Raw genomic sequence first — 56,032 nt, 5'->3', positions numbered from 1 at the left:
TTGCTGGCAGGTGGTGCAGCAGAGCTGGGGAGAAGAGAGGAAGGCTGGAGGATTGCGTTCCTGTTCCCCACACGCACCACAGGCCGGGGCACAGTCTCCAGGCACTTCCGATGCTAATTCAACTGCAGTTTAGATATCTGAACTGCCTTCGTCTGCCTTTGGAGCCAGCCCTTTCTGGAATGGCTGCTTAGTTAAGTACTGAAGTTACGTGTCTCTAGGCAGTGGTCTCCTGTGAAAGTGTAGCTTGTTCTTCAAAGATTTCTAAATGCACTCAGAAAAGAAAGCTTCATTTTCTGCTTAGAGAACAAGCTCATAGTGGGTTGGGTATAGGTTTGTGTTTGTTTACACAGCTTTTCTATATAATGGGGAGATGGAGGGAGGAGGAAAGAGACTCCACGGAAGGCGTACCCAGAGAGGGGAGTGTTTCCCCCTGCCCCCAACAGGAGAATGCTGATTCAAGCTGGCCAGACTTCACTAGATGCGGTCTTCTGCTGACTGCTCATCTAAGCAAGAAAAGGTTATTTTCCTTCAGCCTCAGAAGGAAGGTATGCTCAGAGGTAATTATTTATTTTGTTTTTTAAAAAAACAAATGGAAGTAGATTGAGCTACCACTAAGAGATTGGGTTTCTGTACGTCCCCTCCTGATTGCAAGTTCTTTTATGAAGTTACCTGTGGAAAAAATATGACAAGTCACTTCTAGAAACAGCAAAATCATGTTTGGGACACAATTTACAAATTACTCTATTTAAAACTTTAATTTGTGATATTAATGACTGCAAAACACTTAGAATGACATTTGTTAAAGGCACATTTCATTTTAATGCATAGTGTACCATTCTAAAATATCCTAATTTCCTTACAAAGTGCTTGAGCAGCCACATACAGATAAAGTATAGCAAAATATATTTACAATCTAGGGCTTAAAATCTTAATCTGCCTAAAAATATTTTAAAAACTACTGAGATAAAATTAGTGCTTTCTTTCAGCTTAACTGCGTGAACATACCCTGCCCTCTAATTTTTTTCATTTTTTTTTCAGTGATTTACTTAGATTAAAAAAAGATTTCTGTACAAGATGTAGTTACAAAAAGGTATTTTTTGAGGATACTTTCATAAGTGTTAAGCACCTTGTTAAGATGCTCATATATATATTTGGGAACCAAAAACGGTGAGCTGACTGTACCTCAAAAGTATTGGTTTCAGCTAGATACAGGAACACACTTTGTTTCTTATTAATTAGAATCTGGAAAGAAGTAATGCTGAAAAGTTGACTCACTGCCAAACAGGATTTGTAGGGCTGGTAAAGACCCACCCTTTTTCCTGGGGTAGGAGGGGAGATGCCTGATTTAGCCCTATTAAGCTTTTTTATTTTATTTTTTTCCCTCCTCCCTAAGCTGCTCCCCTGCCTGTCCCTGCAGGTCTGTCCAGCATCATGATTTTTAACAACCACCTTAGTGTTGCACACCCAGGTGGTTTGCATTTCTTAAAATGAATAGAATTGCACGGTTTGAATTTCCTGGAGTGCTGATTCTCACTGTCTTAACCCCTGAACAGCAAAGTCCTGGCCAGGATGAACCCATGAGGTTACACACGCCATCAACTCCAAGTGCTCCTAAGGCTAAGGACCATGCGGAAAATTTATTTTCCGAGAATTAATGTTTGCTCACAGAACACCAGATGCCAAAAAGAGGTCTTGGTTTACAAGTATGCACAGTGTCTGGTCTAAGTTATTTTTCAACTTTTGAGGTACAGCTTTTAGTGTTAAGGGGTTTATAAAATATACACTGTTTTGTATCAAAAATATTTATACATTCTGTTACAACATATTGCTTTTACCCTCAGTAACTTCCAATCCAAATTGTGGAGCTCAGTGGCCTGCATGTATACAAGTATTTTTTTCACTTGGATTCTATGTTGTTCACTTGGCCACTGTGCAAAACTAATGAAGTGGTATAATTAAATTACTTGCCTGGATATAAGAATACATTACAACTTCCAAATATACATGTTCACAGCATGTATACATTGAAAATCCTTATGTTTTCTGAAAGTGATATGATATTGTACAGCAGATACAGGATGACCTAGGTGGTTAGATACAGGCTGGTTAACTTAATCTGTCCACTCGAGGAGTGGGGAAAGGCATGAGTTTGAGTACAGAAGTGGCTTGGGGAATGCACCTGCTTTGCTCTTTGTTGTTAGACTGAGCAATGTCCTTGTTACATTCTTCGGATCAACCAGGACTTTAAGCCGCGCTTAAAAAGCCTGAAGGCAAAACTGATTTGGCAAGTGGCTTTGGTAAACTTTCCGGATTTTTCTTTGTAATGGAAGCACTTACGCTGTTGTTATCACAAAGGCAAGGCGTTTAACATTTTTCCTAATAAATACCGTAGAAAATTTACAAAACAAGGCATACCTGTGCTCAATACCATTATTTTAAGAACACAAGATGAAGGTGTACATAGAAACGTGTAGTTTTACAGAGTGACAGGATAGTTTGTAACTGAAATGAGTTGCCTTCTCCAGCTAGAACCATGTTCTGGGTGAGTGTCATCAGTATCCCAAACTTCTATTTCAGTGTGGCTGAGGAGAGAGAACTGATTACCTAGCTCCAAGTCTGCTTTTCTCACTTAAGGCAGATACTTTATAAAGCCGTGGTATCTGCTGTAGAAGAGTGAGAGAAACAGTACAAATCCACGTGTGCCCATGTGTGGGAAGCTTAATACAGCCTGAGTTCACCAGCTCAGCGCATAGACCTGCTTTCCAGTGCTCAGATAAAAAACAATATACAAAGAGGCCACTCTTCACAAGAGCGATAAAACAGTACTTAAAAGGATCTTCATGTGATTTAAAAAACCAGAAGCTACGGGTGGCACAGAGAGCAATTGAGGGGTCGGTATTCTGAGAGAGGCGTTCTTGTGAGCCAGTCAGCTGGGGGTTCACAGTGTCTGGAAGTTAACACCAATCAGCAATGTAATCAAAATCTCTGAACATTTCCTGCTCTTCTTCTGAAAGTAGCCTTGGTTCCCGAGGTGGAGTGAGGATAGGTGCTTCAGAGGTAAATTCGTCATCAAAATTGCTAACATCTTCTCGTCCTCTAATGGTGGGTACAAAAGGAGGCTTCACTTTCTTGGCCAGTAAAGCGTTCCAATCTATTAGCTGTAAAACAAACCGACTGAGGTTTAGCTTCCTGTCTACTGCTCCTTCTTGTCCTAAGATATAATGTGAGTAGTTTGTACTCACCCTGAAGAAGTGATGCTTTTTCACATCCTCGGCGTCTTTCTCTCCAGCTCCAAGACGCCGCTCTGGATTTCTTCGCAACAGCTGACAACACACGCAAGATTTCAGTGCAAAAATTCAGGAGTAGGGGGAGGAACTAGGGAGGATGTGTGCTACTGTGCAAGAGCCAGCGGCCAGTGAAATGCATACTGCCTGACCTACAGAAAATTCTTGGTCCTCATAAAGGGAAAGACAAAACTTCAGATGTACAGAGCTAGCAACAGCCATGCTCTCCTAGAGCTGCCTGAACCTGTTAGCACAGTTGCACCAGCAGCTGTCTCTGAACAGAGAGAGTAGACTAATCTGCCTCGCCGCAGATCTGTGGTACCAAGTCTTGGTGCCTGAGGTGAGTTGTGGGGCTGCCATTCAGCACAGCAGCACAGGGAAGCGTGGTTTTTTCCTGGAGAGGATACGGAATTTATGCAAGTTAGTACTTCTTGCTTGCCTCAGAAGAGAGACTACTTTCCTGCCTCCTGTGCCCGGACCTTGATTTACCAAGAGAAGGCTGAATGCTGCTGCACATAGCCAGGCAAGTTAAAGGGTTTTTCTGGTTGCTGGATGCTCGTGCTTGTGAGCTGTGGTGCTGTGAGCAGAGCCCTGCTCCAGGCAGAGTGCCCAGCAGTGGAGGGGAGGGATGTCGATGTATTCATGATGCAGCTATAAAAAAAATGTTTACTATATTATGTAAGAACTTTGTAGTTGGAAACAGGGCACACAGGGCTACTACTAAGTGGCAAGCGCACAGTACACACAATCTGCATGCAGTGTAGCAGTCCACTGTGGGTATTGGCATGCTAATTTTCACAGTAAAAATAGCCTCTCTGGGCAGTGCCTTCTCTAGACACACACTGTCTCCCTTCTCTAGACACACACTGTCTCCCTTCTCTAGACACACACTGTCTCCCTTCTCTAGACACACACTGTCTCCCTGGGCGTAAGCAATCACCTTAAGCTACAGAGCATTTAGGCTATTCTTTCAGTACTTATGTCACAGTAGTTAGGGTGACACGCTGTAACTTAGGTGCTGCAGCACATTGCTAACCTAGGTGCTAGGCTGTCAGTGTCACACATTTAAACAGAGAGGCTGCTTCCAAAGGCTTTGTGTCACCTTCGGTGGATGCCTTTATCACCTGTGCTAAGCTTCTAACTTGGCTTCAAGCATCTTCTTCAGGTAAGTAGAGGCATTACACTAAGGAACAGCACTAATAACAGTCATGAACAGAACTGGCTGTTCTTTACCAAGAATGGGACTGTGGATGCCATGTGTATGGTGTTCCCTGCCCCAGTTGGAATGAAACCAAAAATATTTAGAAGCCTTTGAATTAAAATATTCATGTGACAATGTTAATCTGCCAAACAGGTCAACGCAGCAATGTTCTGCTAGGAAAAGAGCTGAACCTCTCTAATTAGATACAACTAGGAAACTTAGGGAGAAAATAATGCTGCTAGTGTTTTCCACTTAAACTTGCTCCTGAATAAAGTGGACTGGCACTGACAATTTTTGTTTAAGGTGATGGGTAGGCAGCATGGAACAGCGTAAGTGAAGCAAGTTTGAAACTTAATTGTAGAAAAATAAAATACCAGGCATATGTTCCTAAAGTATTTTGTTCCTCACAAAAATAATTAATTTCCTTAATGTTGGAGAGGAAACAGGAGAAGCAGGGAATATTGTAATATTATTATTAGTAGTAATTAATTTTATTATGTTCTTACCCGTCTCATTATAGAGATGGCTTCTGTAGACAGAAATCGTGGATATCTTACTTCATCATTTACAATACTGTCAAACACCTCTTCTTCATCATCTCCAGGAAAGGGAGACTACAATGAAAGTAATAAAAAAAAAAAAGTACTATTAAACAGGCTTAAAAATCACTTGCAGTTGAAAACAACGTATCTTCAGCTGACAGTTTGAAATTAGACATCCTGAAATGAACTCCTCCTTTTACCAGACACAGAGAGGGGAGTTTTCCATAAGGAAGAACGAAAAGTAAGGCAAGTGATATTATCCCTTCATTCTTACTGAAGGACTATGCTTTAAAATATGTTTTTACAAGTAGAAGCTCCTAAAACTGGGATTTTCTTTGAAGTCTGACACAAGATATACAGGTAAGGTGGAACGTCTGTATCAGCTCTTCTTTGGGGCAGCCGCCATTGACGAATAACATGGTCAAGACTAATTTGTTTTTGTAGTGTCTCTAGCATGTTACAGCTCAAGGGTTTGGCCTGACAGATGTAGGCAACGCCCTACAAGTTTTCTGTCCTTTTTCACCTGAAGGGAAAAAAAGTTGAATGATTGTATATTTTTGAAAAAAAACCCCAACCAAATGATGAGCAAATCTATTGTTCTTCTCTGTTTTTGAGCTTGTAGGCCACCACTGTGCTACTTGGGACATACTATAACAAAATGGCCCTGAAGGTAAAGCACTATATGCAGTGGTAAATGTTCAACAGGAATTTATTTACACCAGCTCAATTTACAGGAACTGGGGGCATTCTATTTTAGTGCATGCGTAATTCAAATGGTAAACAGCCTTGCATCTGGCATAACCTTTCACAGCTCCCCAGTCCTGTGCATTAAAGTTCACATCCATTCAAGCTTCTGGAGTTAAGGTGTTTCACTCTCTCCCCCAAAGCATTTGAAAGCAGAAGACTGCTACAACTGTACGCATCCCAATTTGACAATAGCAGATGTGTGCTGGAAATTGAGCTTCCCAAAACAAGATGTGCTATGTTCTTGCTTAGACACACCAACATTTAATGTGCCTTTACTGTAATCTGATTTAAGGCATAATCGTATAATTAAATAGAAAACAAAAATCTAGGTGTGAAGTCTTAGACCAGCTACAACTCATTCACTCCCACAGTTGGGGATAATTCAAGCTCATGACACGACTCTTCAAATTCTGCAGTATTACAGCAGCTAGTATGAGGCAAGTAGCTGTTCGGCATGTAATACTTCTTGATGAAACGCTTTGAGATGCTCACTGTAAAACCAGGTATGTGTATACATACTGCATATGCAAACACTGATACAACTGTGGCAAGGCTTATCACATGTTGACAGGCTGGTATCTTGAGTTTTGTAACCTCCATTGTATCTTACTAGAACTTACCTCACCCACTAGCATCTCGTAGATAAGTACACCAAGACCCCACCAGTCTACAGCTCGTGTATAGGAAGTTTCTGTCAGCACCTCTGGAGCAAGAAATTCCGGTGTGCCACAGAATGTGCTTGTTCTGTCTCCAAATCCCATTCCTGAAAAGTTACAGTCAATGAATAGCGAGGAGTATTTCTCCCACTCTATAACCTATCCCGCCAGCAAGTAAAACCTCTCTCTAGAGCGGCTTCGGCTGACACTGTAGTTCCGGGGCATGTCCTGAAGGCTCAGGCCAATGAGGCAAAACATATGCCCGTTCTTCCCTCCCACGACCTCGTTCCATGTAATCTTAGGTACAAGTTCTTACTGTCCCTTAACTACATGCAATGAGCCAAATTAAGCTTCCAGTTACACCTTTATCACTCACTTATCTCTGCTTGGAAAAATACAATCAACGTTATGCTACATTTCTACTAGCTAGTACAAGAAAGTGTGGCACATGAAGTTAGTCAAACAGGCCTGCTACAAATGCTTCTGTAGTGCCAAAACTACATATAGTAAAGTAACACATGGAGCATAGTGAAACAACTTGGAGCAAAATGAGCCCTGAATCTTTGCAGGAGGGGCGCAGTTTGGGACAGCAGCACCACAAGGACTGTGACGCTACAAGCTTAAGGAAAACCAGTGATTGTAGCAGTCAGTAAACCAAAGAGCTTTCTTTGTCCTCGTCTCCTTATGTTGTTTATGGAACTTGTTTGTAGCTAAATTCACAGGACTTGCCCAAGGATTTTACGGACAACAGTAACATTTGAGCACCTGCTGAATTTAATAAATTCCTCTTAGGGCGTGTAAAAAGAAAAGATACAGATTGGAGAAGGAAATGGACCTTTCCAGTTCTTGCCCCCAATGGAGTTTGAGAAAGACACTGCACTTTCTGGTGCTACCTCTCTTTTATGTCTTATTTGAAAGCTACTTGCCAGCAGTGGGATGCTTGAAAGTAACTTTCTAGCACCTAGGGTTCCCTTTTGGGATAAATTTATCTTTTAGCTATAGTATACTTTACATGGCATTTCCATATAGGTAAAGTTGTGACTATGTCAGAGTGAAAAACATAGATATAAATTTATAAAAAAAATAAGAATGAGGTATAGATTATAATGGTACTTGATTTCATTGTACAATGTTAACATGTTTAGAATGAGGAAGAATACCTAATGCTTTTTCTGCTAACTTGTAAAATGCAGCAGTATGACTTATTAATAAGCAGAGATATGATGAAGTAAAAACCAGACTAGATGACACTCACAGCTGGAAAAAAAATAAAATATAGGGCTGTGCTCAGATGTTCCTGTCATATCCTTCCTAAGGAACTTAGAAACTCCTATCTCCACAGTTGTACAATCAGAGATGTAATTTTTCCTTCAAGTGATACCAGGTAAGCACACACTGTACACATTTCACAGTCCAAAAGCCTCAAGGAACAGCCAAGAGTAAGACAGACTATGAAATTCCCCTGGAAAGAAAATTGAAGGGCCATTACCTTCTTTGCAAAGACCAAAGTCAGCTATTTTCACAAAGCCTTCCGTGTCCAGCAATAAGTTATCCAACTTCAAATCTCTAAATGAACATTTGAGAATAAAATTGAATCACTGATATTTCTTCAGTACTATTCAGAATAGCTGAAGTTCACTTGTTGGAAATGGGTCAGTGACCACTTACCTATAAACTATTTTGTGTTCATGCAAATACTGAAGTCCAAGAACCACACATGCAGCATAGAATCTGTTGAAAAAGTTAAAATTTCAATGGATTTTAGTCTTGCTTTTCAGAATGTGAAGTCTATTATTATTGATCTTTTTTATTAGCCATCCTCTGAAGATTACCAAGTTTTTTCTGAAGATTACCTTTTTTTTTTTCCGGTACAGATTAGTTTTTATACATGGTCAGAGTTTTAAAGCCAGATGGCAAAAATACTTAAGCTTCGAGCTTTCAAGCTGAAGTACGGTCGCCCAGCCTGAAGAATGAATTTTCTGCAGTGTCTCCTGCCACGGATTTCTCATTTGGCTTATTCTTTTCTTTTTCAGCCTTATCTGCTATTTTAACTTTTCACTTAACTTTTTCTGTAATTTTTTTAAAAAGTATTATAAGCATTAAGTGTTTGTATATAACTTTAAAATTCAGTGTAGATTCAGACACGGTAAACCTGCATATGTCTGCTTCTAAACAAAATCACTTAGAATCTCTGACCCTTTCAAAAATGAAAATGGTTATTTACTGAAGTGACAGGATGTGAAGGGTGCAGAGCGTGGTAAAGATCTTAGTGCTTATCCACTGCATGAAATGTCCTCTGCTTAATGCCACAGAAGGGATGGGTACTCACACTGCTCTTGGTTCAGAGAAGACATCAGTATGAATGTGCATCATCAGATCTCCACCAGCAGCGTATTCCATTACAAAGCAAACGTGATCTTTGGTTTGGAAACAAGCAAAAAGATTCACCAAGAAGGGGTGTCTCACACTATTCACAGTTTCAAATATTCGCTTTTCGCACATCAAGCTGCAAACAGAAAAATAAATTAAAAGTTAAAGCTGAATTCTGAGCCATGATTTTTCAACTCAGAAACTATTAGCAATTTATACCTTACAGTTTTTTGCTCTATTCCTCAGGATAAGAAATTTTTTTGTTTCAAGAGGGAGATTTTAGTACTTGCACACACATTAAGCTGATGTCAGGATTTCCATGAAGTTGCATTTAGATTCCACAAAGCAAAAGGGAAACCTAGTAGCATGCCATGGATACTGCACCCTGCCAATTTTCCTTCTAAATACTCAGAGCTGCATTAAGTCTGCATCGATACTACGCCATTAACTTCAAACCATTTTTATTTAATTGTATATGATATCTAAAGATGAAAAATAGCAACAATCTTACAGACAGCTATCTATAGCAATTCCAGATTGTTTCTCATTAAACCAATTGGTTAATTCATAGCTTATTCTTAATACAGTTATCTTTTTGCAAGTCAAATGAATGTAGTCACAAATAGTTGTAAAATTACCTTCTTGCACCAAAATTAAACAGTTTTGTAACTGCCACTTTACATCCAAGCAAAGAAAAACCTGAGTTTTGGAGCAAAAGGATTAAAAAAACCAGAAACAGTGAAGAATACACAGGACTTCAGGGAAAATACAATGAACAAAGTGTGATGGTATGTTAGAGACTGAGAAACACCATGTTTTTTGTCAGTAAAGAAAAGTCACTGTCCTCCTGAAATGTGATCGAAGCCTACAGAACAAGTAATCAGAATAAATAATTGCAAAAGAAATTAAAAATGGAATCTGCTTAAATCAGAGCTCTAATATAGGCATGGTAAGAGCAGCACTAAAATAAATTTGTGTTCCTGGGCTCCGCTGCTGTCTCCTTGCACGGCTGCAGCAGCCACAGAGCCGGGAGGTGACAGCCTGTCTTGATCTTTCACTGAATTTCACTACTGTTTGGTAGAGATTGCAGCTGTGTTGCGGACAGAGAGAAAAACAGAGTTTACGGAGTCATTATGTAACATTTTACAAACTGACCTGTCTACTTCATCACGAGCAACAATATCTCCTTTCTTTAAGGCTTTAATGGCAAACATCTCATTTGTATTTTTGTACTCTGCCAGCAGCACCTAAACCAGAAGATAAATGATTCATTTAAGAGTGATATCTAGTTTTTGATATAAACTTGACATTTGATATAACCTTTTGACATTTACCTTTCCAAAATGTCCTCTGCCCAGTACAGCGCAACATCTGAAATCCTTCAGACTGAATTGAAATCGTTGTTGCAATCTATGTAAATAAAAAAACAGTAACAAAATCTCATTTGTTAGCTTTAAGAATTATTATTCAAAACAACAGCAAACATGCTGCATTTTTACCTTCTATCTTCAGGCTCTCGGGTGTTCGTGTATTTTATGTCTGAACGGGGAACATCAGGCTCACAGATTATTTCAGGCTGGTTTGGGACAATACTATTTCTGCCATTTTCAAAATCAAAAGTTGTTACTTCATCCTGTGAAGAAAAGGAAGCCTGAAAATTCATAACCGATTGCAAAGGCAAACAAAAACAAATGTCACTAAATACATCTGAAATTCTAACACGAGAATTATCTAAGTAAGTTAAAATGGTATGCTTTAAGATGACAGAGATAAGCAAGCTTTTAACAGACTGATGAAATCTATTGCTTTTTGCTAATAAAACCATTTTTCCCAAAATGCTCTAATGAGTTTGAGCTTTTGTTTTTTCTGTGGTGGAACCAATGACACAAAGAGTTAAACACACCAACCATGGAAACGCTATGCCACAAAGAATAGTCAGAGAATTCTGTTGAGACAAGTCTGTATGTGGAAGTTAATGGAGCACATGCTGAAATACAAGGGAAGAAATCCACCACAAAGGTACCAATATTGCAACCTTGTTAAACTGTATAGCCCCAAATTCTTAAAGTTACTTGCCTGAGATGGCACATCAGAAGCCTTTATCTCAGAGGAAGATTCAGATATTTCCCCAAGGGAAGATGCACGAGGCGGAGCAGGTGGAGGCTCTGGCTCAAGCTCAAAGTCCAATTTGGCTACAGGAGACTCACTGGCAAGAAAATAAACACCTCTTTAGCGTATAGCAGGGACGGTTTTCATAGCACGAAAACAAATCTAAAACTGCACACTATGTAGATTTCTCCTAAAACAAATGTTGTGTTTGTGGATCTGTCTACACACTGGATGTCTGAAATTAAGACACTGAAGGTTCTGCAGTCTTGCAGAATAAACAGGTTTGACATACATTACATGCTTTAAGGTATAAGCATCTCACTGTTACTCCTGCTCTTAGAAGTACTTAAAAATTGCAGCTATCACCTACCTGGCTGGCAGCGTTAGTTCAGGAATGTGCGCATCAACCACTGGCCCGGTAGCCGGCACTGGTGCTTGAGGGCTGAAGGTGCCAGAGTGATTTACTGTAGGAATAGCTCTTCTTACCAGCCTTCCCCAAGTGGCAATATTAATATTCATCTGAGGAGCTCTGAGAAATGTTTTGCCTGTGGATATTACGAAGAAAGAAAATAGAGTGCAAGCAATTTCCTTACTTATTACCAAAAGGTATCATTAAAAAAAAAAATCATATTTATCACTTTATAAAGAACAAACTGAATTGGTCATATTTTCCTTTGCTACTCCTAATTATTCACTGTTAAACACTAATGTATAATAAGGAATTCTAAACTAAAATATTTTTAAATACAATGCCAATTTATTCATTATCAACAGCTTTACTCACAGACAAATACTGGGTCTCTATTAAAAAGAAACAACTTATCACAGATCTATACAACTTTTAAGCTTTACAAGTTTATGTTCAACAATCACCTTGCTGTTTTGAAAAAATTTTCTTCTGCCTCTGGAGTTTTGGTCTTCTTTCAATAACTGGATTAAAAAACGTAACCTGCAGTTCAAATAACGTGTGTTATAATTCAAGTTTCAGAAAAAAATGCATTCTTAAAAATATTTAAAAAAAATTCTTAAAACTATTCTGCAATGTAATACTTGCAAGTACGCTCAAGTGCTTCAAAGAGACATTCTTACCTCTGCAAACAGAGTGCCCTGGGGTTCAAGATAGAGACACATGCCATGCCGTTGGTTATCGAGGAAATCTTCCAACCTCAGAAACTTCACTGCACACAAAGATCTCCAGTCGCGCCAATAAACTGAGATTTCTAATTCACGTGACTATGACAGGAAACACATATACAGGAAGTTACTTATTAGTAATTGTTCTGCAAGAGTTACCCCTCTACTACAATACGATCTAGCAACTCAAGAATCAAGACACAGAGCTGTTACTTTAAGTGCCACGCTTAACCAGACGTACTGAGCAAGCTCTCACTAGGACAGGTCTTAGGGTTTCACTTCAGATGTGATCACCAGTGTCCCAATAAAAGTATAAATGTAAAGTTCCCCTAAGAGTTGAAGGAAAGAGTCACAAACAGTCACCAGACTTTTTGAGTCAGTCTAAAACCAGCACTGGTTCAAGATATTTTAACTCAAGCTCTGACAATACATTTTACCTGTGTTTAGAAACCTCAACTTTACTAGTTTTCCATGTTATTTGCAGGTTTTGGCTGCATTTCAGAGCTGCACAGTTACACAGTATCTCTAGGAATATAAACCGTTTTTGTAACATGATCACAAAGAAGGGACAAACCCCTTAAACTAGCAAGAACTACTGCTATTTCTTGCCAGTTGGGCTCATATGTTCTTAAGGTGTCTTACATGCTTATTACAAAACGTGAAGAATCCTGCAAGACAATCAAAGCAGCACTGTGTGTTACTGAGTTCAGTCAGCACAGTTCAATTCCATCATGATACATCCATGTGCTGTCTTTAAATGACAGCTATAGGTTTTAAAAGAAACAAACATTAAGAAGAAGCAACAGATTAAAAATGATGGGGTTTGACTGTGCATTTCAAGTACAGAAGCATGTGTGGTCATGCCCAGCAGAAGGCAGGTCATCTTCTGCCACTTAAGAGCATCTAATACTGAGTTCTCCCAGTGAACATGACACACTGGCTGGTAGTAGCAGCTACTTTGACTAGTTCTGGTCTTAATATGAGAATAATCAAGGATTCCGCAGCTGCTGGTTTTGTTCTGCACTAACTGGAAACTGAATTTCTCTACCTGCAGGTCTAAACCCTCATCCTTCCCAGATGGAAGGAAACCGGGTTGGGGCTCAGAGGGGTGGGGCTCGACAGAGAGAAAACAAAACAGGAAGGTGGCTTTTTTTTTTTCTTGTTGGTTTTAAATATACACTGAAGATGACATTTAAGATACTAAAACGCAGTTTAATTTTCAGTCTATTTTATTTAAATGCTGAGGGAAAAAACAACACTTGTACCTTAAAATATCATGACTATCAGGTATCTAAATACCAAATGCTTGATTAAACTTACATAAATTTTCTTCAAAAAGTGTAAAGAAAGAAATATCAAGCATAATTTTGACACTTGTGTCCTCCAAGTAACATTTAGAGTTCTAAGAAAGAACCATTGTTGATTTTATTTATTATTCCTGAAGAACTGATCAGCTTCCCATAAGAGCACTTTTACAGAAGCACTGTAGAAATTCTAGGACATAGCTTTACTAAAATACCCGAACTTTATCTGATATTAGAATTTACTGACAAATAATAACAAGTTGGTGATCCTAATAAAAATCTAAGCACCATCTATCACAGGATAAAAAGATGCTAATTGTTAGATCTTGGGGAAAAAAAGTATTATCAGAGTTTGTAGGCCAGAAAAAGTAAAATGTCTAGAATACCAGCCCAGCGTAACAGATTAACCCCAGGGAGCTCATTCTGTTAAGGATGGGAATACTTGCACATTATGAATTTTGAACATAATCACAACAGGGAAAAAAAGTAATAAAGCAAAATTAAAATAATCTAAAGAATCAACTATAGCTGTCATTTTTACCCTGTCTAGTTCCAGTGTAAATTTCTGATCCCATGACTGATTGGAAATTGGCTTCCAGCTAGTCTGACCAACGACAGTGTTATCCAGCTTCAGTACAGCACAGACTTCATCTGTAAGCAAAGTACACAAACTCAGCTTAAATCTTTAAGAGGATTTTCCACAAACAAAAAATCTTCAGTAAGTTTCCCTTAAAAAATGTAATCTCATATTTAATTGGTTTTTACAGGCATAATAGCATGGTTGTGGGTTTTTTGGGTTTTTGTTTGTTTTTAAAACAACTTATCAGATGAAAAAAACAGTAAGTTTAAAGCTTCGAATCAATTTAGTATTTTAAGTTACAGAACATGGCATACACATTAGAGTGTCAATAATAGATATATGTAAAAATAAGAGAAGCAAGTATACTGAACTGGACAAGTCATCGGTTTTCAGAAGGTTTCTGCTACTCCCACTTTTACTTTTAGTGGTTCTGCTAATGAAAGATGATCTGGCTTCATTGGGACTCCAACCAGGTAGCGTAATCGATGTGGCTTTTGATCGACCAGGGACGTTTTCCAAAATATCTTGACAGCCCATTAGCCTAACTTCCAGGGTACCTAGAACAAGACAGACAATGATTTATCAAAGATTTCTGTTCTTAAGTAAACAAAGTGAATGATTAATGATCAATCTATGGCAATAGCTCACATTCTGACCCCCACAGGGTACAAGTCAAGTATGTGGGACTTAACCTCATCAAAACAGTTCGCGAAAATAACATTTTGTTCTATGTCTCAGCAGTATTTTTGTTTTCTTCACTTACGAACCTAACTGACTTGGTTTCAAGTTGTAAGCCATCATATTAGGATGAGAAATCTTAAGTTTTGTATTAAAATGATGGATCTTGCAGACAGGACTGTAACAATCTTTTTTTCTGAGTTTTATACAACCAGTTAATACTGGATACATCACTTTGGTAATTAAAATGAACACACTGACTATTGAAACTACAAATTTCTTCAAGATACATTTGCTTGCTGCATGCTGAAGTAAAATTTGAGTTAGTATGTAATTTAAAAATCACTGAGTTGTTCCAACTTGATTGAATTTGGATTTATAAAAGCTAAGACAAGAAGCTACAAAACACTTCCTTAAACAAATGAGACTGAGAGGCTGCTGTTTAAGAGCTTCCTCCAGCAGCACAGAAACCTCCGAATACCACAGAAGGTTACCAGAGCAGTAGGCTTTACCTCATCCCGTACCAGATAGCATCTGCGAAACTGTGACACCACTAACACTAAAAAATTTACTTACTGGAAGTGGTGAAATTAGATGGTTTATAATCACCCTGTCAGCTAGAAATGCAGCTCCTAAATGCAGTGTTCTTTTGACAGCAAACGACTGAAACATAGAAGGACTCTTTTGTAACAGAAACTTAAGTCACACTTGACCTACAAATGGTCTGGCAACGTTATAGCAATGGAACAGACACCACAGAAACCAGTCTGAGAAGAAACCTATAGGGAACTAACAACTGCAAGCAACAGCCGAGCATTAGGCTATGAAGACAAAGAGGTGCTATTGGTTCCTGAAACAAGTAAAAGGCTAAAAAAGAATACTTCATTCTCAAACTCTGTTCACAAAATAAAAAATAAAAAAATTAAAGAGCAGAAAGGCTACAATCTTGTATAAGGACTGGAAGTGTATCAGAAAGTTCTGTTGATGCACTTTATAAAGTATGACAGTAGCACTGATCTATTTTCACAAAGTGTGAGAGGCAAACACAAAAGCCGCTCTTCATTTAAATCCAGTTCAATACAAAAGCTCTTTGTGCAGCCAATATGAAAGTGAAAGTATTAAGAACTTCACAAGCATGTTTTGATAATCCCTGTTAGAAACTGTTCATATGCACCAGTAAATCACATTTAAAGAGGAACTGTTTGTCACTATCTGACCCAAGATTATGTATTACAGGAGAAGAATAATAAGAAAAAAAAAAGCTGTTTTAAAACCAAGGCACAGTAATTCCTGCCCACGGTCACCCATCCTTTGAGTTTCCATATGATTATGAAAGACAGCTCCCCTCACCACTGCACAATTTTACAAGGGCCCTCGGCTGAGGTCCTCATGCTTTTTACCCCTTCCTACGTGTCTTTCTGAACTGAAAATGGAAGGCAAGTAGACTTGCTCCATTTTATTACTACTGCAGCTCAGATGAGGAAACTCTTTTTTTTAAAAAAAAAGATAAACCCCCACAATTTTTCAAAACTAAATGCTATTTTCAGTTTATTTCTGCAATACACTTATTCTGTTAAAAGCTGGTTTAATAGCTACCTGTAAAACATTGTAGGAAACAAATTGTAAAACCAAACCTATCTTTACTAGTTATATGAACACTTATTTAATAAATTTAGATAAACAACATACCCCCAAGTAGTCAAAAGTATTTGCTTTTCTTTAAGAACACTGGGAAGCAAATGTTTAATAGCTTTGTTAAGTATGGCTTGTCTCTTGAAACAGTTACTTCCAATGAACGACAAAAACTCCAGGTGAAGAAGCTGCTTCTAGGAGAAGTTCCTAAGTCTTTCATTTATATATTAATACACAGTTCTCTCACAGAAGGCTGTCTCTTAAAAAAACCCAAACTATACCAAAAAAAACCCAACCTCAAACCACAAACCAATCTCCATGTTTAAGGGCAAGGAAAACAATTCACACCAATAAAGAGAGGCTTCAATAGTTCCATGCAGGTTTTGTTAGGATCTCCCCCTCTGGTTTAGAAACATGACGTGTGTTCTGGTGGCATAAATCTCACCTTCTAGGAAACCAGTTTGGTCCAGTGGGTAAGTCAGGGACTGGGAGAAAAGCTGGGTGCCTACCTCCAGCTCTGCTACTGGCTTGTTTTATGACCAGGGCAAGTCACTTACCCCTTCTGCACCTCAGTTTCCCCATCTGTAAAAAGGGGATAATGGTACTTACCCACCTTCTAAAGTGCTTGATAATCTAAAAATGAAAGGTGTTAGGTAAACGCTAGCAATGTTGTTCCATAATGATCTATGTTAAAGCCAGAACTTCACTTTTTCAACAGGACTATAAAATGGTCAACAAATAAATCAAAAGAAACTTATCTGCATTTTTTTGGTGCATAGACACTTGGAAATTCTAAATGCCTTTGTCTAGGAAAAGAACAACAATGAAATATGTGCTGAAAGAAATAAAGTTGGCATTAAAGACATGTTTTAAACCACAAAATAAAATAAAATAAAATAATACCTGTTAAAGCTGCTGGTTTGGACAGTGTACTATACTGGTTTTGAGTAGATATTACACTTTGACGAGGACTTAATGTGGGTGAAGAGACCAATGAAAGCTCCTCTATAATAATACTGCTTTTGGGATGGTTTTTAGGAAGTTCACTCAATCTCTGTTCCAGTGAATACTTCAAGAGGTCCAGCTTCTGGCTTGACTCATTAAATCTTGCTTGCGCCTTTTTAAAATATAAAAAAAATAAAATGAAATCTTTCCATTTTTTTTTTTTGAAAGAGCATTTAAAATAAAGTATCAGAAATTGCAACGATGTAAATTACTTCTGAAAGTGCCTTTCTGTCGGTAACTTTCCCAGATCCAAGTAATTTCATCACATTTTTTGCACCTTCTGCTACGGCGTACTCTATCCTAAAATGATGCCGTAATTCTTCCATTCGGAGTTCAAGAGGGCTTATCACAGGTTTTGCTGCAAAGAGATACAAACAAACAATCTTCACTGACAACCCCACCCATGTTCAGTTTCTTTAACATTCAACCCTTCCCACATACCAACAGAGGGGGGAAAAAAAAGAAAAGGGGAAAAAAAAAAAAGACATGCATATTTGGTGGTCCAAATAAAAGCTTTAAGTACGTCATAAAAGCAACAGTGAAATTTTAAGTATCTGCATTTGAAGGAAGAAATAATTGATCAGGGCCTCAATCCAACAAACAGGTGCTACTCCTTGAAGAGCTACTGCTACAGGATGTGAGAAAAAAAAGTCTTCGGGGAGTTAAGGCACAAAAGCCAAATCTCCTAAATGTCATTCAGCTGGCAAGAAGCAGGTTTTGAGACTTTCACATTTCTGAACCATGCTCTGAGGATTTATCTTTGTAGCTAAGTAGATTCCTCATCGGTTCCTGATAATTCTCCTGGTTCACATGAAATTCCAGGGAATCTGGCTTCTGCCAGCACAGGGAATGCAAGAGGTCCCAAACGCTGCCCTCCCCAAATGGTTTGAGTTAACCATTCCAATGTTCACTTCTTACAGCGTTTAGATTTCCTAATCAGAAAGTTTCCTGGATATACTCCTTCTGTTTAAAGCTCTAAGAGTAGTAGAAACACAAAAAGGCATTTCAAAATTCCTTCTAGCTTGAATGCCTTTCTTTTTCTTTCGTGCAAATGATATACATAATCCATGGGCTAAGATGAGGTGCTAAAAAAAGCTGTAAACCGTGTCGTAAGTGTAAAAAACAAAGAACCCCCCCACAACAAAACAAAACACACACGTTTTTTTCATTATCTAGGGTATATCCAGGTCCTGATGATGAGCATCGTCATACAACTTCAGTACTCAGAAATGTATATAAATAAATTTCAAGACTTAGAGATGTACCAATATGCCCACAATTTTGCAGTGTGCTCATGTCATTATAGCTCAGGGGTACTTAGGTATGTATTTAAAGATTTCCAAAGAAATGCAAGTTTAAACTACCTCTGAGATGCAACATGACAATTTCAAGTCGTTTTAAAACCAATGATTTTTTTATTTTTTAAATAGTTGTTTATTATTCAGTCTAGCCTAAATACCTATAGACAGCTAAAATTTGCCTCCATCTGTACTCCCATTAGTAACAATAAGGTCAATCTATTTAAGTATGACAAGCAGGCTTTGTACCTGCGTCACATTTTTATTTTTTAGGACGGTGAAAAAATTATATGCTTTAAAGAAAATTACTAATTATTGTTAACAAAAAAAGAAAGCATTCATGAAGGATGATGAAGAGAGAGTCTATTTCTCTTCATTAAGCTTAAGGTATTTTGCTTAGAGTCAGATGTATTTGGCATCCTAAAAAACACAATGGTATGCCTCATCTCCAATTATTTTTGGTCCATGAAGCTTTGTCTAACGTTCCTGCTAGAAATTTATGGTAACTGTGTGCATATGGGTACATATCTACACAAAATCCTGACATTAATAATTCTTATTTCCTTTCTACTCCATCACCATTATCAAAAGCCAATTCATTGGTCTGGACTGCCTGAAGAATCTGCATCCTTATAACTTCTATTTTTGTCTTGCTGTCCTGGAGCATCTGCTGAGCTGTGGCAAGAAGTTTTCGATCCTGTTAAAAAAACCAAACAAATAAGTTAAAACTGTCAACCTTTCATGGAACAAAACACATTGAAAGCTTCAAACCCCACACACTTTAAGAACAAGAACTGAATCTATGTAGTTCAGCCCAATTCAGCTAACCATATTAAGATACTAGTGGAAAGTAAATTAGCCCAGAGGCATATTCTGATTGATTAAAGACTATAAGCCACTGCCATGGAAATGGTATCTGTTTAAAGCTGAATAAAGAAGGCATAATCTAGCAACATTGTACATGTACGCTAACGTAAGGTGATACTAAAGGAAGGACAAGATAGTAAGTATGAAATACCTTCACCCTATGCAGAATGACTCAAATTTACTGTATGATGAGAATTCTAATAGACAAATCTGCTAGACTAAATCCATGTACACCATTGTACTAATTCACTTGAGCTGATTTTCTATCTCCAAATTAGAAATATGAAGTTAGCTTACATAGCACATTATAAATAAGTCTGCTGTACATTTTCTGAGCAAATCAAAACAAGATTTTTTGCATTAATAAATACATAATATATAAGACTTCATTAACTACTACATCAGCAACTTAAAGTATGGTACTTTTCATCTAAATAAACTATGCTTAGCCAATTTTTTTTTTTTTTCAAAAGCAGTAACACAACGAGCAGTTTAGAAGAGAACATTTCTGAAGAAGAACTTTCAAACCCATTGTTGACACCATTTCACTGTGACAAGTGCCATCCACACATTTCGCAGGTACATCAGTTTTTGACCTCCACCTACTGGAGATCTGACTTACAACGGATTATCAAATTGTTCTTGGATGCAGAACCATACATGGGTACAGCTCTACAGCTGCTGCACTGCTTGCTCTGTATATTCTGGAAATTAGCAGATTAATTTAGAGGTGATCTGACTTGCAGTGTAAGAAAATTTAAGGCAGTCTTTTTGTCCTGTCTGTGCAGTACCAATCAATCACAGTAATTAAGAGTATCAGTGCAGATGAGTATCACACTTGTTATAGCCCAAAGGGTATTTTGGTTAACTCGTTTTGTAGCCTCTCTATAACCTCATTAATAAGTTACTTTTCCTTGGACATGGTTTATACTTACGTTTTTAATTTTATAATGAAATTATCAATTATTTAAGAAGTTAAAGGAATTCAATTCTTCCCCTTAGCATAGCCAAGACAAAGAACAGCCATGTAGCATACATACCCAGAGCTAAAAATATTGCCACCACGAAGTACACTGTGAGAAAACTCAGTATGCTTAGAAGAGAGAAATTCACCTGTACAGAGCTACTCTATGACCTTGTGCCTAATGTATTACTCAGATATTTTAATGCTGTCCCATGTTCTACAACATAAAAAGGCTTTGACTGCATGGGGAGAAATTATGCCCCCTCTGCACACCATAGTCCCAGAACCCTTGATTTTAAGTTTTAGTATTAAACAATATTTTCAAGAGACAGTACTATTTTTAATATTTTAATATTCCATGTCAGATATCCAATTATTTAACGAGTACACTGAATTTCCTAAGTAAATGCAAATACAAACGTCAACTTTTGAAATAACCACTGTCTACAGCAGAGTCTGGGATCTAAGTAACAGATTACAAGCAACTCTAGAATCCTGTATTAAACCTTATCCATGCATCATTCTGATGTATAAATACACTGCTAGCGTTTCTTTGTATCTTCACTTTTATCTTATTTTTGATCTTGCTGCTCTTGATTGTCCTTCATATCCCCTTACTGCAACAGATCTAGTTGCTCAGGGGCAATACCAGCCCTTCGATGTGTAGACTTGAGGTACTTCAGGATTATAGAGATATCCTTCTGTTTTCAAGAGACAGAAAATCCCATCTTCAGAATCAAAATGGATGTGTTATACTCGGCAGCTCTTTTAGTGCTGGAGGCTGAATACAAAGTATTTCAAGGCATCTCCTGAGTACAGAAGAACTGACAGTGCCTGTAAAACTGATCTGCAAAGCTGTCGTGGAATCTCAGAGAATCCACACAAGTCCAAGGAAAGATGATCAATATCTCAGAAACACTTAAATCTGAACAGGCTGAGCTGAATGTTACTGAAGCAATAGAGTAAGTACACAGGGAAAACCTTCCCATGAGATGATGGGTTTATTAACAGACTGCTTTTTCATTTTTAAGAAACAGACTACAACCTCCCTCCACTAAATTTAAGTCTGAAAATAATAAAACAGCTCTGAAATTAGATCATACAGTACACTTGAATAAAGGTCACAAAAGAGTTTAAAATGTTTTAAAAAGGGCCCTGCAACCATAAAGAAGTACTACATTACCAGGGTTAGATTCAAACCGGGAATTTTAAACTCCTTTTGTCCACTTTATCCAGTCACTTAAGAGATGTTTTAAGCTTTGCTTTTTAAAATGTAACAACCACGCTCAAACCTACAGTTTAAACCTGCCAAATTAAGTCACTACTGAGTATTAAGAAATGCAAGAATGAATACGCACCATTTCCATCCTGTTTGCTGAAGCAGCTGGCAATACTTCTGTGTTTTCCAGCTTGCTCTCCCCAGCCCACTTACTTTATACACCCAATCTGGTAGGCTGATTTAAGCATTTACCAATTGCAAATACAAGATTCAATAACAAATTTTAATTACACGCCTCGATCACAAAGTAAGCCAGAATTTATCCTTTCCACCTAGTCTGATCAAAGCCTGCCTCCAATGTCTAATATTACAGCCCGAGTGTTTAGTTACATTTTTTTCAGGCTGTTACAAGGTTATTTGCTGAGGGTTTATTAGGAACATAATTCATGTATGCCTTTTGATCCATTTGGGTCAGCTGATTATTATTTTTAAGTGTACCTGATGTTAAGTACACAGCCCCAGAGGAGGATGCAGACTCCAGAGTTGCCAGGAGCCGAGGGACTGTGGTGCATGGACAGCATTCCCAGGCCCTTAGTCATAAGGTGCACTCCAGATATTTCTTCCATCTGTCCCAGGCTGGGAGGTTACAGGTCACTTTCAGATAAAGCTATCAAAGTACAGAAGGGCTGCTGGGACACAATGAGCTTGATGGCACCAACAGTCCCTCCAGTCTAAACTCGTTTTTCTGGGACTCAGCAGCATTTGCTGTTGTTTTTTCACAGTGAAGTCATACAGCAGGCAGATATAAAGTGATCTGCCTCTCCAGCAGTGCCAAGCAAAAATGCACTGAGCCACATGAAGTTCCTTTCCAACACTTTCTGGGTAGCAACAAGTATAAGCAGATGTCTACTCTTCAAATCAAACACCTGTTATTAAAAAGTTGACTAACTTAGCTAGATGTTGGCTCAGTCAGTTAGAAACTTAAAACATTTCAATATTGTTTACTATTGTCTGGACACAGAACCATCTAAGGAAGCTACTAAATAGTATTTGTTAGATCTATACTCGTGTTTCCCCTTAGTTTGGAAATTCATCTCCTTAATGATTTAGTGAAAGTAAATGGAAACAACAGGTAATGAGTAACTAATGAAGGGTGAAGGGGCAGGTAAGTAGAGGATTCCCCCCTCCCTTTTTTCTCATTTGAGAACTAGGACTACCTTATAAAAATGTGGGCGGGGTGTGGTTTGTTTTGTTAACTTTTGGTTGTTGGTTTTTATTTTCTTCATTTAAAAGGTTTGGTTCATCCTTCACTTGAGTTAAGGGATTATAAGTGTATGATGAATTTTATTACATAGCTAGGACTATGTAATAAGTCAAAACCACTTCGGGGTTAGCAAACACTTCCCCCTGCCTCTTTGGAGAACTTCTGGTGCTATCAAGAGAGAGCAAGCATGAGTGAGCACGTGTTTAAAATTCAGATCTAGAAATAAGTGTGGCTTTATTTTTAATTTCAGTTTGATGCTATCAGATGCTACCTCTAGAACATTTTTGTAAATTTTTTGGTAAAAATATAAATAAATGGATTTTCATGTGTATTTTTTGTGTACGTGTACTAATGCAGATTATAACAGCTCTATCAGAATACTATACATATCTTATTAAAACAAATATTTAGTACAAATCTTTTTATGGTCACCTACAACTAGATGACCATTTCAGAAGCACAACTGGCAATGCTGCCTTTTGTGTAATTATCACGCATGTTACAACTTTAAACTAATAGATTTTATTTTTTGGGGGAGAGCCAGGAAAAGCACCAGATACCAGTCAGTGTCATATCAAACTTTGCTGCTAAGTGATTTCCACATAATCAAAGATTACTAGATGTACTAAATTTAGTAAGCCGGATTTGCTATTTAGGTTGAACTGCATGTGAACAAATGGAATTGCATGTGGGTATCAAACCACAACAAAAAACCAGTATAGTAATTTGTAGCAGATTTGACATAGCTATTTAACAAAGATACACTCCACACTAAAAATACTGAAGGTGCACACTGTTTATACACTGTACATTCACACCACAGCAATATGAAAATCCAGTTGTTTAATGTTCTTAAAGCATTTCAAATCCTTACCTTTGAAGAGCCATTAGAGTACATCTGTATCATATTTTCTGCTCCCTGTTTTACCTTCAGTTCTATATCCAATTGCTTCTTTAAGGCCATCAGTCTGTTGTTAGTAGAAAAACGAGGATCGCTATTTGGAGTATCAGGAGTCCTAGGACAATCTGAGAATTAAAGGTAAGATGTAATGCGTGCAGAAAAAAAATAAAAGAAGAAAAAAAACCCCAAACCCACAAACCCCAAACCCCTCTCCCCAAATGATGACCCTAAACTCTGTTCTATTACATTACAGATTAAACTAAGCTTGAACATTATACCTAAGGCTGACTCTCCTGTCCAGAGCTACTTTGCAAGAGCACTGCAAATGCGCCTTAACGTGAAAAGCCTCACGAAAGCCCAGTGACTCCTACACACGTCCTAATTCACATGAATCACTTCCGGGAGCAGGTAAAATAGGCAGGTTTGCTGCTAGATCTGTTTTTGTTTCAAAGAAGATTTATTTCTTCTGGAATGTCTTGAGTCAATTCAAAATGCAGTTTTCCATTAAGCTTTCTTACACTGCTGATTTTAAATCAAAGTGTTTTAAAAACAAATGAACTTGGACAATACTAATGAGCATGGGCTAAATATAGATATTAAGCAAATCCGCATCAGTTCTAGTACGAACGCTGCAGGCACGTTTTATGTCAAAGTGAAGCCTTTTCCTTTGCTGTAAAGCTGAGCAACTTTTGCTCTGGAATCAACAGAATCCTGGGATAATGTGATATTCAGGCAGACAGGTTATTGAACAACTCTGATCTGTGGGAAGGATAAGGCCTTTTAGTTTGACAATATGACTCTGTTTAGATAACCATCTTGCTAGATTAATTTAATGGAATGCAAGTTAGTTTTATCAATCAAATTATACCGTCAAAATCCTTAACTTTCCTATCTTCCTCCAGAAAAGTCTATTAATCACTGGTCCAGCTTCTGCAACATGAACTGTTAGCAAACTGAAATTAAGTAACCATGGGACTATTTCCTAGTCCTTAACTATTTCCAGCAGGACTGTCCTTTTAGGTAATTATCTTCCCCAACAGTCCCAGTGGCTTCTCTTGCAAACTTTCTGTAAAACAGGATAAATGATGTCCACTGTAATGAGGTTTTTTTGATGTTGATTTCTTCTGCCCTAACAACTGAGAGAATATCTTCTCTATGGTGAAATGACATTAGTGAGTCACCTGGAAGATATATTTACCCGATACCATATTTTTTGCCAATTTTAATTGATTTTCCTTTAACTAAAACTAGGATGATGGCTCAAGTTTCTGAAATCCTCAATTATTAAAAAACACAGGCATTGCACTATTAACTTAGAAATTATTAATTATGAGGTGTCATGAGGAGGAGATGTCTTATCTGCCATTTCATATTTCTTCTGCAGAAGCTTCTGATAACTAGTCTGGGAGATTTAATGCATTTTACTTTCAAGTTTGCTGTGTAATTTCCTCCTAAATAGCAATCTTTGCTGAGGCTACATACAGATTTCCTGTCAGGAGAAGTCTTAAGTTCCTCTGCTGCTAATTCACTCTTCACTTCAAGCCACTTGAAGACTCTTATGGCATCTTCACTACTTAAAGGTAGTACAGAAAAGAGATTTGTTTTTTTTAAAATAAATAACAAAATCTGTATTATTCCTCATCTGTTTTGTCGCTCACCATCTCCTCAATGGTTTGGCTTGGTTTCTCTTTGAAACTGTACTTGAATAGCTTTACCTTAAATCTGTTATTAATAAAACAACAACATGCTTTCCTCTCACTTATGTCTCCACATTCAACTAATTCTCACCTCATAATCTATACAAAATTAGAGCAAACGTGAAACCTGAAAGCCACGCATCGAGTCTCCTTGTAAAGTAGATTAATCATATAAATGAGTGTTTACCAACTTTATGTTTCTGATGCAGGCCTCTACCACTTAAAAATCCCAGCCCTCTGATGATCCCTGGCAAGACCGTGGGGCTCCTCAAGTCTGTTTTCACAGGTTTTAAAGATGTACACAAGCAGTCTTCCTTTTCATTAAAACAACAGTCACGTTGCAAGTCAAGGACTAATTAGAGATACTACGGTTCAAGTTGCCCAGGCAGCTGTTATTATCTCCCTTTGTGTGTCTGCACTGTTGAAGGTGTAACCACATCACTTACCTAGGTCAACTCACGAGGTGGGTTGCACTTGTGGACTTAAACTACCCTCTAACATACAGTTTAAATAGTTCTGCTATACGCTTTGTTAAAAAACAGCAGCAAAGGAAACTTTTCTGCAGAATAGACTAACTGCCAGGAAGAAGAAAGCTTTTGCCTTCAAGCATAATAGCTGCTCACTAAACTCCCAAACATGGAACAATACGGTTTCTTAACAAAGATTATATTTTTTTTAAAGAATAAAATGTTTACCAATATCCTTTCAGAAATTACTTCTCCCCACCGAGCGCATTACAATTCAGTAAGCAGCCTGAGGTAGCTTCTTATAGAAGAATTCAGATTAAAGTTTTAAAACAGCCAGAGAAACTAGTCCCATAATGGAAAGCACTGACAATCTTAGCAGCAGCCCTTCAAGCGACATCTGTATTAGCTGTTTCCGTCTCTCTTCTTAATGTTTACTGAGGCTGTAATCACTTCAGTATGGCTAGTTTTCTCTCACCTATTTGTGATGATGCTTTGGAGAATTTTAGTCATCTTCATACTACAAATAACTAATAAATTCATCCAGATAATTGCAACCAATGGGATTTGTGTATATAGTTAAACCTAAACAAGAATTAAATACTCCTACTAAGTTGACATCTCACTCAGGTAGGTAAGTAGTAAGATTGGGGAAAATAAGAGATATTATCCAGTTTGCCAGATCTGTTAATCAGTAAGGGCAGTACAAGACTTGCCATTTTGGATGCACTCAAGTCCAAATTTGCATCGGACAGCAAGAGCTTTGCTGGGTTATGGAGCAGTGCCCCAAGGCATTTTCCTCTTGACAATGAATATCAAGTGAAGTAACATGTATTTCAAGTGAACTTGACTTCATTTCAAGTAACTAGCATGTTATTTTTGCTGAACAACTATGAATGTTGTTGTGTAACATTTATGAGTTTTGTGCAGCTTTTTAGCACACATCCAGGCTACTGGAAGAGCTGCAGTACTGCTTTCGCAACACCTACAATATCCTGCTTTCATGAAAGTGGAAGACTTACGTTAATAATGATGGTTTAACTGATTTTTTTTTTTTTTTACATGTCTGGACTGCATCAGGACGATGACAGTTTTCAGTCCAAAACGTTTAGCTTAACCATGAAGTTTGCTCTTTTCAAAACCTTTTCAGTTTGAGTCTTTGCAAAGTGCTCACTGGCAAAAAAAACCCCTTCTTGCTTCTAAATTGCCTTTTACCAGCATTTCTGTCTAAATTCTATGTATCAAGGGTACTGACATAATTTCACTCTTCTGACACTGCTGCTCATTCCTTTGAGGACTCTTCCCCAGATGCCAGGTATGCTATCTCTTCAATAAGTTCGGTGTGAAATCTAGGATTCCACGTAACTCTCTGAATTTGAGTTCCCAGATGGTACTGCAGCAGGCTGCTAAGCTACTCAATTAGCATCAAGTGCCCTTTGGTAAATAGTTAATTTTAATCTTATTTGAGGATATTTAATTGCAGTTAGCCTCATCAGTGTCACGCCCAACAGAAATACCTGTGATGCATGTTTAAGCACTGCTGGAGCGGGGAAGAAAGAGGCATCATCAGGTTTTTCTTAGGGAGTCACATGGTTGCATCAGCACTTCAGCTAAGCCATCGGTAAGTCCAAGGCAGCAGTGGACATTCTGCATTCAAAGAACATCCAGCACTGGCCTCTTGGAAACTTAGGAAGTTCAATCAAATTTCAATCCAGTAATGACTAATTTTAATTACGAAACAACTGACAGGAGATTGTTTCAAATTGCTTAAATAATCTTATTCTGCCCTAAAGTTCCCCAAAGTTCCCATGAAATACCTATCAATATGAGCCTTGCAGTGGAGTCTGCTGTCTAAAAAGCCACTACCTCTACCAATTTAGTGGCTACCAGTTTCCAATAACTCGTCTTATACAGACACTTTGTGTCTGACGTTAACGTAGCGATTCATTTGGACAAAGAAACCCCAAAACATCCTTTCTCACTCTTCTGTCAGCTAGTCATATTTTAAAATAAAATTATATTCTTTGGGACCTCTGCAACCAAATTTGATGTAAAGTGAATAGCTTTAAGAGAATCGAAAAAGAAGCATGAACTTGCCTTTTAGATTTCATGTTGTCCATGTTTTTATCTTGTCTCCTCAATTCCCTCAAAGGTTTTTCTATCATCTCTCCTCCCTATCCACCCTTACTTCAACTCTATGGAAGAGATTAATTTCCCAATTTATAAATATCCTACATATCAACTATGTGCCTAATTAAATCAGTGATTTGCTGTAGGTAAGCTATTTCATCTTATACCTCACTGAATCATATTAAAAACCACAACCTCTACTGCTACTTTTTAGACACATGAAAAAATCCATCAATTTAATCTGTGCTATAGTGTAGAATTATGTTTTCAAGATACAAAATTTCTTCATCTCTAAGAAGCAATGACCCCAATTTACACATTAAAATAAATCTGATTTTCAGCAGTAATGGTCACCAGGCTCGTCCTACTCGTTTGTATTACTGCATTCTGCTTCGCTTTTAAGTACTAACTCACAAATTTTAAAGCCTCATGTCCCAATATGACTAATACACTGCATGATAAGGGCAAGCCTAGCTACAAAGTCCTGCTTCCGAAACAAATCTAGATTCACCGGCAACCCCATAATGGAAAGTAAACCCAGGTAATGTTGAAAATTGTTTCTGAATCATATATCTGCTGCCAAATCTACCTTCACATTCAGTAATACAGCTTTTTCAAAAACTGCATTATTTGATTAAGGTTTACTACCAATTCTTCAAATAGTTCTGAAAAACTCCTATGGCATTAGGACAGGGAAAGCTTTCAGCTCTAGGCACACTACCATCAAAAATCTTAACTTTCTTGAAATGGATTGTTATTAAAACACATTTTTTCTACAGTAGGTTCATTAACATGACATTTTATGGGTTTAATTTGTATTAATTATACTGTGCTGATAACAAAGAACTTACAATACTGATCAGTGGTTCATTAAAAAAAAGTAATTTAAGTTACTGCTTGAGACCATACGCAAGAGTCAAAATAGCTTGCACAGCACTGTTCAGTTTTAAGTCTGGAGCACTTTAAAAATATATGTTCACACCCGCTTTTTAGATACAGGAACAAGGAAAGATTAAATGACTTTTCCAGGCTACCACAATGACCTTTCAACCAGTCATCAGGAACAGTCCAAAAGTCTTCAGAGTTCAGGCCTGACAGGTCAAAGGGATCATCATCTTGTAGGCAATGATCCTCCCAGTGTTACTTCTCAATAGGTCTCAGTCCTGCCTTTGCAACTTAGAACCTGCAAAAACCTACACCATATACCCTAGAAAATAGAAAAAACCCAAACCATAGGGCCACCCCTGACAAATACTAAAGGATAAAGAGAGAAAACAGACTTTGACTCCCACAGCTCTTGAATTCCTTTTTTACCTTATTTTCAGCATTCATGCTCTGTACAGTCTAAAAAATTCCTATATATGTGCTTCTCTCTTTTAATCATTTGTCACTAACTGATTAGAAGATGATCAAACACGAGCTAAAGTGAAAAGCTGTAACTCAAACCAAAGCTAACCTCTGGAAACAACGCACTTAGTTGTGGGACTCCCATATCCATGATAAATGGTCATTAAATTTACTGTCGACCCCTGGCAAAAGCAAGGATTGCCAAACTAAGATACTTGTGACCTGCCCACAAGGTATCTTCTTCCAGGTGGCAGTAATCTTTAGGGCTATGTGTCTATGCATTTGCTGAATATTATCCATATATATATACACATATATATATACACACACACACAAACAAGCATTGACACAGTTGGAATGTTGTAAGTTTTATATCATCAAACTTATTTTGTAAAGGCCGGGCTCATCAATGTCTTAAGTCAAATCTAAGACTCCAGTATTAAAAATCAGAGTATCACCTAGTTGAACCTATTAGCCTCAGACAGACAGAATGTTTACTGATAGTGCGTCCCCTCCATGAATTAGTGACCAGGGATGAAGAAGGGGATAGGCAATTAAATTAAAAGTCAATCAGTATAAAAAAAATGAAGCATTTTGATTTTGGAAGGTTATAGATCTCTAAAGACTACTTTTCTGTTCTCAGATGGTTATGTAAAATACTCTATTAAAATTGGTCTTACAGAGGAATACCTGATGTGACACTACAGAGAATATAAAGACCTCAGAATTAGTAAATTTTTTCTTGCATATTTCCATAATTAAGACCGTAAAAGCTACCTACCAATAACACTTTGAACAGAATGAAAGTTAAAAACACAGTACTAAAAAGTTTAGCACATATCAAGAGCAGGCAGAAAAGTAAGTAGAAGCACATAAGTTTATCAACCTCGATCTTTTACCCCTTGAGCCTTTCATGAAATCCCCGGTATTGCAACTCAAGGTGAGAGGAGCCTGGCTTAGTGCTAACAGTTATTCACAAATGCAACGGGCACTGCTGGTCTTTTCGGAAGTGCACTAAGGATCTGAACAACATTATTTAGATCTTTGTAATCAAATAATCTCTTTAGAACTAGTAAATGCTTTCTTAGGGTCCATGGCATTTTCTGACTCATGCACAAGGACAATATTGCTCATTAACTCACTGTGATGGAGCAGGCATTCCAACAAGAGCATTTTGTGCTCATGCACTTTTCAAGTTTTGCTACTAGATGAACTTCACAAATTAATGCCTGCACAGATTTTTATATTTGGTCTACACACAGTTCATATACAATTTTCCTTCTATTCCACTCTTCCTGTTCCTTTAAAAACCACACTACTGTCAACACTGGAGCGGATTTTCATAAACTTTAGCTGATATGGAACAGAATGGTTTGTGCCTGCTAAAATTTAACCCAATGGCTATCTATGAATCATACATGGTTGTATTCACTCCCATTCCATGCTGCAGCAACTACTTTGCCCTGCCAGTTCCAGCTGCCCCACCCCCTCCACTCCTTGTATCTCACAAAGATCAAAAGCAAAATCCACAGAGAATATAGAGAATACTGTGCAGCCCCCCCCGGACTGTTGCAGCATTGCCAGGGCCAGATAGTATGAATTGCTGACAACACCTGCCAGTATTTTCTTAAACTCTGACTTCAACCAAGCTTTCCTCACAAAGATGATGTGGTTTTTTTATTCTACTGCTCAATCTTTTCAAGACTTGGCATTCGCTTCGCAAACACCTTTGATGGCTTGTGCACATTTATCAACTTTTTGTCAAGAAGTGTCTGTGCAATGTGAAATCATCAGGCTGGCAATATCTCCCAAGTCATTCCACAAAGCTGAACACAGACTGTTTACTTTCACAACATTCCATATTAAAATACCAGGCCTGGTATTTTTAAAAAATTACATTCAAAATTAGTATTGACTCACTGCCATGCCACAGAAAATACTAATTAAAACCATTAATTATAATCATTCTGTGAAAATAATTTCAAATTGTCTTTAAAATAGTAGCTTCATTGTGGGAAAGCCTCAAGACTTTAACAAACTATTGCTACCCGAAGAAATGTCTGGTAAGTTAGTTAGATAAACAGTGTAAGAGAGAAAGTTTCTAAAATTTAGATTTAAGTTTTAAAAAAACCAAACCCACAAAACTTCTAAGTTTAAATGTTGTAGATTTTTCCCCCCTAGAATAAAAGTGCCTACAACGTAACTTGGATAAAATGTGTGCAAAATCTACTGAATTTTGCTTTAATATTAGGAAATATTACAGCATTTGAGAATATATTTTAATATAGAAATAGCTGAAAGTGAAGAACTCATACACACTGTTAGCTTTTAGAGCATCATCAAATAGTCTGTGAAAGACAGTGCTTCCCAGAAAACAATTTAAAACCCAAAGGGACTGGACACTTACTTGTGAATCAAAACAAATACGGAAGCAACACACTCACCAACTACAGATTCGTTCATTCCTCAAGCAATTTTTTCAGTTGAAATGGGATACAGCTTATCTAAACTAATAGAAAAAAAAAAATTTCACAAAAACATATAGTACCTGCAACATCTTCTGGATCCGTTACAACAATGTGTGCATTTAACTCCTGTAACTTATGATGCAAGTCTTCTAACTTCTTATTTGATTTTTTCAACATGTTGTCCACATATGCCAAGTTCTTTTTATCTGTTGTGACCTTCCTGAGGTTCTCTGCTCCCTCCTTGATTTTAAGTTCCTTCCTTATTTCCCGCTTGATTTGATCCTTTATTTCATCCAGCTTCTGCTGTACCATCGTATCTGAAAAGTCCAACTTTTGGCCAGTGCTCACATTCTCAGAGGCTACAAGACTCTTGGCATCCCCCTAGAAAGAAAAACAGTAATGTAACTTCCAGGAAACACTGTCTCTTGACAACGCATGCTGCACACTCAAAACAACTCGGCTTTAGGCCTCCATATATTAGGTACTCACTTTGTAAGACCATTTACTAACCATCTCACAAGTAATGGGAGTGTTTTACAACGGATTTTAAATTTAGTGACATCTTTACTATGCCTATTTTTAACACCAAGAGATTTAAACACTTTTGGATTTGTCATGGCTGCTTGCCTGGCAGTTACACACCTCAGAGCTAATGAGTCACATCTGTAATTTTCTAGATTTAATTGTGTGTTATAATAGACCAAAAAGAAATAGTAATTGTTAGGAGTTAGCCTTATTTCCTATCTCTGATGATTTTTTGAACATCCATTAGAACAGATTCCTTTTAAAGATTGTAAGAAAAGTTAAAAAAACCCCTAGTGACGTTTGCAAATGTTTGAAGAAATACTGGCATCTTTCTAAAGATTTGTTAAGATGTTACTGGAAAATAAATTTGCTAGATTTTTTCTTTTTAAATCCCTTAAGTAAAGCCTTTCACTTTAAATAATAATAATAAAATCTTACTTTCTAGGGCAGGCAAATTAGACTGAAAAAAAAAGAATAGTTGCCATGATAAATAGGAGTAGGTGTAGTAAGGGAGTAGGGGATAAAAGGTCTTCAGACCACCAGCACACAAGGTCATGCTTGTGCCTAGTACATGTTTACATCTCATTAAGAAGTAAGAGCACAAAAGGGCACGTTACATTAATAAAGTATAAACACAATTAATTACATGCATAATAACACTTGCTCTCTGTCTTATATGTGGACCCTGTACAATGAATAGACACTAAGTCCTACCCAAGAAATCTTAGAGCTAAGTGAAGATCAAAGATGGGCTCTCCTGAACACAGAATCTGATCCAGCTGTAATTCAGGATATACTTAGTAAATGTGTGACCTGATTGGTAAGTAACTACCCAAATGACAAATTTGGGTATATTTTCTTAAAAACAATGAAGAAATTGGCTGGACTTCTAAATCATCTGGGTGGACAGTAAGGTATTTGAAGGGACAATTAAAATTTTGTGTGTAAAACTAGTTGTCATCACTATTTGCTGTTGGAAACACTAATACAGCAGACAAAACTGTTTTTTCTAAAAAACATTCAGGAAGGAGTTCAAGAAGCACAGCATTGGGCTAACAAACTGTAAGAACGTTCCAAAACACATGATCTCTAGATATAGTCCACAGGGACTTGTTTATTTTTTAAAGAATTTGGGGAAATAAGGATCACGAAGATTGTGCCTGTCCCATACATGTCAGCAGATTGTGCTGGTCCAACCATTTCAATCTATGCCCATTCTGGTGATACTGTCTTCCATAAGCAAGATCCAATCTTCTAGCCCTCAACTATAATTTTGTAAGTTTACTAAATAATCTTTAAACTCCTCTTATTAAAGCCTTTGTAACCCTAGCTGCTATTTTTAGTACAAAAGGTTAGCAACCCATATTCTTAAATATTACAAGTAGTCAAAATCACCATCTTGCCACAGAATTTGTCTATCAGGGAAAAAGACAATAAACAAGCAATCCTGATACGATACACTAAGAATCGGAAGGGAAAAGTCAGGCAAATTTTTTACTTCAAGTGCACTTGTGACTCCTGTAAGTACGTTTCTGTTAGTGCAAATTAAAATAATTTATTATGCATAACTAAAGAGATTATTGATAATTGTACTGGGAAATACATAACATAGTTTCCATATACAGGAGTAGAAAAAGAACCAATTTTTTTTTAAAAAAATAAACCAATAATCAATAGTGATGAGCCACTAGTACAAAGGTTCACATCCATAATGAAGGAAACCAACCAGCAAGTGTTGTCTTTTGAAAACCAACTGAGACTGAAAATAAAGTCATATAGCAACTGTACAGTGAACTATTTAAGTAATATGTACATTAGATTCAGATCTTTGATTTCCCTGCTTGTCTAACACATAAAAAGTTAGGATGTAAAAAAAAAAAAAAAGAGCTTCAAGATTAATATACTACTATTTAGCCTTTAAAAACAGAGATTAAAAAAGCATTTGTAAATAAAACAAGCATTTCTTTATAAACCATCCTTTTCACCTTTCTGCAGGCTTCCTAGAACTAAACTCATCATCCACCTCCTTCGAAACACAATATGATAACTCTTCAAAGTTCACAGGACAAAGACAAGTGGTAAATGTAAAAACAAAAAAGCCAGGAAAAAAAACAACAAAAAAAAATCAAAACACACAAGGCCCAAACCAAAAGAAAGCCTTTATTCCATATTCCAATAGCACCTGAAGTATGATAAAATTGTGCCAAGAACATACACTCCTCAAAGAGAACAATGTAATTAAAATATAAATAATTCAGAAATATTCTTGACTATGGTTTCCCAAGGGACTTCAGTTAATTGTTTATCTATTGAACAATCACGTATTTTGTTACGGGGGACGTTTTTATCCCTCTGCAAGCCCTACATCCCACCTGTTAAAGGGATGTTATGTTCTTCCATAAACAGGTTTTTGGAGCCCTTGTTCCAGATACAGTCTCTAACAAGTCTTCAATTAAATTAAATCTCCATGATCAGTAGTAGTTCGCATTCCAAATTTCCAGTAATTAAGTTAAAGTTCTCCTCAGCTTGAACAGCAGCATCTTCGTTCCCAGACTTAAGGGTTTCAGGATACAGAGTCTTCCTCAATCTGCTTTTGAGGTAGCTAAGAGTTCAATAGTGCAGATGCTGACACTAAGACCTGGTTACTTTGCCTATGCCTTTAAGCATCCATCTTTAAGTCCCACAGATGATACTCCTTCTATCTCTCTCATCATCCAGAGTTAATTATACTTCTGAACTAAAAGTATCCTGTCACCTAGTTCCCTAGATGTGTCACCTGGCACAAAGGTCACTGTGAAATAAACAGTCTTCCAAGTAGGCAGCCAGGCACCCGGTGACCCTGGAGGTCAACCTGAATGCAGAGCAAGAGCCTGTTCTGCAAGACAAATGGCTCTGCTGCGCTGACACGTTTTGCTGCTGGGATGCACCGAAGGCTTGTGACAGATCCTCATGCCAGAGAAATGAGCAGCCTCGGCAATGTTCCACTTGAAAACGGAGATAATGCCAAGATGGACACAACTGGACAGAATGCCTAATAGTTGAGTAAGAGAAGCGAGGTAAGATTGTTTCTTTAAGAAAAGCACCTCCCAAACCACCAAACTCAAACTTTACTGTTAAACTGAGAAGTGACTAAAACCACAGGATATTCCAGCACTTGTGAAAACCTAATACAACTCTCTTGTTAGAGCTGAATATTGTTTCCAAAAAATTGTCTCCCCCACTTGGATAAACTCACTCACATCCATTAGGACATAAGTATTCTGTCTCTTCAACCTGAGAATTAAGCGGTTGGAGGTGAGGGCCAGGTGTTTGCACTCTGCCTGCTTGAGTAATGCGAAGGAAAAGACAGAAGAAATCATTTAAGTTCTCTGTGCCAAGAAACCATCAACGGATTCTGCACAGCCCCTTCCTTTACTCTCCATCCCAGAATTATTTCACATAAAATATCTTAAAAGTGGAAATGCTCTGAAGCATTTAATGACTAAACCACTCCTGCTGGCAAAACAGAGAACAAGCCTTCCTCCTTCAAAATCTACAACAAAAGAATGGGCAGCCAGTTACCGATTCTCCAGTCCTTTGTAAATTCTGGTAGCGCTTTGACTGCTCGTTAAAAGAGAGGAGCCAGTCTTTGTTGGGAGCTCCCAGGACTGGACCACTCGGCACAGCACCCTTCTCCCCCTGTGCCACAGCAGACCGTGGGTGACCTAGTTCTTTGCCCCAGCAGCAGCGAAGGGCACTGGTGCTGCTCCTAGGAACCTGCTTCTGGGCTCTCTGGAAAGCAATCAGAGGCAGTGGTGCACAGTTCTGCACAATGCGAAAATACAGGTTTATGAGCCAGACAGGAGATTTCTGAAACGTTTCAGCATGTAATGAAACTGAAGCTACATTTACTACAACAAACTCTCACAGACCACAAATTAGATACAACAGTCAAAAGAAAAAAAAAATGAAAGAGAAAGAGAAAAGGAAATCCACATATATAGCTTTCCTACTGCAATGGCTACTGACTCAACCTCACTCTGCCTGCTGCCTCAAAGACTATCTGTTTACACAGATGAATTCAAGATGCCAGCCTTCAATTTCTCTATTCCTGGGAAATGTTTTAAGTATAGCTGCTGAAAATAATGGGTAGTGGTCTGAGCCTGTCTTTTAATAATACACAGAGTCCATTCTGGCTGACGTGGTGAAAGAGAAATGCTATTTATGAAAACCCACGGGGCACCGTGCTTTTTCCTCAGGTCAATTCTGAACCAAAGAATCAGTGAAGCAGGTGCCTTGCCAAATTGCATTTACCATCCAAACTCCATTTAAGAATGAAACACCTAAACTGCTGAATGATAGAAATGGTACTGCTTAATAGAAGAGAGTACCATAAAGCCGAACCTATCGGAGAATCTGCTTAAGTTGTGTGAACCACATGACTTCAAATGCAAAATGATACTCTCAAATTGCCACCTCTTAGAAGAAAAAGATAATGCTAAAATCCTGGTTATTACTAACTCCTACTGTGCTCCTAAGAGCACAATACAATCACACTGCCTTATACCTTCTATTTACCTCAGAGAATACTGAATAGGTCAAGAATTTAGATTACTTACTTCTGGTAGGAATTGTTACAGAGATGTAAGTCCTCACGCACAATATGACTTACACTTCAGTAAAGTATATAAAAATGCTTGGCTATTTAATATAAGCATACTCATTTCAAATATAAAAATAGGATTTTATTTTATGAATAATTAAAAAATTACCATAATCCAGAAAGACTAAAAATTAATTTTCACTTCACTTTCAAGAACTAGAATTTGGAACTATTAGGTCTCTTAGTATAATTTTCTGAATAATCTTTTAGGAACAACAAAAAAAAAGTTGTTTTTCTGAGCTAACTGCCAAGGTCTCTGAAGCTCTCTACAATAATTCCTGAAACTACAGTAGTCTTTGATTTTTAGAACAATGTTAATCAATTGCAAACTTCCCTTCCCCCCTGAAGTCATTCATAAAACCAGATGTGACGGCTTGTCTGGATTACTGGAACTACATGGACTATTTCCTCCTGCCCAGAAGCAAATGTGATTGTGGTCAAGATCTCAGCACTCACCCAACGTCAAGAACAAAAAAAAACCTTGAAGGCTTAATAGGTTTTGGCATTAGTTTGCCGTGCTAACATGTCGCAAATCAGGATTTAAATCTAATCTAAGTCACAGCTCTCTGCTTTGCAACAAGAGGCTGTTTTAATGCACAAATATCCATAGTGCATTGCATTATATGTGGATGAATTCAAGTAGGACACTGATTAAACGGGGTTCTATTCCTGTGGGCAAATGGTGAGTGCCTGGCTGCATCTAACAGATGAACTATATAAAAAGTAAAACCATTCCTTAAAACAGGAATGTCCAATCTACAGTCCTCAATCAGTTGGCCACCTCTGCCCCTCTCTCCCCATTTTGCTGTTGCCCCATCAACGCTTCAGGAAGAATATCTGCTTTCAATCACACAATATCTGCTGGGCTACAGCACCTGTATGAAAAGCTGTGCGGCCTGCCTCAGCCAGACCACCACACCTCAACAGGTATTAAAGTTCCCTGGGGACTCCTTGCTAACCAATCCCTGATTATGCCCGTGTTTACTAACACAAAGAGCAGGCTCCCCAAAAGGTGCTCCAGCTACAGTACTGACTTCCTTGCAGAACTGGAAGTTGGATCTGTGCAGAGCTGTGCCAACATCTGTTATAGAAAAGAGCACGAGAGAGAGATTTCCTCACGGTGGAAGGGAGACATTTTAAGAAATGCTGCCTTCAGCTGCTTCCCATTGTAGCAGCTCCCGATGGTTTTATGCTAGAGGACCTGCAAGGATGATTGCAAAGAAATACAACATTAAAAGAAATTGCCCACAATCACCTTTCTCGTGAACACAGGGACTTAATGGAGGCTATAGCACAGCGCAAGCAACGAGCGCCTGAGTCTGAGAGGAGCAGATGGCTACAGGATCCGAGCAGCGTGCCTAGCTAGTCTGGCAACTGCAGCAGTTTCCAAACTTTTATCTATAGCTTCCAAGTTCTTACTCCCAGCCAAAAATTTCCAAAGGACCCCAGCACAATGGAAACAAACCTTACCCTCTCTAGTTTCAGATGTGCAAAAGAAACAGCACAAATCCCCATCATGAGGAAGGGGGCTTGCTGTCACAACTTCTATTTACATATGTCCTGAAACAAGATCAGTATATGAAATTATGCCTGTAACAACAGCACTCCTTCATTCTCTGAGACCTTGCTGTCTTAGCTTTAATTTAGCTTCTTATTTTTACATATTCACATATGTGAAGTACCAATAATTAGGAGAGGTGCTACAGTAACAGGGTTAGTATAATAAGATAAAGGAACAGAACACATACCCAAAAGAGAACTGCATTTTACATAATTAATATGGTTTCAAGCAGACCACACAGAGTAGTAGAAGCTCTACTAAATGCCAAAATATAAACAAGCTCTTTCAAGATACGGGGAAAAAAAAAATTTATGAACTGTTAATGTCATAGTGCATCTGGGAAGTATCTTCAATAATGCTGTATCATAAAACTGTGCCAAGAACACTGAAGTAGTTCCTCCTAGAACGCAGCCTCACCTAGATGCACGCAGTAGAAGCACCAAAATGATAACGTCTCATCTAATTCCTGTAACATTATCATAGCATCTGTTCATAATGTGATAAATACACCCCCCCCCCATTTAAAACTGAGATAAGGAAAACCAGATGGATTAAATGACACCTCAATAAATGAGAGAGAAAAAAGTTCAAAGAAGCACAATCTATTTTAAGAAAAAGTCTCCTAGTCACAGGTTCTGAACTGGAGCTTCAAGTTTAACATACTGGACTGGGCAGCAAAACAGACGTGCATGTGTGTCATATCTCCTACTGTCAACACAGGAAATCCATACACAAATTTGTTCTGAATTTTCCAAATTTGATCTGGAAAATTTAATCTTCTGTAGAGATCTACTTTGTGAAAAAATTCTTAAGTTCCCAATACACAAACAAAAACGTGAAGACTAGTAAACAGCACAGAGTGACAGTTTGAGCCTACTTTGGAAAAAACAATAATCCAAATTTAAAAATTGATAGCAAAAATAAGCATTGAAAGGGATTTGGGTTTTTCGGGCTTTACGGTTGTTCTGTTTGTCATTTTAAACACTCTCACATAAAGATGGAGTTGCTCTTTTCTTAGTTGGAACATCCGTAATTTTCTGTACCATGTAACTATATAAACAACTTCAATAAATAATTCTAGGTGATTAGGATGAATGTATACAGTATGTACTTTTAAAATAAAGTGTATATTTTAATATTCTTGCCAAATACTACATATGGGTATATATGGTATCAGTTTCTTTCAGAAATTAATACACTCATTTTGAATTACTGCTAGAGACTAATCCAAGATTCTTCTGAGAGAAATCTTATCACGAGACTTGTCTCAATTTGACCTGACTGATTTCTCTGTAGCTACCTTAAGCTCAAGGTACTTTGGTACAAGCAGTTGTTTTACCACTTTGAAATGCTTGAAGTCCAATACAACTTACTGAAGAAACAGAAGTAAGATATAGCGAAGGTCATGCAAATGTTGTGTGCAGAATCTGCCTCTAAGTAATAGTGGACAGATTGCTAATTTCTGTACTACAAGAGATAAACACTCTCCCTCTTCCCCAAATCAAATATAATTAGTAAGGTATCTGTTGAAGTGTGTGTTAAAGCAAACATCTAAAATAAAACACTTCAGCTGCTACAGAAACTTAGTATAATCTTATGTCACCCCAAGATAAATACTTTGTTTTTTCATATAAAATATTTACCTATTTTTGTCTAAAATTCAGAGCAGATTAATATTACACACGTAGCTCAAGATGTTGAAAAATAATACTCCTATATTATCTAAGTTACACGATATGGTATTTAATTTGGTAGAAGATATTTTCAAAGGTAAAAAGGTCAGTCAACAGACATAAATCACAATCATGCCTTATGAGTTTGAAAACTCCTTCTCAAACACCATGCACACTGTACAAAGGTGAGTTTGTTGGGCATATATCCAAAAAAATAAATACTGCAACGATACATTTCCAATGGCTGTAATGTTAACATCAAGAAAAACGATCTATGTGTGGTTAATTTCTGTTTGTGAAGAAGTTTTAATCACTATGCAGCAATACCAAAATAAAACCCCAAGAAACCCAAACTCCAGTTATCAATATTTAACGATAAACAGTTTCCCTCTCATTTGTAAGGTGGTTTTCTTCAGTTATGATAAAAATTAATCAGATAATAGCTACTATTACCTAATTAAAAGATGTTTTTATCCATCTCGGATATTCAACAGATTGACCATTCTGCTCATGCACAAACTGCAGTGTCAGCAATCACCACATCTCTAAGTGGTGGTACTTAAAGTGTTACACATTCTGGCTACACTACAGGAAAAGAACGCTCAAATATCTTACTACAAAAACAAGACAGCACAATTTGGCACTTCTCTGTTCAGTGTAGGTTAAAAAATATTAAATCACTGAAATCAAATATAAGAACTCCTCAGCTAATAAATAGTAATTTCTCAATAACACCTGTGAATGTTAGGACACAGTTAAAGAACAATATTCATGAATGATAATCTCCATTTCCTGGAATGGATAATTATAACTTGAAAAAAAAATTTTCTTTGTTTCTAGCAGTTCTAGCTTTCAGCACAGGCAACTGATATGTTAGTCCATTTAACTCTACTATATTTTACAGGAGCTATTTTTAGCCATTGCAAAACTAATGGAAGAGCTGAGAGTCTACATTCCACTCTAATTAAGCCATCATCTCCAGCAGCCAAGCATTTTGTACATTAGAAATGCAGCAATACATATCAGAGATAATACTAACATCTGTTTTATGAGGCAACAGGCCAAGTGGCTAAATACTAGATCTTGGTGAAAGAATCAGATTTTTTTTGCTTTCTAGGACTGTGAAACAGTGCCTTCACCACAGCTTATGGGCTGCCCAGCTTGGTAGCTCAATCTGTTATTACAGGAAAGGGATGTATGTTTGTATTCACACCAAAGAATTAGGTCTTTTTACTCTAGGATTGAGAACTCTTTCACAGTAGTTTTGGCTATTGTATCTGAAGGTACTTAAGTTCACACCCTATGCTCCAACCAGGTGGATAAGCTGCTCCTGTTTTCATCTCCAGCATCAAAAGAAGGATGAAGAAGTCTCCTTAAATCCTATCCTCGTTTTTAGAGGTGGTCAGTAGAAAAGATCGCTTTTCACTACTGGGGTTAAGTATTGCCACACCCAAAATTCCACTTGCACAGATGCAGGCATCTCATTCCATGTCTTTCCAGTAAATGTTTAGGGATGATCACAGAGTTATTTATAGATGCATTCCTTCACATCTCCATTTGTCTGAGACTTCTACAGAGCATCACTGATGTATGCTGTGATGCACTTAAATAGTGTTTTTGCAAACCTTCCTTCTCTGACACTTAAAATATGGTAGGAAATTTCTTCCTGGATCTTAATGTCCATTTACTATTTAAGAATTCCCTAGGTATTATACAAGTCATGAAGAAACACAAGCCCATCTTAACCTACAACACAAGCAAAAAGAAAATTTCGTGACTTAATTGCTTCTATGCAATAGCAATGAGAAAGAGGCAGGTGATTTCACTCACTAATTACCTGCACTACAAAAAATTAATACATTTACATTTCAAAATGCAAATCTGCTTAAAGTTTCAGTTTTAAAATATGTCTACCTTTTCTTAGTTTTTAGAAGCCCTGATCCCTCATTAACCTGCAGTATAGTAATCCAAATCTACCTTCTTGTGACCCAAAACGAATCTCTGACATCACATGAATTTGACACTGAAAAGTACTGAATAGAAGTCTAGGATTTTCGCTGAAGGATTTCTTAATGCTTATTACTTTTTAAAGTTTTAGTCTTTATGTTCAGTCTCAGTAACACCTCCCAAGTAAGCTGTTGCCCATTTTGCACATATAGTTGTGTAGGACTCTCTTCTATCTAGCTCTTGTTGCCAGCACAGTTTCAGTATCAGCTAAACTGAAAACAGGAAGCATCAGTTTCCAAATAACCAGCACACCAATGAGAGCTGTGACATAACAGAAATAAAGTGGCATAAACCAGAAGATTTTCAACACATCAAGCATAAATGTGCCTATAAAAGTAAAAGGAAACGCCATACACTCAAGTTTAAATAATAATTGCAAAAAGTTCTCATCTTATAACCACATTAAATTAGGGGAATTATATATTGCTTTTTTATACTGCTGAGTACTCAGAAAGCTCACAATGAGGCATTACTTGTTAGTGAGTTCAATGCCCTTCCTTTTTCAGAGTGGGTAAGATAACACATGCATTCTATGTGTTTTCTAGCACCAGTCATAAGAATGGAATCTTGAATGTGGTATTTAACCTCTGTTTATTCTAAATTGATCCAATTTTAATATTAAAAGCCTCACCCTATTAAACAGGGCACACATATACAGTAGTTTTCACACACACTTACAATTTCATAAAACACTCAAGGAATATTTGTTGCTAATATTCCAGGGTAGCTGATTTTGATACGCTCATAACTTTCAAGACATTCTTCTTCAAGGCTAGAAATTTTCCACTTCATTCCAGTTCAGAAGCATTTTACTCAGCAGCCTGAGAAAGAGGTAAACAAAACTGTAGCATAAAAAAAATCGCTAAACAGAAGTAGAATATTCTGTTCTACTAACGACCAAGAGCTACAAAAAAAATACTCTAGATATGGCATTCAACAAAACCTTCCTGAAGAAGTCCTTTAAGCTAAAGAAAGAAATTACTGCAGTCAAAAGCTATTTATGGTTGAAGTTTAATCTGTTGCATTCCCAAGAGTATCTACTACGTATTCCTCTATAATGAGTTATCTAATCTAAAGCGTGTCATCTTCAGGATATAAAAAAATTATACAAACTAACTTTTGACTGAAAAATACCATCAGAAAGATTTTTACTAGATCAAAAAGACCAGCATATTCTGACAGAAACTTAAATTCTAGAAGGTCATGGCTATTTCCCAGCTGTATTTGTAAGGGGAGGAGGGGGAGGTGCGTTGTGTAGCGAGGGTGTGTGTGTTTGTGTGTTTTGAGGCACTCTCAAGCATTCTATTAAAGATGTCATGAGTAACAGGGGAAAAAAAAAAGCAGTCTTGATAATAAAAAAAAAAGAAATCAAACCACACAAAAATAGAGTCAAGTCTCAATCTGTCTACACCATCTTCCAAAATAAGATACTATACTTAGCCCAGGCTAGCATCCTCTCAGCTATACACTTCCCTGAGCATTGCTGGCTTCTTTTTCATACTCTTCCCCACAGGTTTTACCTTGCCAGGATACAGCGAACTGGCGTTACTATAAACATTCTGGGGTACAGCCAATGCTTCTGCCTAGATAATGCTTCTCCCCATTTTCTGAAGATGTCAGAACCACAGTCAGTCCTTCCTTTCTCCTCTTGCTAACCCTGAGGAAGTGGCATCTTTGATCGTTCCCAGTATATGCCACCAAAATGCTCACTGCTGCTGTAACTCAGTTTTGCAGAAATTCCCAATAGGTGTACCTGACTACATACTAAGCCTCAAATATACTCATTGCAATAAAGAAACACATATAAAATAAGCTGCCTACTGTCCTGAAATATAACAGTAGAAAAAAAGTCATAAAAGTAATTAGGAACGTCTGACATTTTCAACATATATGGTTAGCAAAGTGCAAGATAAAAATTAAAGAAATATGCAGAAAATATTACTAGATGGAAGTCAACTATGTGAATAAATTTAGAATATGGATGCCTGTAGCTAAGTTTTAAACATCTGTTCACTTAAAGTACTGTATTAACTATAAATTGTCAGTAAACTAAGGGTATGCAACAGGTGAGAAGGTAGGCAGATGCCAAAAAAATTAAACGTTATTTTTGAGTCCATAAAACAGTATTGTCTATTACACAAAGGCAAGAGTTACAAAAGTGGGAGACCATGTGTAGAACTTGCGTCTCCCTTGCCTTTCTTTCATACCCAAGGTCATCTGGTTCAATAATCAAACTGTAGTTAAAGAAACCAATTCCCATGTGCATGGCAGCTGCTGCCCTGACTGTGTCACTGAGTTACCCCCATCAAGAAGAAACACTTCAAAAAAGAACACTTAAATATTGGTGCTGGCTGCTATGATACCAAATGCTACTCTATAGCAGACTAATGATCTTTTCCCTCCTGCACTTAAAAAACAGGATTTTTTTTAAAAACAACTGTTAGAATTAGTTTATGAAAGCATGAGAATACATTCACTCACTCATACTCATGTAAGGAATCCTAAACCAGGTGAGCATCAATTTCTAAAGCATTTAAATTAATATGCCACAAATTGTTCCTGCATTTTGCAGTATGTTACAACAAAAGGCAGAATTCAAGGAAGAAAGCTGCCCCTCCAAAAATTTACCTGCTGATGAATGCCATATACTTTGCTATAGATATTCATTTTATTTGAAAGGTGCACACACAAAAAGAAAAAAATTCAGACTTAGGTTTTACTTTGTAAAGGGGCTTATGCGACCAACAGGAGTAGGGGGATAATTGTCCCCCGGCACTGGTGAGGCCACACTTTGAGCGTTGGGTCCAGTTTTGGGCACCTCAATACAAGAGAGATATTGAGCTGCTGGAGCAAGTGCAAAGGAGGGCAACAAAGCTGGTGAAGGGCCTGGAGCAACTGGAGGAGCTGGGCCTGTTCAGTTTGAAGAAGAGAAGGTTGAGGGGAGACCTCATCGCTTTCTACAACTACCTGAAAGGACATTGTGGAGAGGTTGGTGCTGGTCTCTTCTCACAGGCAATTAGTGACAAAACAAGAGGGAATGGCTTCAAACTGCAACAGGGTAGGTTTAGACTGGAAAAATTTTTTCACAGAAAGAGTAGTCAGACATTGGCATAGGCTGCCCAGGGAGGTGGTTCAGTCACCATCCCCAGATGTGTGTAAAGGTTGTTTAGATGTGGTGTTGGGGGATACTGTTTAGGGGTGAGCTTTGTAGAGTAGGATTAATGGTTGGACTCTATGATCCCAGTAGTCTTTTCCAACCTGAATGATTCTACAATTCTATGTGATGAGGAATCATATCTGAAGCAACTTAATAAAGATGTATAGTTGAAACTGATCACATTTTTCTCTCAACAGACAAATACTTGGTTTGACTCAGAGTAACTGGTATGAATAAAGAAGCAGAGAACAAGAAATAAAAAATCCCTCTGAAATATTTTGTTCTAATGTTAAAGTACTATCTGTTTTAAACTTCAGAATGTCATGTTTCCATCTCTTTGGGAGAGGAGAAACCGAAGACACAAATCCTAGAAACTTGTAGAAAAACCATTAAATAATAGGTTAAGTTTCAAAAACATAATTTAAATAACCTTCTTGAGGATCTCTAATTACAGATACTATAATCTGCAAATGGTGTATTTTAATTCGCAGTCATTCTCAGCCTAAAACACCAGTTTCATATGAGCTTATAAATAAGAAACAAACAAACTCAAATATTGAAGAAAACATGCTTCCATTAAAGGAGATTGCCGAGTCCTAAATGGGCAGCAGTTCAAGAATGCTACACTAGTAGTCAAGCATGTACGATTTATAGTACTTTTACTTCTCTACTGCTGCCGCTAAGTTTAGAACACATCCTACAAAAAGTCCTTGCTGATTTTAAAATGTTCTGTAGATCCGTAGTATGCTTATTTTGCTACTTTTCAATACAAGTCTTTGAAATCCTGCCTTCAGTCTGACTTCAGTGTTCTATAACCTTTTGCTAGAATCTTTTTTCCTGTGTTTGTCTCCTCATCCCATTACACTCACGTAGTTCCCCATGTGCTCTGGGCAGGATGTCAGCCGCATAGGTTCTTACAACTTTGCAGGTTAATAATATACTTTAGTCTTTTATTTTTAGGAAAAGGTGACACTTCTTTGATATAATTTGTCTTATAATTTTAGCCTACATGAACTGAGAATTAGAGAAGAAACAATCTTGTCACGTCATCTGCAGATGTGCCTATAAAGGGAACATCCTCTTAAAACAAATTCCACTTAATTGTTTTGCAAAGTCTCCTCATATAAATAAACAGACAAAGTAGAAAAGCAGTGCATGGTTTTCCATATTACGCTTGTAAAGAGCAACAGGCCACACAGTCGATTTGCATTCCTCCTAAGTTCTCAACAATAGTTTTGAAGGCTTTTAGGCTTAAGTTACTTAAAAATCCAATTGATAAGACAACATGTATCACAATGATGAAAGAGCAATTTCAGCCTCATATCTAATAACCTAAGTGATGTAAACAGTGTAAGTCCTAAGATCTATCATAAAAGGGGTTATGTTCCTCTTCCTGCGGAAGAGAAACAACGTAGGCAGAAGAGCAGAACTAAGCAAGTTTCTTCCCTTTATCTTAAGGCTGGCAGAAAGTTTCCTGCCCACACTACACAAATAAGCCAGTTGTTAGCAGAGAGCTTTAGAACATCTGGAATCACCAAAACCATTCTGTTTATTCTAAAGATAATCCTTCATCCCAACAGCACAAACTAAAAACAAAGGAAAAACAAACAACAAAAAACCCCACCAACCACAACTCCCAGATTTGATTCCAATGGCATAGGAGAGTTATGAAAATAACACACCCAGAGTCTGTCAAGATGTACAAGGAGAAAGAATTGATAATTTTAAAAAATAATTCTATGCCATCTGAGCTTGTTACCTCAACTTCGTTATTTCTGCATCATATTTTCAGGCCTTTTTTTCCCCAAAAATTTGGCTAGACCCCTGAAGCACAGCATCAATCTTGTATACAGTATCTCAAAGTCCTCTGAATGGTGCCTTAAGTGATGCTCCTATGACTATTAAGAGACACTCTGTTACTGAAAACATTCAGCTGACCATCGTTTGTGCTTTGTCCCCCTAGTAAATACTCAAATGGCTCACAGTTATTGAACTATTCAATAACTGACAAATGTATTCACACCAAACTGTAATACCTCACACTTCATTATCTTTATGGACAGTAATTTTACTGTATTATTTACACTCCAAAATTCAATCCCATCTGTTTCAACTGTATACTCAGTTTTTCTTTCACTTAAGTTAGTTAGAAAAATAACCAAAATACTACAGATTTTACAAACATACTCCTTGTCTTGAACGCATAAAGGGTTTAACAGCAACTTCCGAAAGCTAGCAAATAATTGTGGTCATATGCCCCCATTCACCTAGCATACTACTACAAAACCTTAACACCGTTTTCAACTTTCAACATCCAACTAAATGGAACTCTATGTTCCATCCATGTGTGATTTCCAAAAGTAATTCTATTTTCAATGGGTTTTTTTATTTATTTATTTTTCAGGCAAATAGGTTTTTGGTGTCACACGCGGTGCTATTGTAAGACCTTCCGCTTGAAGAGTGCGAATCTAGAAAAGAATTTCCATAGACAGCGCATGGACTGTTCATTATCTATGTATTCATTTGCAGCAGAATTGGACTATTTTCACAGTCCCTAGCTCAAAGCCACACACGAGAGTAAATCTCAGCTTGTAAAGTGATAAATATTTTGCTGCATAAACCAGCAATACAGGAAAAAATAAGCAGCATCCTAAAGAACCAGCAGTCCTATCCTCCTCTAACAGTTTGTTCCTGCCCCAGACCATCTGCTGACATATGCCAGTACAAACCTTTATATGGCCATACTGTGAACTGGACTGTGAAACTGATATGGCTGAAAACTAATTTACGGGGGGGAAAAAAAAAACCCCCAAAACAAAACTAGCAACAAAATCTGTTCACCGCATAACTGTCTGTGCAAACGTAAAGGAACACAACATGGCACATACTCATTATCAGCAGCAATACCAGCTGACAAAGTCTGACACTTTCTTTGAACAACAGCCTCAAGTCCGTACGGGCAAAGCTTCCAGTTCCAAAACAGGGTGTGGTCAACGAACCAACTACAGCTTTTCCATCCTAAATTTATGTCACAGATCTGCAGCATCTTAGTGATCTGCAACAAAAAAACCCTCAACCCTGAATATACCCTTGGCAATTTGCAAAAATACATATTTTAAAGTTCCCAAGCAAACTACAGGGACGCTGATATATTAAACAATATTGTCATATTATTTCCTGTATAATTAACCAGTTTGTGTTTGTGACTTTAAAAAAAAGGGTCTTTTTTCAGCATCTTTTAATCATCAATTCTCACTTTCTCCTCAAAAGTTACATAAAGTTTATAGATGAAAAAATACTATGTAAATACATATAGAAAGAAAAATAATTTTAAAAGTTATGCACAGCAATTATTTGAAAGTACCATTTCTAAATCAGGTACTTACTATTAGCTCTTACTCCTTCTAATAACCTATTTATTTCAACAGTCTAGCAATGGTACACGTGTACTTATGAAGATCATATATATGTTTTATTTTTAAATTTCATAAAGAAATTGTACATGATAGTGATCTTTAAGTGCTTTGAGTATTAACTTTTATGAGCTAACAGAAAAGGTCTATCAGTCCTCATATTCCAAGAGTTGAGCAATATTCTCTGGATTTAAGGCCCTGCACTAATTCAGAAAACTGGTACGGTTGCAGTCACCCACATGAGAAGTTCTGCTTAGGACCTGATCTGCTTGCAAGTGTTTCTGTCACTTACAGAGGGAGCCTCACGTTATTGCTGTGATTTATCTCAGAACGTCGATACAATCTATTAGCATCTTGGTATTACAGACTTAATTATGCCTTCTCCTGGCTATAATCTGCCACCTATTGTATTTTGTGACACTCTAATAACAACTGTGGAGAGTTAGTAGAAAGCTGTCCGCCTGGTTCTTCTCAACAGAAATAGCACTGCTTCTGCTACTTTCATTTTCAGGTTAACACATTCCTATGTTTTAGGAAACTTAAAACCTATGAAGCCAGCTACCACGTTGCTGGATAGCAAACGTTTGAAAAAAAATCTCAACAGAAAAAAGAGTTTGCTTCAGCACTGGATTACCACACATAACAGTACAGACTGAATCAAATGCCTGTAATACCCGTTTCATAACTCTGATATGTACTTATTTAGAAAACAAAATAGAAAATCTCTGTCATTTTAAACCCAATATATCACCAGTGAAGAAAATAAGGCTTAAAGAAATCCACTGGAATTGAAGCCAGAAAAAGCTAATGTAGTCATGTCCACACTAAGCTTTTTACCAAAATAGCCCAGTTTTCCAAATTTGCATAACAGGACAGAGCAAAGCCCTGCCTGGGTCCTGCAACATATCAGCCTTTCTTTATGGCATGAAAGAAAAATAACAGGAAAAACCTGCATATATTAATCTGTCATAGCCCAGCCCTTTTGAGTCCAACATTTCTTATTTGATACTTGATAGCTATCTACATAACTACAGTAAAATACCAAAGGTCTTTAAAAGCACAGATGCAGTTGTCCTAGTAAAATACACTTATGCCAAAATTCCTGGGTTTTCTCCCTGGGTGCCCCACAGAAACAACAAATCACACGGATGAGAGCACAGTTTTGCCATCGTGGTGCATCTACGCTAGAAGTACTCTGTGCCCCACTGTAGCTAGCAGCAAACAGGAACTGCAGCCAAAGTGGGCAAATGTTGATAAACGGCACAGGAAACTGCATCTATGCCTAATATCAAGAAAAACAGAAGGTGTGGCCTACTCCTAAAAAACTGATCAGATCACCACTACCCACAGATGGTGGTCTCACAACTGAGCGTGACTCTCTCAACTTGCCCTATTTGTGAAGTTAAATGCATTAGCCTGAACAGCTTGATTTCAGCCTCTTCTATTACTCAGCGTAAAACCACAGCAGAATTCCCAGCAGAGCTGGTCCATTTAGCTGAACATAAGCCTGGAAGTGCGCGCTACTATCCTCTTCATATTAGTGTCTGTTCACTCGCCACAGGACTCGGCCATATTCTCCTCACCAGCTGCCAGAAGTTGCACAGGCAAAGCTGACAGATGCCAAACTGCACTAGTTTGACACACAGTCAGAATTCATGAAGGTTTGGGAAAGCATCCCCCAAAGCACCATGAGAAAACCCTCAGAGCAGAACTTTGTTGCACAGGATGCATGCCCAGGCTGCCATGCAAGTGCTTCAATTCACCAGTGAGATGTCAAACAGCAAGTAATCAGTAACTGGAAAATGGCAGCAAAAAACATGGGGCAGGCTCATGTCAGTATGACATAATCATATTGCTGCAGTTCAAATAAACAAACTAACCAGACATAATGTTACTCCAAGGACAGGCTCAAAGCATTTTCTTAACTAATGGCATCACTAGTTTCTGTTGCAATGTATTACTGCAGAATAATGTCAAAGTAACAGAAGTCATCAATCAGATCCTACAACATAAATCTGATTTATTTAAATACAAAACACCCTTCTTCCCCCAAATACTAGCAAAAAAAGCTATTTTCCTTGCGCCAGAAATTGTAGAACAAGCATTAACAATTAAAGTTTCAAAATACCATACAAATGCCTTGCCCATGCTACAGAGCAGTTTCGCACGAGAGATGCACAGTCCATTCCTAAATTCATTCACTTACTGGATCCAAGTAGAGAAAACAAAAGAAAATCAGCCTACAGTCAAAAATTTGTACAATTTGTACAAGTGTTTTCTAGAAAAAGGAAAAACCAAAATGCAGACCAAGATCTTCGTGTTGCATAGAACACACCAAAAGGATTTGTTAGCCTGAATCTAAGTAGAGGCCATGTAATGTCTTAGTCTCTAATTCAGCAAAGCACTGAGACACTGACAAAGAGATTCTTAATCCCATCATTAAGCCCTTAAACCACCGTTTCCCCAATGTAAAGGACATGTTTATCTAGTTATTCTACTACAGATTTTAGGTTACATTGTAATGAATGACCATCCACAATGTATAAAACTGTTCCAGCAGAGCTATTACACATACTGTAACTAAATATACTTTTCTACTAGCCACCACTAATAATTTATCTTGAGTTAAAATAACAAGACATGGATCTTAGAAAGACATCTGCTCTGATAAAATTCAGTCAAATGTATACAAGTCTATATCATATACACGTGTTCCTATGTTACAGGCAGACTGACAGAATTCAGAAGATGGAAAAAAAAAATCAAACCAAAACAAAACCCAACCCCTCACCCACATACCTACCTAAAGGTATTTTAAGGACTGTTTATGTTCCACTGCGAACAGGATGTATATTTTACTAATACAAGTTTTGAACAGAGTACCGTTTAAAGAGTAATATATATATCTACAAATGGAAAAAACCTGAAGTGCTTCCCTAAATCCACTAGCTCTGGAAGGGTTTGTAGGGACCTGAGAAGTCACAAGCAGCTGTACACCCATTTTCATGTCTAAACTACAGTAGACTAGTTCAGGATATTAGCTTGAATGTGACATTTGCTTGTTATTAAAAAAAATCCATGAGTAATTCAAAATTATTTGAGGCTAATCTGTCCTAACTGAACAGTATTTGAAGGCAGTCTTACTGCTGAGTGTTCAGCCTAATTACAAAGTCTCTTCAAAACAGCCTAATTAGGTTACTTGTACCTTTTTAAGGTGTCCTTAGGCACCTGACCACAGCTAAGAATAAATATCCAGTACTTTTTATCTCTTAAAAAGCAAGCATCATTACCTCTAGTCCAAAGATGAGGAAAACTGAGACATGAGTTAGCTAAGTCATCTGCCTAATGTCACCTAGCTGAGAGCAGTGCAGCGAAGAACGAAATGTACGTCTACGGAGTCCCCAGCTTGTAGTTTAACCCAGAGAGGTACAAGTGCCTAATTTTATACACCTTTATACACAAAACATAGCAGTGTAATCCAAGACTCAACTGTCTGATTTACATTATGCAGACTAACAAAATACCAAGCACTTTTCAACCATACTCATTTTATGAATATTCTTGTTCCAGATATGAAATGGAAAAATAAAACAAACTAAAAACTATACCGGATGTGTCATCGTGTAAGCGTAACTTACATACGTTTCAGTTGTGGTACTGTTCATCGCTACTTTAAAAAACCCCCAAAAGGTACCAATCGCCTTTATACACAACTCTGTCATTAAATTTATGCTTCAAGAACCCCAAGTATAGCATCTTAGGAAACTAGATGACTATGGCTTCCATTAAAATAAAACATCCATTTAAAAATCCCTTTATTCTGACCATACAGAAATACAAACGTTTTGACCAATGTTTTGTAATTTTAGAAATACGTATTATGGTAGTTTCAAAAACTCATTCTAAGTAGAGCCTTTAACACTTCCACTTGCAGCAACTGAGGGTCCATTACAGGTTTATCCACTTTAGGGCACAGATCAAGTTCTCTGTCTTGACCAAACCATTTCATGTAAGCAAATAAAACCAAGTAATAGACTGTTTGCCTTTTTTTTTTTTTTTTAACTGGCATTAAAGAGGTATTGTTTAGGAAGTAAAATCTTGAGCGAATCAAAAGTTTTCCTAAAATAAATGCTGTAACATTAACAAGAGAAGTCTAAAGTTTAAAATATTTACATTATTCTTTAGAAAATAAGTGGTAGAGAACACCTAGAAATACAAAAGTGCAATCACTTTGCACATACAATATAGTCATTTAAATACTCTAAGTAATGATTTCTGTTTACCCCAGACATATCAACTTACTATGCTGACATCTATCATCACTGGCCAAGAAAGCACACATCTTTGGAAATACATACTACCTCACAAAAGCTTTTCCCTTTTTTTTAAAAAAAAAAATAAATCAAGAATTTTATTCCATAGATGCCTTACTTAACAGCCTACAGCATCATTAAAGAGATTTCATGAAGAAACAGAGTTGCCACTTCCACCAGGAAGCAAAGAGTTAAAGGCTGTACAATTAACCTGGAAGCAAGCACTGGAGAGGCCAGTTTACCTGCTGGACAAAGTTCTACAAGGATGCAAGTCCAGAGAAGGACAGCAGAATTCTGAAATACTAGTTCTTACACAAGCTCCTTCCTCCTCCTACAAAAGAACCTGCACGGGAGATAAAATGAGGTAAAAAGGTAAGCTGTCTCTGTATAATCTTTCAGTCTTTAGTGATCAGGTAATTTTGTTGAAGTTATTTACTAAACAGAACAAACTAAAAAGAGGACTTGTTTACCGTCAAGTTTATTTTGTACTATGCATTTGCTAACTACTGAGAAGGAGTTGTTGCATTTTTCACCTTGAACAAACTTAGATGAAAACTTCCTTAGAAGCAAGATAAACTTTCCACATCCTATTAACTGTCTGTGAAATGTTTAGAGTAAGGTATAGAAGAAAGGAGAAAAGATTTTGTAGAAAAAGTAGGCCAGAAATGTCTAGCGGATATTTGCTAGCAGAGGGTTTTAAGAAACCGCTCTATTAGACACGGAATCACTTGTAAAAAAATAAAAAGCTGTCACTGTGAGAAGTGTGATCTACGGTCTATTTAAGGCCTGTTTAATTAAACATAGTACACTTCAAAACAAGTACATATACCACATTTACCTTTTACTACCTGCTTAGTTATTTTGCCCTTTGGTTTTTCTTATTTTCTCAGAACCCACTTCATATCCTGTTAGTCAGTAGTTGTGAAAGTTTGCCAATTGTTGTATCAGGAGAGTTCAATTGATTCGTGACTGCTGATCCACTTCTATTAACTTCATCCAAACCTGGAGTACATCAGGCTATCATAACCAAGAACACGCAGAACATACGGTATCAATAAGCAAAGCGTTATATTGATCTAAGAATCATCGACTGAGTATCATTGATTCCACATCAGGATCACGCTTGGGATTAACACTAGGTTTAGCTTGTTTTCAGTAGGTTTTCACGAGTATGAGCAAAACACCTAAACCACACATCGTTCACGATCTAGATCAACCCAACTACATGACACTTTCAGCGTTTACTGCAGCCATGCATTCTACAACTTCCTCATCTTTCTGCGCAACACTGCAATATGTAAGTAAAAGCCCATTTTACATGTAAGCACTTTCTAAGTTAGAGTGCTTTAGATTGAGGAAGTTTCCTCCTGAAGAAACACAAGTGAAATGGCGTATCTCACATTTCAGTGTTACTTTGGGAACATGCCACTAAACTACTTTTTACGTACAGGTATATGAAAAGTAATTTATTTTAAAGAATTTGCACTAAAAATTATACTGATGCCTTCTCATTCTGCTGCTAATATATGCTACTGAAAATAAAACACCACCTTTACAGTGGTTCTTCCTGACATGAAAGTTCCTCTTAAAAATACCTAAAAGTCAGCAGTTTACAAAGCTTAAACCCAACTGTGATTTCCACATTAACTTCATAACCTTTTTGTCTTGCCCAAGGAATAGTATTTCTAGATATAGATGTTACCACATATAATGAAACAGACAGTGCAATCAAAGGATCTAATCCATCCAGGTTTGGTTTTTGTTGGTTGTTTGTTTCTTTCTTTTTTTCCTTTTTTCTTTTTAATATCATTGTCAGTCTCATCTTCCAAGAAAAAATAAAAAAAATCCCAAGAATCCAGCACTCTACACTTCAGCAATAAAAGTTCCCCGCCCAAAATCCCTCTGATTTTTGTTTAATCTGAACCCTACTCTAAGCATTTCTACAGAAATTTTGCTTCCATTTAGCTTACCTGTAACACTACCATAGTTACTTATTCACAAAGCTCACCACTTCAAACAGGTTTACCAGCTTATATATCATCGTATCAAGTTTGTATTAACATAGCGATTCTTTCTAGACACTTATGAGCCACTGATTAAAGTTCAGCATTTTAGATGGATTCTTAGCCTTCAGCCATCTCATGTGCTACAATATTAAGTAGACTGCTATATATCTGTTGTGCTTCTTTTCCTTTGTTACTCAAGCAAGCAAATAGCTATCGTATAAAATTACAGGAAAATTTAACAGCATTTAAGGAATGAAATTTCTCCCTTTTAATGCATGCCTTTCAAATTTCTATTTGAGCACTAAATTCAATGCTTTCCATTTACGGACTTCTTACTCCGGCTAATTGTCCAACTGATAAATTCTGAGACACATTCTTCGCCTAGTTAACCATAATAACTTACACAGATTTAGCCGTATATGTTTAAAAAAAAAAACCAAGCGAGGAAAATAAAAAGAAAAAAGAAGGAAGCTTTCTTCTGGACAAGGAAGCAGAAGAGCTAGCAGGTTGAGCCGACATTTAAAGATAACAGCACAAAAGTGAAGCTCCCAAACTTCATCTAACCTGCAGCTGACAACCAGAAAAGTAACAGCTGCACAAGCAACCGAATCTGGCCGAACTACACCATGGAAACAAGCAACCCTCGAGATTTCAGGAGCTTTCACGGTGCTTGGGGGTTGTTTGCGGGTTGTTTTTTGTAGCGACAAGAACCCTTGCCGTATGACAAGTAGCCTTGGCCAGACCATTTTCTCCCCTTCAGAGGCTCCGAGTTCGAGGCCTACATCAAGGAAGCTGCTCCGAGTCCTACGCGGTGCAACGTACGGGGGAAAGGCTCCCGCCTCGACCCCGACGCAGGCGGCGGGGTGGCTACCGA

The 56,032-nt window shown here is 37.5% G+C and overlaps 1 protein-coding gene across 1 annotated transcript; it reads right to left on the bottom strand.

The window, feature by feature from the left end:
* Nucleotides 1–2,532: 2,532 nt before the first annotated feature.
* PKN2 (protein kinase N2) lies at nucleotides 2,533–32,236 on the bottom strand. Its single transcript, XM_009876327.1, has 21 exons — nucleotides 31,942–32,236; nucleotides 23,729–23,880; nucleotides 19,120–19,237; nucleotides 17,455–17,600; nucleotides 17,141–17,354; nucleotides 14,299–14,484; nucleotides 13,889–13,998; nucleotides 11,999–12,142; nucleotides 11,783–11,858; nucleotides 11,280–11,454; nucleotides 10,877–11,006; nucleotides 10,300–10,433; nucleotides 10,135–10,210; nucleotides 9,956–10,047; nucleotides 8,760–8,936; nucleotides 8,099–8,161; nucleotides 7,920–7,996; nucleotides 6,395–6,537; nucleotides 4,992–5,099; nucleotides 3,243–3,323; nucleotides 2,533–3,158 (listed from the first exon to the last, which is right to left on the bottom strand). Exons 1-21 carry the CDS (start codon nucleotides 32,171–32,173, stop codon nucleotides 2,955–2,957), a joined length of 2,838 nt encoding a protein of 945 aa, XP_009874629.1. The 5' UTR covers nucleotides 32,174–32,236; the 3' UTR covers nucleotides 2,533–2,954.
* Between the last annotated feature and the right edge of the window lie 23,796 nt (nucleotides 32,237–56,032).

Source organism: Apaloderma vittatum, unplaced genomic scaffold (assembly GCF_000703405.1).
Source record: "Apaloderma vittatum isolate BGI_N311 unplaced genomic scaffold, ASM70340v1 scaffold32060, whole genome shotgun sequence".
NCBI classification, from domain to species: Eukaryota; Metazoa; Chordata; class Aves; order Trogoniformes; family Trogonidae; genus Apaloderma; species Apaloderma vittatum.
This window is presented reverse-complemented; position numbering and strand designations above follow the sequence as displayed.

Coding starts and splice junctions, on each gene's coding strand:
- PKN2 (XM_009876327.1), bottom strand. CDS start 32,173: ATGGTACAGCAGAAGCTGGATGAAATAAAGGATCAAATCAAGCGGGAA. Junction 17,355..17,454: donor ACAGAAAGGCACTTTCAGAA/GTAATTTACATC, acceptor TATTTTAAAAAG/GCGCAAGCAAGATTTAATGA. Junction 13,999..14,298: donor GAAAACCGATGACTTGTCCA/GTTCAGTATACT, acceptor CTTTGCTTACAG/ATGAAGTCTGTGCTGTACTG.